The following is a 72,089-nucleotide window of genomic DNA, read 5'->3' as shown; positions in this document are numbered from 1 at the left end:
CAGCCGGCCAAAGTGGAAAAACCATGCGAAAAAACGATACTTTATTTTCAAGTGGCCGCCATCTTGTTTCTAAAACTAATTTCTTTCATGTTTTTTGGGTTGGGTGCCTCTATGGGATGTAACCTTCAAGATCATTTTGGTTTACTGCTTGTAAACGACGAATTGCGACCTGTATCGTACCCACAGATGAGGTCGGTTTTTGCTGGAGCCGCCATTTTGGATGGCAGGTTTGACACATTACACTCGCAAATTTTCATTTTAAAGATGAAACTTTAATAAATATTTTGCAGAATAGCGCACATGTCAAAGTCATTCTACTTCTACAACAAAAAGTTATCAAACATTACGTACTTTTTGCACAATTATATAAGAGCACACCCTTAACAAGTGTGTATCATTTAGTTATACCCTGTGTCGTATCTTGTTCGCTGCAGATGTTGGCCGTTAGACCCGCAGTGTTTTGTAATTAAGTCGTATTCTAGATACGTTCGAGAAGTCTCGCATCTCTTAAAAAGAAGATTAGGGTTCCTTCGCGCACTGCTAGGATTGGGACCCGGTGCAGAATACGGATTTGGCAATTTACGGGAAGTTCACCAAGAAAAATCCCACAGAAAGCCTTGTTTGGTACTCTGGTGGAACGACCCTGGTGATTGTGTCGAGGGCTCTCTGTTCGACTCTTTTGAGGCGGTCAGGCCAGCTCCCCTTCAACCGTTTGGGGGTTACCGTAATGGTTCCTCCAGTAAGCGATGAAATGTTCTCTTGTTTTACTCCGAAATCACGTGGCTATATCCCAAGACTATGTTTCCAGGACGGTGATAACCGACAGGGAGGATAGCATGACAGTCCGAGTGCCATCTGTTTTGTTGGCCTGCGCATGGCTAATAGCTGCGTCTTCTGCTGAGAAAACTGAACAAATTGGAGGAGGCCGAAAGGCGAGACCTGTACCTTTCCCCCGGACAGCCACCCCAACTCGGTCGACTAGTTTGGACGCATCTGTGTAGATCCGGGCGTGATTTGTGAACCGATCTTTCATTAGCTGGTAAAACTTAGCTCGGGCTACCTCTGGGAAGGGCCAGCGCCAAGTGACCTAGATAAGCTGGTGCTCGTGCATGGCCAACTTTCGCCTCAGGAGCTGTCCCAGGTTCTATGAAGACGTGCCAGTTAAGGAAGTTCCGTACTGGTATACTCCCGAAATATGTTTTGGGCGGACTGTAGTAAGGCGATTCCATAGTAGATCTTGCTATGTATAAGAGCCCCTCCGACGCTTAGGGCGATCTTCCTGTTCCAAGTCGGATGCCGGTAGCTGATGGTCCGGATTAACCGTTTCCTGCTTTCGCAATCGCGTTTGAGGGATTGAAAGGGCGATATGAAGGTGAGGTGGCGATCCAGAGTGATACCGAGGACCTTCGGTTCCCGACTGAAGGGAATCAGTGTGCCATTTAGTTTGATTGGTCGACTAGTGGCAATGCGGTGCGAATTATAGCAGTGAGCGATAGAGCATTTGGCAGCTGCGAGGTTAAACCCTACTCTTTCGGCCCACGGACCGATAGCGTTCACCACAGTCTGCAATTTTATTTTTACTCTGTTATTAGTCATGGGTGCATTTCAACTTCGTCTCTTCAGAAGCCGACACTTATTTTTACTCTGGTCGTTGACTTCTGAACTACTACGATAATGATGTCATCGGCGTATACCACCGATTCCTACACAGAATGTGCGGTCGTAGAGATAGTCCTTTATGAAGTTGCCCAAGTTTGCGGCAACTCCCCAGTTGGCCAGCTGACGAGAACTTCCTCTCGATTGATTGTGTTGTATACTTTGGTAATGTCTAAAATAGCGATTTCTACGTGTTGGTCGTTGACTAGAGCTTAACGAAGTATCACTCCAAAAGCACTAAAATGGGATACGGTCCCGCTCCTTTGCGGAAGGCAAATTGGCGCTGGTTCAGGTGGTGGTTCTCCTCCAAGAAGGCCATAAAGCGTTTATTGACGATCCGTTCCATAACCTTCTCGAGGCACGGAAGTTAAGCTCCCTCTCTCTTGGGGATAAGGATTATCAAGGCCAATCCCAGATACGGTTGAGACACTCCAGTAAAACTCTTTTCCCGGCCAGTGAAGCGTGTCCGACCGTATCGAGTTCAGCAGTTTGTTCGTGCGCAGCGGCGAGGGTTGCTGTGTATTCATGACCTGAGAATGCCGTGTTGAAGTTTTGCCCAGTGTTTGGTGCGAATGGTACCTGGGTTCTATCTCGTTTCTGGAGGCGTGCCAGGAAAGTCAGCGGGAGAGCAGCGTCGGCGGACATAAAGCAGAAGTGTCGAGTTCGTTAGCCATTTCCTGCGAGTAAGTCATACTGTTCCCGTTGGTAATGAGTGAGAAACCATCTTGCCTTCTCCTATTTCTACTGAGAGCATTCACTCTCCTCCACAATTCGAATGTTGTCGATTCGGAGGAGATGCCCTCGAGAAAGGCGTTCCAGCTCTTCTCTTTTGCTTCTTTGACGGACTTTCTAGCTGCGTTTCTGGCGAAGCAGAAGTTTATCATTCTCTGTTCTCTCAGTGGGTGATCTAAAGTTGTCCTTGTCACAGATCTTAGGGTCGTGCGCAGATCTCGGATAGTCACTTTGACCTCTGAATATCACCAATGTATGGGCCGAGAAGATGGCTTGCCCCTAGTTTGAGGTTTATTATTTTCGGCTACTAGGGCGAAGATTTCCATTCGCTGCTCGGAAATGTATGGTGAATCGAATCTAGCTCTAGAACGTCGGAAATTGCGTCCTCGTATCCGTTCCAGTTTGGGCGGTCGTATATCTAGCGGCGACGACGGATCCTGTGACAGATCAATCCACCTGCATGTTCCAGTGAAATCGACGGAGGAGACGGATAAATCCAGAGTCAAAATGTATTGGCTTTGAATGTAGGTGGGATTTCCATCGTTCAGTATGGTAGCATTGCAGTCCTCGTAGCCTCGGCTATCTGGTTACCCCGTTGGATCCCCACAAGGTGTGCTGGGCATTAAAATCTCTCATCACGAAAAATGGAGTTTCGAGTTGCTCCAGCATGTTTTTGTTTTGGTTTCGTACCAACATTGCATGCTTCGGCTGGGAGGTACAATGAAACGATCGTGCACTTAACTGGATAGGAAAAGATTCGCGCGACGGCTATCAGCTCCGCATCAAGCTCAGTCGGATTTGTTGGAACACCAGACCGAATACCAATCCCGTTAGTCTTAAATATGTTGTTTCCAATTGTGGCATCCCAGGTGTAGTGGTTTCCCAACCACGGATCAAGATCAATGCTGTTTCGTATGTGCCTTTCTTGCAGAGCCAGACAGATTGATTGGGATTGGACGATCAGCAGCTGTAGGTCCCTTAAATCGTCTCTAAGACCGTTCTTGTTCCACTATAGAGTGAGATTGATTCGGTTCTTCCTTAGTGATGCGGGAGATCCCTGTCAGGTACGAGGGTGGAAGTCCAATCATTTCGATAGCGAAGCTTTCACCGCGGCTCTGGGATTGGAGGCCAACACCGACAGTCTAAGCGGGGATGCGCTGGTAGCCGTTCTATCACGCGCGTGCGACGCCACTATGCCGAGAAAAACCCTGCCAAGAAACGGCAGATGCCCGGTATACTGGTGGAGTGCCGAGATTGCAGCTCTACGATCATCCTGCCTCAGAGCTAGACGTAGGATGTAAAGAGCTCGCACCGAGGATGCAAGAGAGAACCGCCGTGAAGTGTTTCGAGCTGCGAAATTGGCCCTTAACAAGGCCATTAAAAACAGCAAGAGAGCGTGTTTCGAAAACCTGTGTGAGAGTGCCAACCAGAATCCGTGGGGTGACGCCTACAGGATCGTGATGGCCAAGACCAAAGGGGGCTCATCACCCCCAGAACAGTCTCCCGACCAGTTGGCGACGATTAACGAAGTACTCTTCCCGTCTCGAGCCACAAGCCCCCCGGCCACCTGCACTACGAGACAGTGCGGGCACGGCCGAAATGGTGGCTCCGGTGACGAATGAAGAACTACTCGCAGTGGCTAAATCCCTAGCAATGAACAAAGCTCCAGGGCCGGATGGAGTTCCAAACAGCGCTCTCAAGGCAGCGATCATAGCGAACCCGAACATGTTCAGGCTAGCTATGCAGAGATGCCTTGACGAGTGCCGCTTCCCCGATAGATGGAAAGGGCAGAAATTAGTGCTGTTGCCGAAGCCCGGGAAGCCGCCAGGCGACCCATCGGCGTACAGACCAATCTGTCTGATCGACACAGCTGGCAAATTGCTTGAGAGGATTATCCTCAACAGGCTAACCCCCTACGCAGAAGGTACGGACGGCCTGTCAAGCAATCAGTTTGGCTTTCGGAAGGTTAAGTCCACAGTGGACGCTATCAACTCAGTGATAAAGACTGCCGAGGTAGCGATCCAACGAAAAAGGCGAGGCATTCGATACTGTGCGTTAGTGACACTTGACGTGAAGAACGCATTCAACAGCGCAAGCTGGGATGCCATCGAGCTCTCGTTACACCGGCTTAGCCTACCGGTGGGTCTGTACCGGATCCTGGAAAGCTACTTCCAGAACCGCGTACTGCTATACGAGACCGATGCCGGTCAGAAAAGGGTTCCGATTACCGCCGGAGTCCCGCAGGGCTTGATCCTAGGCCCGGTGCTATGGAACCTCATGTATGACGGGGTTCTGAGACTGAAGTTTCTTCCTGGGGCTTTGCTGACGACGTAACCTTGGAGGTACTAATCCCTGAGGTAGAACTAACCGCAGAACACGCGATCAACACGGTGGAGGAATGGATGAGCGCGAGAGGCCTGGAGCTCGCTCATCATAAGACGGAGGTAGTTATCGTCAACAACCGCAAGTCGGCACAACATGCAGTTATCCATGTGGGAGAAGTCGCGATCACCTCACAGCGGAGTCTGAAGTCTCTCGGAGTCATTATAGACGACAAGCTAACCTTCGGCAGCCACGTCGACTATACATGCAAGAGAGCGTCGACTGCTGTTGCGGCTCTATCGAGGATGATGTCCAAGAGCTCAAAGGTGTGCGCCAGTAGACGTAGGTTACTGGCAGGCGTTGCCGTATCTATCCTCAGGTACGGCGGCCCGTCATGGTCAAGACCACTGAGGGTAACCAGTTACCTACAGAAACTGGAGAGCACCTACCGCGTGATGTGCCTCAAACCTGATATCTGCCTACCGCACGGTATCACACGATGCATCCTGCGTGATAGCGAATATGATGCCAGTCGGGCTGGTCATCCGGGAAGACGAGGAGTGCTTCGAGCTACGTGGAAATATAGGAGCCCGCGAGCGCACCAGGATGACCTCGGTCGCCAGATGGTAGCGTGAGTGGGATAACTCCTCGAAAGGTAGGTGGACCCACCGGCTGATACCTAACATATTGAGCTGGGTGGGAAGACCCCATGGGGAAGTTCACTTCCATCTGACACAATTCCTGTCAGGCTGTTTCCGACAGTACCTCCACAGGTTCGGGCACGCGGAGGTCCCAGCCTGCCTGGACTGCCCAGGTGTAGACGAAACTGCCGAACACATACTGTTCGTATGTCCTCGGTTCGACGTCGAAAGAAGAGCAATGCTTGACGTCTGTGGCTGGGACACAACCCCTGATACCCTTATTCAGCGGATGTGTCAATCGGTGGAGAAGTGGAACGCAGTCTCGGCTGCTACCACCCAGTTTGCCTGTAGGCTACAGGTAATCTGGCGAACCGAGCAACAGACGACGGGCACGACTAACTAGTGATTGGTTAGTTGGAGCGGAAAAAGGCCGAGCGCAAAAAAAGTGAGTGAATGGTCTGTTAATGCTGAGGCAGGTTTGGCGCAGCGACTGGCAACCGCGTAAGGGGTAAACCCAGCCTCCCCGAAGCAAGGCAGAAGAGCAAGTGTATAGGCGTATAAGTGGACTGCCTCATGCCAAGATGGGAGGGTCGTAGCGTATTATGTTGGGACTTAGCTATCGATGCCTCGTGGCGTGGCAGAGTAGTGAAAGAGTGAGTATCCAAGTCAGTCTCACACGGTATGTTAAGGGTGAGCACAAAAGTCAGCCTCACATGGTATGTCAGAAGTGGGGCCTAAGAAAAATGTCCCACATGGGATGCCAGGGGGAGTGACAGGGGTATAATAGAGTGGCACGATCGAGAGTGAACCAGGTGATAGGGTGAGCATTGTTTGGGCCTAGGGGTGGCCCTTGGTGTGGGAAATTTGCAGTTTGCTGTTGGTGGCTGGCAATGTTTATAAATGTCCGCAGACAAATAAACTCTTGGATGGACCACTCAAAACAAACCGCAAACAACTTATGTGGACTGTATTTTGGAAAACCACTTGCAACTGGATGTGATTAATCAGAATGGAAAGCACTGTTTTACACTTCACACTTTACTCTTTTATTTTCACTCTTCACTTGTACTTCACACTTGTTGAAATAAAACTGACTGCTGCGATGCGCAGGACGCGCGTATTTATATTACACGCCACACGTTCTAGAAACGCGTGGCTCATCCGCGATGCTTGTCGATGCCATGTCACACATCAATTGTTCTTCGTCTCCTTTCCGCATCGGGCGATTGTATATTTGGCTCATTCACGCTTGTTGAGAATGATGCATTGCCGCGCGTATCGCTGCTGTTGCTATTGTTGTTGCTACTGCTGTGTGTGAGATGATCGTGCGCGAAAGGAATATTTGGCGTTCATTCGAGAATGTTCTTGCTAGTTGGAGATGTTTCTCGATAATAATGAAATGGTGTGGACAATTTTAATTGGCAGTGATTAGCGCTGAACAGAGGCGCGAACATACTCCCCCGGGCTGGGATGGATTCCCAGAATTATTAGGATGTTCATACTTAGAAAACCGGTTGTCCTCAATCGGAAGGATTAATGGCTTCGAGGTGGGGTGTCTCAAATATGAATTTCCTATATCTCCAGCGACTACCCATCCGAAATGAGTCTCTCGAAGATCCGGAAGGTCATCAGCCATTTGGAAGAATCCCGATTTTAGCAAACGGAAGAACTTGGATACACCGATGAGTATGTCAACATGGTTGGGCGTATGGAACTGCGGATCCGCCATTTTAAAACCTGCTGGTATCGGCCAATTGGATATATCGATCTTTGTTGTGGGAATCACTTCCGTTACTTTGGAAACGACCAAGCATTCTATCTCCATGCTAAAATTGCTGATTCTGGATCGAACTTCTGCAAGGATGATGTCTTTAGCATACGTTTTTGATTCTCCAATGCCAGTAATAGGGATGCATACTGGTTTTCTTTCCAGACCTAAACGGTTCGCCATTGATTCAGAAATTAGGTTTACCGTGGAACCGTTGTCCAGCAAGGCGCGGCAAGAAATAACTCCTCCTTTGCGATCTCGCACATTGACGACGGCCGTAAGAAGCATAGGAGTTTTCTGTAACTGGGAGCGGTTGTGCGAAGATGGCTCATTACCAAATCGTTCACTGCTGATCGATTTACGTGCTATCGACGAGTTTGTTGGTTGACTCACAAAACTTCCCTGTGACGCAACATTCTGCAACGGAGTTTCATAGTGCAACATGGTATGGTGTTTCTTTTGGCATTTGAAACATGACTTAGTGGAGTGGCATTGTATCGATCGGTGTCCAACTCGGAGGCAGTTAAAACAAATATTTTTCCTCCTCACCATTGCGAAACGCTGGCTGATCGATAACTTTCTGAATGACGGACACTTGAAGTTAAAATGATTGCACTCACAGAAGTCACACCGAGATCCTTGTTTTGGCTGTGCTGTAGCTGTGTAGGCTCTATGGAATGATGTCTTGGTGGTTTGTGGTACGGGATTGACATGCTGTGGCTTGATGGAAAATTCGTTGCGTTGTGGTTGGTTTTGGCATCGCTCTAGTACGTAGACACGGTGTTTCAGGAAAGCAATGGTTTCGTCGTAGCTGGGCATATCTCCTCGCTTGATTGTGGACTCCCAAAGCATCTTAGTTTCGTCATCTAGCGCTCTAGCCACTATGTAAATCAGCATCTGCTCTGAAACTCCAGTGAAATCCTGGCCAAGAAATTTGAGGTTCTCCACATGGCTGATGAAAGACTCGACGAGCGTTCGCAATTCATCGTAGCTCCCCTTGGACAATTTCTTCGTGTTAATGAGACCTTCAATGTGTAGATGAACTATGCGTCTTTTATCTTCGAAGCGTTCCTCGAGCAGCTGCCATGCCCGCTCATAGTTTCCATCGCTGATAGTTTTTGCGTCTATTATACCTGCTGCATCTCCGATGAGTGATTTTTCAAGATGATACAGTTTGATGCGGTTGGATTCGTTGGATTGATCCACCACATCCCGGAACATCACCTTAAATTTTTCCCAGTGCTCATACCTGCCATCAAATGTAGGGACTGTTGGACTAGCAACGGTGGTTGGGTTGCTGGTGGATGCGGCTGCTGAGTTGTTGGTGGGGCGAAATTCTGGAGCCAGGATTCCAGAAAAATTGAAACTTCTTCATGAAGATCGACGAACTGCATGAAACACTCATCTTGTTCATCACGTTCACTTGTTGGGATTTGGGCTACGATCTCTTGGTGATGCTTAGTGAACTCGACATATGCACCTTCAACACTTTTCTGGTACACTTTTATCTGAGCTGGTGTTAGCTCTGTTTGCTCGGTTTCAGCTTTCTGCAGGATGTTTCTGATTCTGCTGATGATCCGTTGCGCCATTCCACGGTTGTGGATCAACGCATTCACAGGTTGTTCTTCGGCCTTTTCACCTTCCGATGGGGTAGCCTTCTTTGCTGGCGTTCTTTTCGTCATTTTGCACTTTTTTCACTCACTAATCACACCAGAAGTCACGGTGGCAATAGGAACGATGGACCTAATATCCGGCTCGAAGGACCAATGTTTGGGCCTAGGGGTGGCCCTTGGTGTGGGAAATTTGCAGTTTGCTGTTGGTGGCTGGCAATGTTTATAAATGTCCGCAGACAAATAAACTCTTGGATGGACCACTCAAAACAAACCGCAAACAACTTATGTGGACTGTATTTTGGAAAACCACTTGCAACTGGATGTGATTAATCAGAATGGAAAGCACTGTTTTACACTTCACACTTTACTCTTTTATTTTCACTCTTCACTTGTACTTCACACTTGTTGAAATAAAACTGACTGCTGCGATGCGCAGGACGCGCGTATTTATATTACACGCCACACGTTCTAGAAACGCGTGGCTCATCCGCGATGCTTGTCGATGCCATGTCACACATCAATTGTTCTTCGTCTCCTTTCCGCATCGGGCGATTGTATATTTGGCTCATTCACGCTTGTTGAGAATGATGCATTGCCGCGCGTATCGCTGCTGTTGCTATTGTTGTTGCTACTGCTGTGTGTGAGATGATCGTGCGCGAAAGGAATATTTGGCGTTCATTCGAGAATGTTCTTGCTAGTTGGAGATGTTTCTCGATAATAATGAAATGGTGTGGACAATTTTAATTGGCAGTGATTAGCGCTGAACAGAGGCGCGAACAAGCATCCAAGTCAGTCTCACATGGTATGGTAGAGGCGAGCACAAAAGCAAGCCTAGCAAGGAATGAGGGAGAATTGGTGTTACTCGGAATATCCCCGGTCAGGGCCGGTATGGGAAGGGGCTGTTTAATTTCACCTTGGAACTATTAAAGGTGCTGGCTTGTTTGGGATTGATTGTCCTGTTGCTCTGGATCGGGTGATTGTTTTTCTCGATGTTTATGCATTGCGTTGTTATGTCTGAGCTGCTCTCTTTGCTAAACATACTGATGGAGCTTGTGGAGCTAGACCTGGCCAGCACAGACTGGCTTTAATGCCGGACGAGAGACTCATGCTAGATGCTCATATTCATGGATGGGGCTGCGAGTTTTTCTCAGGCCGTCGACGTTAGTCTCCCTCTCCTTCATTCTGTTCAGTAGTCGGATTTCCTCACGGAGGACTTGGCTAGTTTTGTCCCGGTTGTCGGGTTTGAGTTTTCCGCGAACTGCATTGGAAGAATTCATGTCGGAGGTTTTCTTAGCTATCAATGCCCTAGTTTCAGGGAAGGTCAGGTTTCTGTTGGTTTTGATCTTGATGACTTCTTATTTCACGTACTTCGGAAATTTTCGGTAGCGAGTTGGGTGTTCTTGGCAACAATTTACGCATTTGCTGGTGATAACACATGGATTTTCTTTGCTGAAATCGTGAGCTTGACTACAATTGAGGCACACTGCCTGATTCGGACAGGACCGACTGCCATGCCCGAAGTTTCCGCAGTTGTTGCACATCATGGGTACGAGGAACTCCGAGGTATATGCTTTCCGGGAGATTGGAACCAGCGAATGAAGGAACTACGAGTGGTGTATTCATCAGGCTACTGCCAACCGCTTTGGTGATCCAACGGATCCGCACTACGCCTTGGTCTTGCAGTTCCTTTAGTAAGACATTTTAACTAACCCTTTGTACTAAATTAAGGGCAGGATGTATGCCCCATTTCTCAGTTTATATATGGACGTTGTAAACCATTGTAGAGGAAGTGTGAAATACATATCTAGTTTCACGCGCTTCTTTGGTGGCCCTGACCAGTTTGGTCGGGTCGGCTTGGAGGACATCTCGTACCGAACGCATGATCAAGAACAGGTTCGATGGCAAGCGTTGTTCTTCTTGTCCGTCTTCGTTAGCTGCCTTCATCAGCAGGGTTTGTCGATCGATCACATCTTCGGAGTTCAGGATAATCGGAAGGGAATAATGAGGGGATCCCCGTCCCGGTCAAGCGGGATGGCGGTTAAATGTCTAAAACGTGCCGGCTTGTGGAAACCGGCCTTTGATTCTTGGATGACTTTAGCTGTCTCTACATCGTTCACCAGATGGTAGATGACTTAGTTGTACCGCGCACATGTAGAAAACTCACTACCTCACAATTTCACCGCTAGGCGGTACTGTATGCATCGTATTATCAATGTAAGTGAAAATAAGGAAGATAATTAAATTGCCTACAACTTTGTCGAAGACTGCTAGTCAATCCGACTTTGTTAAAAGAAGTTATTAAACTTTTAACGAAGTCATGTCTGAGTCAGTTTTGCATGGGGCCTAGCAGCGCATGGTTGTGTATCAGTACTCAATTCCCGCGAACTAAATATTTTTGTGAAATAACGGTTAGATTTAGCTCAATAGTATGTTCAGAAGAATTATAGTAAATAATACGAGTCATATTTTGGTTAGAACATTTTAGTTCTACATGTCACCGCATAGAGGGCGCCAACACAAACTTTTCATGGGAGAGATAGAAATTAGGTGTCTTCTACAAAGTTGTAGAACGGGCATTTTGCAGTAATTCTTCCGAATATTTTGATATTCTATCTCTCTTCTATAAAAAGTTAGTGTTGGCGCCCTCTATGGTCACAGGTTGAACTGTAATTTTCTAACCAAAATATGACTCGTATTATTTACTATAATTCTTCTGAACATACTATTGAGCTAAACCTAACCGTTATTTCAGAAAAAATTATAGTTCGTAGGAATCGAGTACTGATACAAAACCATGCGCTGCTAGGCCCCATGCAAAACTGACTCAGACATCACTTCGTTAAAAGTTTAGTAACTTCTTTTAACAAAGTCGGATTGACTAGCAGTTTTCGACAATGTTATAGACAATTAAATTATCTTTCTTATTTTCACTTACATTGATAATACGATGTATACAGTGCCACCTAGCGGTGAAAATGCGAGATAGTGGGTTTTCTCCATGTAAATTGTCAAAAAATTCCATACAAACTTCAGGAGCGTTGGTCCGGTAGCTAGACTTGTCTGATTTGCTTCAAATCTGGAGCAAGTACTCCTGGTGGGACTAGAAATCGACTCAGGGGTGGGCCGATTGAGTTTTATTATTTTTCTAGGCAGTCTATTATTTGTCTTTGGTCTAACGGTCAGTCACAACTACTTTTTATCCGAATAGTGCTATGGGAGAAAAGTTTTTAAGACTTGCATTGTGGATTTGTCTCGAAAACCGCTCACTTGTCCTTCTTCGTTAATCGTTGAGGTCGTACGTTACAGGTACAGTGGGCTTAACTCGAGTTGTCTTTGACAATGTCGAATAAGCGTTAAATAATATCCAATCTTGGAAACCTTGGTCTTTGACGAATTGTTGAAATGAAAAATAGTTTATGAACATCGAATTTGGTTGAATGCAATTGAAGCTTATCGTCGGCCTAGCCTTACAAAATCTAGCTGGATATTTGATAAATTTCAAATTTCTTTGCAAAAATGTTTACACATTTGTTGCCGGATCGCCAACAGACTGACAAAATTGGGTTAACCCTCCGGAAGTTGCGCAGAGCACTGAGTGTGCAACGTTCTGAAATTCAAGCGAACTGCTGACAGTCGCCCAAATGTAGATTATAGCGCGACTTCCGGAAAGTTAAAAAGTTGACAAAATTGTGTCTGAAATCTTTTGAATAGATTGTGGACAAATGAAATTTCCAATTTAAAAAAATTCAGAAATTTAAATTTCTGATCATGAAAGGAGGAACCCATGCCCCGTACGTCCCTCAAACCGGAATCCCCTTTTCATTGATGCAACCCGATGTCAACCAGAAAGATCATCTCGCACAAGACCAAACAAAATCCACCGTCATCTGACACATCTGCGATTCCTTGGGCATTAAAAAATCTCTTTTAAAGGGGTAGAGGGGTTGCACTCACTCAGCATCTCCCTGCTGCTGATGTGAATTGCTTGGCAAGGACCTGATTACTTCTTCACATCAGTTACACGATGTCACGAGGAGTCAGACCGAGACCAAACAGAAATGCTGTCCTTTAATGGGAGTGCAAAAGTTAGGCCGCTCATTTAATTTGGCCTCGGGGTGATTGGATTCTGGCTTCGTTCGAAGCTCAAGTCGTAGCAGACGCTGTTTGTACGCCTGGTGTCTCCCGGATGATGACGCGTAGCCTGACGAGATGAAAATTGAATTGATTCTCTTTTTTGTGTGTATGTTTTTTCCGATGGTTAACCAACGACGAAGGGATGCCGGGTTATGGGTGCATTATATTCGAAGGGGTTAATCCGGGCTAGGAGATTTGGTGCGGTTTACGCTGCTAGGAAGCTGCTGTCGGTTTGACACAATGAGCTTTTGTGTGCTAATGGAAGGGGATTTTACCGATTATTTTGTAGCAATTGAGTTATTTTTTGTTGAGCTAATTATTTAGTTATGGGACAGATGAGGGGCACTAGTATCGAGTGTCTGCAGCAAGTTGTCAGACGGATTTTTGCCGAAGGGCTCTTTTTCAAGGTCTGTGGTTTTTGTTGGCTTTTTACTTATCGAAATATTGTTAACTGTTTTGAAAAATGCTTAAAGCAAGGAACTGTTCAAAACAATAACGGTCAACTAATTTTAAAATTCCTCATCCAACCAAACCAAGGCAGCTTCTACAAACAAAAAGTGGAAAGGCATTAGCAACGGTTTTCTGTTTAAAAATATAATTTATGATTGTCGGAACAACATATCGAACCATCTGGACTGACCCTTTCCCAGAAGCCAACACTACCTTCCTGTCGAACCCGAAACTACGACCGCTAGCCCGTTCCCCTCAGCGACAACAACCCGAATCTCACCAGTTCGGAATTAATTATCCACACGATTCACCATCAGATTTGAGAAACCCCGTCCCCACACATCGCAAAACTTGCCCAACCAACCAAAACTTTAAACTCATCCATTCACATAAATTAGAGCCGCAGCCGAATACATTCCTTCGATATCCTCAAACCCTCCAGCCCGGCTATCTAAGAAACTAGGAAAAAAACTCACACCGGCCACTGTCCACTATTGTTGCCCCTTCCGCTGCCCCTCCTCGCCTTACCCGGCCACCTTGATGAGTCTATACGATTCACAGCTCTCGCACCGAAGGACATACCGGTTGTGGCTTGGACTCATCGAACAGGACAAAGTTTTCCCCTTCCTTTGAATATACATACCTACACCTAAATCCTGCCATTCTCTATGCATGTGCGATTGTTGTCCGAAAAGGACCTTTCCTCGACCGGACCGCAGTCCACAGTCTTCGAGAAAGGAAGTGATAATGTTTGGCTTTCGCAGCTTCGGCTGGAGGAAAAATATTTTCTTCCAGATTAAAGTTTAAAATTGCCGGTCATTTATTATCGCATCCCTTTCTACATATACATACTGCCACGTAGGTACGAAGCACGAATCCGATCGTCCAGCCGAGGTGTCCGGATCTGGTTGTAGGAATTTGTTCAACTTGTAGGAAAGATAATAAATGAGCACGGGATGGGTGACGGCGATGGTCGATTATTATTGTCTCGAAGTTATGCATATGTTTCGAATGGTAATAATCGACAGCTTAATATATGGATGACCCAACTCGGGTTGAAACTAATACGGAAAGGGTAAGAAAAGTCACTGATGGATGCCACTGTCGATATGAGAAGTTTACAAATAAGGGAAAATGAGTTTTTCTTTAGAATCGATTTTCAATGTTTCTAGCATTATAAAAATATGAATAAGTTGGTGAATGCACTATGAGCTGGTAATTAAAATGAGTCTTCAGAGAGTTTTATAACTCTAGTAGAGAAAAAAAACAGTTTTGCCTTTCACACATAATTCCATATCAACATTTGAATAGGGCTAATAAGATTTGTAAACAAACTTTTGTTTTGCTGATTTCTCCTAATTTGTTATCATTTCAACACAGAAAATATTTGAAATTGATTCTACCAAGGATACAGATGTTGATTCATGTGTATTTTTCATGAAATTCAACTCGGTAGCGGAATAATGAGCGAAATATGTTTGTTTACAAAAGTCTCATTAGCCCTTTTGAAGAATTACTATTGAATTACTCGAAAAATCAAGTTTCTAAGCAAGTACCGGGGGACCATAGGCGTGCGCAGCCTTTTCCATTAGGTGGGGGGTGGGGGGCTAATAGCTTAAAAAATATTCTGTTATGTTAAACCTTCATTATCAGGTACATTTCTGGTAAAGGTTCGATTGTAAAACAGTTATTTTATTTTGTTATTGAATTATATATTGGACGCTACTTTTTGAAACACATGTCAGAATGGAATATTCGATGTACGGCTCACTCTACTTCGTACCACAACGATGTTCTTGAATGCGGATTTTTTGAGAAATTCCGTTGCTATTTTAAAAAATGTTAGAGAAAAAAAATAATGTTAATTAAATATGAATGATTAGTGTAATAAAAAACCGATTTAATCCACCTAGCAGTGAGATGAGACATTTCTTACACATATCACTATTGGAGTAGTTTGCAGAACTCATGAGAAGTAGGCACCCAACTAGAGGTGGGATGAAAACAGTTTCTAGTCTTGCACGAATAAAATCTCGAATAAACTGAATAAATTATAGAAAATCAACAAAACGAAAGAAATAGAAAGTAAAGCAGAAAATGAAATAATAGGTTTTAAAATTCATAAAATGAGTAGAAAAATTATTAAATAAAAATTAAAATTATATTTAGAAATACTTATAAGATTAATAGAATAAATTGACTCATACTAACAAATTGCATAAAATAAAAAATAATTACTGAACATGAAATGCATAAAATTAAAGATATAAATAAAATGAATCAAATGAATGAATGAATCAAATGAATCAAATGAACCAAATGAATCAAATGAATCAAATGAATCAAATGAATCAAATAAATCAAATGAATCAAATGAATCAAATGAATCAAATGAATCAAATGAATCAAATGAATCAAATGAATCAAATGAATCAAATGAATCAAATGAATCAAATGAATCAAATGAATCAAATGAATCAAATGAATCAAATGAATCAAATGAATCAAATGAATCAAATGAATCAAATGAATCAAATGAATCAAATGAATCAAATGAATCAAATGAATCAAATGAATCAAATTGATTTAATTCATCCAGTGAATATAATGAATCAAATGAATGAAATGGATCAAATGAATAAAATGAATGGATGAACAAAATGAATAAAGTAAAAAATAAATGAAATGTATAAATAAAACAAAGGAATCAAATAAACAAAATGAGCTGAAGTGATAAAATGAATAAAAAGAAGAAAATGAGCAGAATAAAATGCATTGATTAATATGAAAAAATAAACGATGGTAAAAGGTAATAAAATAATATTCTTTAAATTTAATTGTATCAAATGAACTATTTGGATGAAATGATTAAAACTGAAAAAGTAGTCAGATTATAAAAATGAAGAAACTGAACAAAATGAATAAACTGGAAAAAATGAATAGAATGCATGCAATAAAAACAATGAATAAAATAGCGACAATTTACGTTGTCCAGTAGAATTCTCACAATCTTCGCGCACTTCTCGAGTACAATGCCCCTCATTACGGATGTGTAACATATCATTGTATTCGAATCGCTTTTCTTCGGCCCACTAGACGTCAAAACTCAAACAATTCACTGCATGGTAGTGTTGATTTCGCTACTGGGGCTGTTATCTCTTCTTTCTGAAAATTAATGAACAATTTTTAAAGAGCTACCCTACCCGAAATCTTTAAAAAAACATAACAAATTAAGCATTATAGATAGCCACGTTTATTCAGCAAACTTGCTTCAATCTATTTTTGTTATTATATTGTAGGGCATTGCGCAAGTAAACTTCACACATCTAAACAGTCGATACTTTGAACACCCTAACAACAAGGACCACCCTAATTCCATTCATTTGAAAAAAAATCGCCAAAAAACTAACAAATTTGCCAGACATCATAAAGCTAAAACAAACTATTTGGAAGCTATCAGTATTGTACTCCTAAACACGGACTTTCGATATGTACTGAAAATTTAGTTTTGTAGTGACCTCGTAATAATCGAAAAAGAAAGAGGCTCGCAATGTTACTAAGGTTCTATTGAAAATTTTCTCCATAACTAGTCTTATTATGCAGTGTAGCGCATTCCTCTGTACTTGACGCTTAAAGTGCACAGGCTCTGGATCTTACTATAAAAATTGGTTCCATTAGACACTAGTTACACTGTTATCAGTTATATTATGCATAAATACTTATTGTAATTATTAATTACGACACGTATAGTGTAAAATATAGTTAACCCTTAAATGTATAACGCTGTTTTAAACTGTTTGCTGTTTGAATCTACGAGACAATTTTAACAAAATTAAAAAAAAATGATTTGCGCCTTTGAGGGTTAATATGACTCCCATACTTGGAAATAAAGTCAAATGTGATGTCAATTGATACGAAAAAAATATCTACTGCACATTTTTCAAAGACTTATTATGTACAACAAGAATGTTGCCAAAAACGGAACCCATTTGTTGCCAAAATCGGAATCTTCGTATATATATATATATATATATATATATATATATATATATATATATATATATATATATATATATATATATATATATATATATATATATATATATATATATATATATATATATATATATATATATATATATATATATATATATATATATATATATATATATATATATATATATATATATATATATATATATATATATATATATATATATATATATATATATATATATATATATATATACATATATATATACATATATATATATATATATATATATACATATATATATATATAAAGTTAAAAAATATTTTTGAGTAAAGAAAATGAATAAACCGGATTGTACGAATTTGAAAACCATTGCATCAGAAAGTTTTGAAATGTTTTTGAAAATCCCATCGTCTGAGAAAAGGCTAATCAATATACAATGGACTTTCTAGGGCTTCCGTCTTTTTTGGTTTTATTCTTTTCGTTTTCATGCTTCTTTACTTGACGGCGTCGTTTTAAGATTATCTGGTGTATCTACTTTATTGTTGGACCTTAATTAGTTATCAGGAACCTGGAACGTTCAATTTGCTTTGGAATTCGAAGTTTACTTTTTGGTCACATATTCCCGATAAAAGATTTATGTGCTGAACAGAATTTACTGGTCCAGTATTTTAACGCGCAATTGAATAAAGTAAAGTGAGACAAGGTCACATGTGCTTTCAAGCCCCTTGAACAGAGAACGACAGAGGAAGAATGCGATTCGAGAATGAGACAGGTAGATATTTCAAAGTTTTTATTAGCATTGAAGTTAATAGTGTGAAATGTCTAGGCTATGTCGATAGCATAAAAGCCATGCATTCAGTTGATTGCAATGCAGTCTCTTTCCATTCACCCTTATAGCTTGCATATTGTTTCGTTCGGAATTCTCGTGCAGAAAATATGAATAAATAAGTTCTATACAAACCAATACTGTGAAAAAGAAATGGTTCAAACTACTCAGTATATACAGATATGGACGATGATAAGTTAGAAAACACATTGTAGTTGCATTCCCCATCGAGAGTGGGTACTAGACTGCCCAGAAAAATTATGAATTTTTGAAAACTCAATCGGCCCACCCCTGAGTCGATTCCTAGTCCCACCAGGAGTGTCTGCTCCAAATTTGAGCCAAATCGAACAAGTCTAGCTACCGGACCAACGTGCTTGAAGTTTGTATGGGATTTTTCGACAATTTACATGGAGAAAACCCTCATGCTCACATTTTCGCCACTAGGTGGCACTGTATACATCAGATTATCACCAAAAGTGAAACTTAAGAAGATAATTTTATTGTCTACAACTTTGTTGAAGACTGCAAAGCGATCCGACTCGAATAGGAAAAGTTATTAAACTTTTAACGAAGTGATGTCTGAGTCTGTTTTGCATGGGGCCTAGCAGTGCATGATAGTGTATCAGTACTAGGTTTTAACAAACTAAACATTTTTGTGGATTAATGATTAGATTTAGCTGAATAGTATGTTCGGAAGAATTGCAGTACATAATACGAGTTATGTTTTGGAAAGAAAATTTTAGTTCAATCTGTGACCGCATAGATGGCGCCAACACTAACTTTTCAACGGAGAGAGATAGAATATCGAGATGTTTGGAAGAATTACTGCAATATTCTTGTTCTACAACTTTGTAGAAGACACCTAGTTTCTATCTCTCTTCGTTGAAAAGTTAGTGTTGGCGCCATCTATGCGGTCAGATGTGGAACTACAATTTTCTAACCAAAACATAACTCGTATTATGTACTACAATTCTTCCCCACATACTATTCAGCTAAATCTAACCATTATTCCATAAAAATGTTTAGTTTGTTAGAACCTAGTACTGATACACTATCATGCACTGCTAGGCCCCATGCAAAACTGACTCAGACATCACTTCGTTAAAAGTTTAATAACTTTTCCTATTGGAGTCGGATCGCTTTGCAGTCTTCAACAAAGTTGTAGACAATAAAATTATCTTCTTAAGTTTCACTTTTGGTGATAATCTGATGTATACAGTGCCACCTAGCGGCGAAAATGTGAGCAAGTGGGTTTTCTCCATGTAAATTGTCGAAAAATCCCATAGAAACTTCAAGCACGTTGGTCCGGTAGCTAGACTTGTTCGATTTGGCTCAAATTTGGAGCAGACACTCCTGGTGGGACTAGGAATCGACTCAGGGGTGGGCCGATGGGGGTCATTTTTTTCTGTCACTCTAGTGGGTACTTTGGAAGACTTCTTTTTCTGGATATAATTTGAGGATATTTTTGGTCTTTGATCCGTTATTTATCCGTTTCATTAAAGTTCGTACCAATACAACTAATGTGCATTTTCAATAATATCATTACAAAAAAGTTGTTCTTAGTTTTCACATGACATATTTGGGCATATACTTACCTTATCGTTAAGTCTAAAGCCTTTTTGTCTCTTGCTGTATGCAGAAGCCGTCCCCACTGCACTCGGTCCATTGCTGCTTGTCGCCAGCCTCGCAGTCTTCGAAGGGTCCGCAGGTCGTCCTCTATCTGGTCAATCCACCGTGCTCTCTGTGCGCCCCGTCTTCTTGTTCCTGTAGGGTCGCCCTCAACAACCATCTTCACCGGGTCATCGTCTGACATTCTCACGACGTGTACAGCCCACCGCAAACGTCCTATTTTTGCGGTATGCGCGATGGATGGTTCTTCCAGCAGCTGATACAACTCATGGTTCATTCGCCTGCGCCACGTTCCTCTTCCATCAGCACGCCACCATAGATGGTACGCAACACCTTTCGTTCGAAAACTCCAAGGGCGCGTTGGTCCTCCACGAGCATAGTCCAGTTTTCGTGGCCGTAGAGGACCACCGATCTAATCAGCGTCTTGTAGATAATCAACTTCGTGCGGCGGCGAATTTTGTTCGACCGGAGCGTCCTCCGGAGTCCAAAGTAGGCACGATTTCCCGCCAAGATCCGTCTCTGAATTTCTCTGCTGTTGTCATTGTCTTCGGTTACCAGTGAGCCCAAATACATGAATTCATCGGCCATCTCGATTTCGTCACCGTCAATCCGAACTCGGGATGGGAGGTTCACATTGTCGTCTCTAGAACCTCTTCCTCTCATGTATTTTGTCTTCGAAACGTTGATGGGAAGTCCAGTCCTGCTGGCTTCAGCTTTCAGTCTTTGAGCATATGTTTCATTCAAAATTCAATAGAGATACGAATAGTGTAAATATCGCACGTGGAATGTCTCTTTTGAAAATTTTCATCGTCAAACTTTCATATTACCCAGTTAAGCCAAATATTTTTCTGATATAGCCATGAATTTCCTTAATTATAGTGTAGATACAGGCTTTGAATACAATTGAATTAAAGTTGAGTTGATGTAGCAGCAGACAAAAAATAGTTTTGTTTTCTCAAACCTTCGCAATTACAATTAATAAATATTTCAGATTGGCAGAAGATCTTATCACACAACTTAGAAATGGATACAGAAATAGCTAGATAGATGCGATAGAAGAGAGATAGAGAGAGAAAGAGAAAAAGAGAGAGAGAGAGAGAGAGAGAGAGAGAGAGAGAGAGAGAGAGATGGGGGGGGGCGTGTGAGGAATGGCAAATGATGGTTAATGCAGTGACATTTTTTTATAGGTATATTATTATGATATATTGATTCTTACATTCTTAGCATAAATAATGTAAGTAGTAATTTTTGCGCCATAACCGGTATAACCTAAATCTTGCAAAAGAGATAAATTTTCGCTAGATTTTTGGGCTTCAAACATACAGTTGCTTTCTGTGACGCCACAAGTATAATTATATTAGAAATCTTTTATCTCACTACTAGGTGAATTACTTGTTGATCTGTGTATTGATATATCATCCAACATTTACCTCATGATTGAACGCAATACCTAATCCAAGGAATAAATACTAGAACTCAATGTTTCTTTATCAACACATTATTTTGTATTTGAAGTGAATTTATATATTGATTTTTGAGAAATAGTTCATTTATTATAGAGGTAATTCACAAAATGTTCTCAACATCGAATTCCTTTAATCACGTAGATGTGTTTTCATACCCCGATATTCAAAATCGGTTTAGTTTTGCCCCTAAAACACTAGTAAAGCAATACTCTGTATGAAACAATCTCATTTTTAATTAGTGGAAATTGGTATGCGAGGACTAAAAATACAAAATGGTTAATATTTCCGCCGCTCGTGCACAGATTTAGACAATCTATAGCTTGTTAGAAAGGTATTTTTGCAAGTTTTCTATTTATGTGCAGGTTGTGTATTGTTCGAAAGTTATTTGCAAAAAACCTGCTGTGTTTTGACAAAATCGCTCATATCTCAGAAAGTAAACAACATGTCGAAAATCAAAAATAATAGTGTCAAATGGCAACGTTAGGCCTTTCATTTGAAACTAATTTCAATAAGATCGGTTCAGCCATTGCTGAGATAATTACATGACATTTTGTACATACACACATACACACACATACAGACATTGTCTCAATTTGTCGAGCTGAGTCGATTGGTATATGAGACTCGGCCCTCCAGGCCTCGGAAAAAGTTTTCAAAATTTGAGCGAATGTAAGAAATGTAAAACCTACCTAAAAATGACAAAGAAAAGCTAAAATTGACCCCAATTGATTGAAGTTGCTGGAGTTTGCTATGAAAAGTACGATTTTGATTTATATATTGACTTTGGGTAATTAGTTTTTGAGCAATCTAAAAAAAATAGGGATAATGACTTTCAAGCTAATAAAATGTGTAAAAAAATCACTGATTTCAAATAATTGCATACAAAAATTATCAAACGAAAACGCTTTTCTTTTTAAGTAAAACGTTAGAGTATGTTTCGAAGATAAAAAGATATGGACAAATAAACAAAAACTATATTTTTTTTCTATTTTGGCCAGGATTTGAAGTTAGTTACGCCTCTGTGCGATGTTTGATATACGAATCATGTAAAAAACGGTAATGTCGATTGGCTGGCTCTTTCTAGCGATTTAAAAAAAAATCATGGTGCTACGTTGATTTTATCGTCTAGCTCGACAAACCGCAAGCAATTGCTGAGCTGAGAAGCACATACACACATAGCTCCAATTTATCGAACTGAGTCGATTGATAAATAAAACACGGTCTGTCATGAACAATTTAAAAAGGTTTAAATTTAAAAGTACAATAGAAATAATAGAAAGACTATCCCATTAATACAAAAAACACTAAGCCAGAATACTTACAATGGAGTTTTTGTTGCTCACATGACAAAAATATATAATAATTGAAACTGTGCCTAATTATTCTCACTTCCACTTCAACTGTTTGTTAATGCAATAAAAAATGCACTATAGTTCTTGATTATTATCACTAGCAGCCAGTCAGATATGTAGATGAAAAATTTATTTCACCCATACCCAATGGGACCATTCATAAATTACGTAACGCTTTTAGGGGGGGGGAGGGGGTACGACAAGATGTGACAAGTTGTGACATAGGGGTGAGGGGGTGTTAACTAGATCGTTACGTAACATGTTTTCATCGAAGAAAAAAAATTTTTTCTTGGAATTTATTACGTAACAGGGGAGGGGGGGATGGAAAAATTTGTGACAATTTGTTACATAGGGGGAGGGGGGAGTTAATTTTGGGCAATTTTTGCGTTACGTAATTTATGAATGGTCCCAATGATGATGTATTCAAGTTGGATTGGTACATAATTCGGAGGAGTTGAAGTTTGAAAAGTCGGGTTGTAGGTATATTTCAAATCGTTTAAAACTTTTCGAGAACTTGCTTTCAAAATAAATGCTTTAATTTTTGCAAACCATAACTTATCGAAAGCAAATCAGAAATCAGAATACTTGAATACGTTTCTTGGAATCATCAAAGTTCGTAGGTGCCCTCAACCAAACAGCTTGCATTGCCGATAGTTACTACCACCACTACAGTTGCACAATTACGATGTAGTGTACATTAGAAACTTTCGAATGCAGTATATATTTTAAGAAATCATTCACCTGACGAAAACAAGTTTTAAAACCCTTCTGCGAAACATCATCCACCCCTTCCCAGCTCCTGAATGGTTCGGTGGTAGAAGATATTTCTACAACAGCTAAAAAGTACCAAATGTTACAGATGTCAAAGAGGCCTGTCACTTTGACAGACTCCAATTTTCGCCCTCGTCAAGCCGTTCTCGTGCCTATTGTTATTCCGCACAACACCCGACTAACCCATTCAGCCGGGAAGAGCGCGTGCGAGCCTTCAAAGCCGAACCGGAAAAGAAGAAATGATTTTTTATTGATTTTCCACTGTCTGCGGAGACTCATCATCTCCGTGTGCCGCAGATTGTTCTCATTTTGAGAAAGTAGAAAAAAACCTGAACCCGGGACGGGACTTGGCACGCGCTCATCTCGTTTCGGTGAAGTTTGGCCCGGACTCGGTAGCATAAAAAAGGGGTTGATGATTACTATTTATTTGTCGGGAAAACATGTGCACGCTTTCATCGCGGTTCGGGTTTTCATGCGGTTTTCTCACTTGCACACACATTCACACGCAGCATCCCGACGCGTTGTTGTGCCCTGTGCCGCACGGGAAACTAGGGAGATGGACACTTGTCACGTTGTTTAGTTTGTTATCTGCTTCTTTTCTTCAGTGTCTTTTATTGTACAAATTCAATCATAAAAAAGTGTATCATTCTTTGGAAGGGGTGTGTGCGAGATCACGTTACAACTGGTTCTCGTCGAGCCACGTTTTAAACTCGGAGACACGTGTGAAAACGTCCGGTGAGCCGATGCCACAGAAGCGCGTCCCGTAGGACACCACGCCGGAAACTTGGTTTTTGCATACCAGCGGTCCGCCGGAGTCGCCCTGCGGAGAAAGAGAGATAGGTGAAGTTTGGATTTTCATGTGTATATTGGACCGACAACAATTTTGATATTTATGATAATGGTAATTGGCTCCACAAACTATATGTCAAATATGGATTCTAATCAAAAATCTCACATTGACTCAGTACCATAAAAGATAAGGCTGCGTAGCTCATTTTATTGTTTGTTGAAGGTTGCATGTTGATTGTATGTTGTAAGTTGTCTAGTTTCGAACGTCATTTTTTTTTTGAAAATATGCTATTCTAAGGTTCCAAGTCAATTGGCCGAATGCCGTTTAGTTGAATGGTATTTGGTCGAACACTGTTGGACCGAATGCCATTTGGCCGAATGCCGTTTGACTGAAAGCCATTTACTCGAATGCCAGTTGGTTTAATACTAGTTGGGTAAAGGCATTTTAATCGAAAGTTACAATTATTTTTGTTTTTTTTTTGAAGACTTATTTTGTATCGTTTCACTTATGTGTTGTAACTGTTTCGATATCGTATGGAAATTCAATAATTTTGATTCGAATAACTAATATTAAAGGGTATCTCACATCAAATTGTATCACGGAAAAAACGCTGTGGAAAATTACCTAGAGGACCGATCCTTTTCAAACTTTGAGACAATAAAATATAACCTATTAGTATGCTTTTGGTATATTTATTTCATTTCACTTCAATGCCATAACTGTACGCACGCACCATACGCTGAACTTCAGTCATTAGGCTCTGTACAACATTCTTCTGTACGGAAACCCACTTTTTTCTCATGTCAGATTTGACCTCCTTGAAATACTTCCGTAGTGCCTGCTTCGCAATTTCCTCAGTATTTTTCGATGGGTCTTAGTTTCGGTGCGTTGGGGAGGGGGGGGGTGATTCATGTCCTTGGGTACGAAAGTGGCCCCGCTGACTTCGTACCACTCCAAGACAACATTTGAATAGTGGCACGAAGCTAGATCCGGCCAGAAGATCGTAGGGCCCTCGTGTTGCTTCGACAGAGGAAGCAGACGCTTCTGTAGATACTCCTTGAGGTAGATCTCCTACTTTTCAGTCCCGGTAATCACGAACGTCGCACTCCGTTTGCTACATGAGCAGATCGCTTATCAGATCATGTATTTATTGGCAAACTTTGAATGTTTCTGCCTCCTTATTTCCTTCAGAATATCAAACTTGTGCTGGGCGGTGACGAACAATAGCCCCGGAATTTGCCGGAAGTTCGACTTGACGTTAGTCTCATGATCCATGATGAGACAATGCGGCTTTGTCAGCATCTGAGTGTACAGTTTTCGGGCTCGTGACTTTTCCACAGTATTTTTCCGTTTGTCACGATTTTGAGCCTACTCCACTTTGTATGTATGCAGTCGCTCTCGATCCTTGGCTCTCTGAACGAAAGACTTGGGCAGATAGTAATTTTTTGCAATAAATAGTTCTAAATGCTACGAAAAACAGATTATGTTTTAAAGAAGGAAAGATGAAATAGAAATTTACAATTTACAAAATGAACTATTGAAGTAGATATATAATATAATAAAAGTCCTTTTGTGTATACCGACGTTGACGGAGCAGTATTAAGGTGTTTGTAATATATTTAGGTTTTAAACTTGACCTTCTATTTAAAAAAAAATCGCATCTAATTTTTAGCATATATGAGAAATTCAGGACCAGTCCAATGCTTCTACTGATGCTTCTTTGACGAGCTTCAGTGTATTATTATGACTAGCTAATGCAAGGCGAATGAAACCAAAAAATACATCAACCGACTGGTGGTGCCATTCTTGCAGCAAATGCCAAACTGAAATCATCTTGTTCCCCGGGTTCAGATGGCGTTTCCTCGATTTTTGTCAAAAAGTACATCAGCGGGCTTCTTGAACCACTTCGGCGAGTCTTCGAGCTATCACTCACTACTGGAGCATTCTCTTTCTGCTGAAAAGCAGCGCACATGTTTTCAGTTCATAAAAAGGAAACAAATCGAACATTGACAATTATCGCAGAATCTCGTGTTTAAGTGCCGTATCAAAACTATTCGAGCTGGTTGTCTTAGACCCTATTTTCTTTCACTGCAAACACTACATTGCAGATGACCAACACAGTTTTATGCCTAAACGATCGGACGTCTGGATCTTCAAACCTGCGTTAGAGCTCTACGTAATAACTGTCTTGTACGAGTTCCGTTTAGGAGAACCAACTATGGTTGCCAGAGCGCTGTTACCGGACTCCAGCGAATTTTTAACAGTCTTACGACGTCCTTTGACTTCAACCGGACGAGGAATGCGATCAAAGCGAAAGTATCAGCAATTTAAAAATAAAATTAGTTTAAGCAACAACCATTGGGGCCAAGGGGCCTTTCCGAAACTGAGCTCTTTGAAAGATATAGAAAACATTGCTCATTTTCCCTGACAGATATTAAAGAAATGTAAAAAATAGCTGTATAGCTCATGTTAAAAAGAAGCAAATGTCCACAAAATGTTTAAGCTAATAGCAAGAAATATTATCAATACAAGAATAAATAAATAGTATTCAATTTAAAACAACAAATTAGAATGGGCATTTTCATAAGAATTAGTTTCGGCTAAATAAATCTTAGACTAAAACCTGTTGGCCCAATCGCCTTCGGCATTCGGCTAAACGACATTCGACTAAACGACACTCGGGCGAACGGCCTCCGGCCAAACCGCATTCAGCCAAATGGAATTTGGCCAAATGGCATTCGTGTGTAATATTTTCATAGTGAAAAAAACCTATCGAAAACATGTTTTGGAGATACGGAGATCAATTTCCATACAATTCTAATATCAGTTATTCGAATTCAAATGATCGTAATTCATACCATCCGATAACGACAAACAATTTTAAACCTACCGATGTAACACATCCAATGGAAAGATTCAATATCTGTATTGAAATGGAAATAAATTGCATAAAAATATGGTATTCGATAATATTGACTAAGGACAATTTATATTCGGTCGAATGACATTTTGCTAATTGGTATTCGCCCAAACGGCTCTGTCGGCCAAATGGTATTCAGCCAAATTACCCTTTCGGTTTAGTAGCTTTCTGCTTAACGATCTTTCTGGCCAAATATTATTTGGCTTAACGACACTCGGCAAAATAACTCATGCGGCAAAATGATATTCGCTCAAACGGTACTCTACCAAATGATTTTCGGCCAATTAACGAGAACCCCCTGCTAAATCCCCAAGAATCTAGAGAGAGCTGTACGCTTGCATTTATTTTGGTATTGTCGCTCCTTTCGATCCGGAAATGTCAACAAATTTGACTTATATCCATTTACAGCCACAGTTTTCTCAGACGTGGTGCTACTTATCTCATTTTTATCACTATCTGTAGTATGCACCGCGTTTATGAAAGGGAGTACTGAGATAGGGCTAGAAGCCCCAGGATAATCGGAGCCTTGCACTTAGGGTGCATAATGAATCACACTAGCTGTCATATAGGGGAACCGAGAGCAAGTCTGACACCTTAAGCGCAATTATTTTTTCCAAAATACCACAAAGCTCCAACAATTGGATATTATGTCCATAATCCTTGTTTAGATGGTTCTTAACAAGATATAATTTTTTCAGCGTTTCAAAAAAATGGATTCATTAAAAATTATTGGTTGCCAAAAAATGGAGGAAAATAACATATTAAAAACGCTGCGGGTAAGACCGATACCCCGAAGTGGCAAGAGCGACACCCTTGGTAGCCTTCTTATGGAAAAATATACTTTTGCATATAAAATAATTAAAATAATCCATAAAGAATTGTAAAACGATCCATAAAAAAGTTGTCCATGTTCCATAAAACAAAACTGCAAATCCATACAACAGTGTGAATGATCCATAAAAAAGGGCGATTTGATCCATAGATTATGCAAAATTATAATTAATTATAAAATGGTCGCAAAAGAGCACTAAAATAGTAATAAAAGAGCAATTAAAATCAACCAATGCCCCATAAAAATATTGGAAATGTTCCATAAAATGTTACATTTTGCGCCATAAACTAACTGACATTGATCCATAAAATATTAACAATGTACAGTTAAGAAAAAGTTCCGTAAATTTGATGAAAATGTTTGCTAAATAATTTTTCTTGGTCCATAGAAGATGTAAAAATGAACATTAGAAATGCTATGTATTGATTCATATATCGAACGTTAAATTATGGTTCATGGATATTTACAAAACGATCCATAAGAAAAGAAAATGTAAAACGATCCATTAATATGTGCTTATGCACCAGAAAAATTAAATTTAAAAAATAAGTTGTGCTTAATAATACTCATAACAGTGACAGTGTTTTAACAAGTGAGCTTATACTGGGAGCTAGCGTGATTCGGCTTGGCCGCATATCCGAGGCTAAGGATCCGAAGCGGCGCAAAGCCGCTGAGGATATGTTGAACGAGGCATTGATTAACCCGTAACTCGAATTGCAAGCGAACCTGTGGTCCTCTCGTTTGCCCGGTTTACTTAAACATAGGGACTATAGCTAGTTAAAAGCCGACTGAGCGGCAGCTAAGTCGGACAGTGCACTAGAAAGCGATGTGGCGTAGCCATATTAGTCAGTGTTCGTGTATAAAGTGTCCGTTTTCGCTTCAGATAGTTGGTATTTGCGACTCATGCCAGCCTGTATCAGTGGTCTGAGTAAAAATTTCTGAAGTGGCCCCCCCATTTTTCGCAAAGTGGCAAATTTAGCAAAAAATATTTTTATTTTATTGTTTAGGCATCCGCAAACATGTTTGTAAAATATTTTACCGATATTCAAAATCTTTATAATATTTTCAGTTATTGAAAGTTTTACACACCTTTTTTTTGTAATATTTGTTATAGCTAGAGTTTTATCTCGAATTGTATGAAACTTCTAGGGTGGTTAAAAAAATGTTTGGCCTACAAAATGCCGAAAAAATGTTTAGCAAATGTTAACTATTTCTACTATTTTTTAAACAATTTTTAAAATAAATGCCGTTTTAATCGGTTTCTTCACGCGATATTTATCCCGTTTTAATTGTAAAATGTTGCATATATTATCAGACTCGAATTCCAGAAAAAAAAATTTTGAGCAGCTATAAGGTTTTTAAAATATTTGATTTTTTCTGTTAACCGGCATGCCAGGCGCAACGCGCGCGCGATGCAGTCAGTGTTCGTCACGACACGCTTAGACATACATCGCACGAGCGAGTCGGCCGGTGCTCGCGCCGGCTCCAACTACATGCATGCATGCATACCTTATATTATATTACCTTATATTTATGATTTTCGGTGCAATAGCATGATCAATAATATTGAATGCTTATATTAATAATAACAATATGTATAACATAGTTTATTCATTATTTCTTTTTTTCTTTTTTCAACACAGTGTTTATTACAGATTTTGTATCCATCGAAAACAATTTACACTCCAATTGTCTTCTATCAATTGGTTTAAAATGGTGAAACGCACGTGTATTTTTGATTGTCATTGCATTTTCAAACCGAGTTTTCTGCTGAATATCGTGAATTTCATGTTCGTTTACCGTGCAAAGTTGAAAGTCTATGTTTTTGAAAAAATTCTTCGCCCAATCAAACAAATTTCTAGCTGTTGTAATTCTATGAGTATTGACTCGCTGCAAACTAGCTTTATACGCATGTCTTTTTACGGTGCCACCAATTCCATCACAAGCTCCTTTTCCGTGCGAAGTGGCAAAGAAATTCCACTCTGCCTTTATATTAAAATCTTCATCGTGGAGTGCTAAATTGAGAAAATTGAATTTGTTTTTATATTGCGACGCAGCTCCATCAGAAAAATAATAAATATTGCTTATTTTGTTTTTTGGAAATTTTGTTATCAAATACTCAATAAGTTTTGAATTAAATAAGTGCACTGAACTTGTGTCATGAGTAGTTTTTTCTGAAATTATGACGAAATTCCGATTTTTTATCTGAGCGTGTTCCCGATAATAAATAACGTATGGATGAAGGGTCGCCTGGTCATTAGACCAGTGGTGAGATTGAATCGCGTTTTGCACAAAAAAAGAATAATTTTCGGCAAAATCTAGAGCAACGACTATTTCATCTTCTTCAATTTCTTCTTTCTTCTTTTTAAAATATGAGGCTTGAGAATTGGCTAGAAAATCGTGTTTTAGCAGTACTGGTAATTCCAACCGAAGTTCATTAAAAAAATCCTTAACTGTAGTGTTAAGTTCAATTATTTCACACCTGTAAAAATTGAACCAGAATTATACAACCTGCATAGTAGAATAATTATTGTATAAATTTCCAGGGATCATAATACCTATCTGTGCTTTTCCACTGACTATACTTTATCGTTGAAATTCTGCTTTTTTTCAACAATCGGGCCAATTCGTTTACAACAGCTTCAGTACCGTGACATTTATCACATTTAGACAAAAAACAGTTTGGAGTTGAAACGCTGCATGTTGACGATTGTATAAAATCTTTATAGGTTTTGCTGAAAGTAACTCCCTTTTTTTGCAATTCTTGCTTGATACCAAAAATTTTTAATTTCATGTCTTCGTGGATTTTGCAAACACACACGTTGTGTGTTCCTTTCTGTCCTGCTGAAATACACTCTCGTGGTCGCAGTTCTTGAAATTTCGAGAGAGAAATCGAAGCGTCAGGAAATTCTTTGATGAATTTGTCATGCAATTCATTAACATTAGATAATAAAAGTTTTTTTTGTACATGTGTTCGTTTGCCGTTCTCAACAATCGAAACGTAATCCTTTATTCCCGGTAAAGCACGACTGTTTTCTTCAGACAAATAAAATGCGCGAACTTTTTGAAGTATCCAATCAGGTACTTTTCTGCCTCTTTTTTTCTCGGGTCGTGATCCATGACCATCACTTTTCCTCAATTTATTGGCACGACGAGCCATACGACGCGAAACTTGCAATTCTTTTTGCATTTTTTTAATTGTCCAGTTGGGTGGAACTGTAGTCAGAATTTGTATTTTATCCAATCTATTTTTTGCATGTGACAAAGCATGTTTTATTCCAGAGATAAGTTCAGACTCTTTTTCGGACATCGCATTAAAAATTACTTTCTCCTGCTCGGGGTTTTTTATAATTTCAGAAATATTAAGTCGACCATCTGAGCACAATTTCAAAAAACGCGTTTTTTTCATTTTTGGTTCCCCAATTTCTTCTAAAAAGGTGTTAATTTTCTCCATTTTCATATTATCGTCAACAGTCTTACATACATAAGTGGGATCAAGTTGGTTGTCTTCGTCAACAGCATCATTAAGATTTTCATTTGCCACTTCATTAATGATCTGTTCTTGATGTGGCTCAGGAGAACAATCATTTCCTTTGTATCTATACATATCCCTTCGACAATTGTTGCACACTTTCAATCCAACAAGTTTTTTAAATTTTGTGTTCCATGTTCGCGTAACAATGGAAAGACTTTTTCGCACACATTGATGATTTTTCTTACGCAAAGGATTGCAACACTTTTCAGGGCGACCCATGTTTATCACCCACTCAACTGAAACTAAATTCAACAATCGAAAACAAGTTCTAAGTTTGAACGCACCACCTATTCTCTGAAAACTGATTGATTGAGCACGCCACTGACAACTTATCAACCAAAATTCATAGCCTACTTTTATACTTGTCTAAACGTGTCGCGGAGTGCACGGCAAGTTGGCTAGTGCGATGCAGGTTTACACGTGTCGTGACGAGTACCGGCTGTTTAGTGGGCAAGTTATACATATTGATATTATTAATATAAGCAGTCAATATTATTGATCGTGCTATTGCACCGAAAATCATCCTATAAGGTATGCATGTAGTTAGAGTTGGCGCGAGCACCGGCCGACTCGCTCGTGCGATGTATGTCTAAGCGTGTCGTGACGAACACCGGCTGCCTCGCGCGCTTCGCGCCTGGCATGCCGGTCAACAGAAAAAATCAAATATTTTAAAAACCTTATAGTTGCTCAAAATTTTTTTTTCTGGAATTCGAATCTGATAATATATGCAACATTTTACAATTAAAACGGGATGAATATCGCGTGAAGAAACCGATTAAAACGGCATTTATTTTAAAAATTGTTTAAAAAATAGTAGAAATAGTTAACATTTGCTAAACATTTTTTCGGCATTTTGTAGGCCAAACATTTTTTTAACCACCCTAGAAGTTTCATACAATTCGAGATAAAACTCTAGCTATAACAAATATTACAAAAAAAAGGTGTGTAAAACTTTCAATAACTGAAAATATTATAAAGATTTTGAATATCGGTAAAATATTTTACAAACATGTTTGCGGATGCCTAAACTATAAAATAAAAATATTTTTTGCTAAATTTGCCACTTTGCGAAAAATGGGGGGGCCACTTCAGAAATTTTTACTCTCTAATAACTCTCAGCGCGCTAATGTCATAGATAACCTGCCGTTTAAAGAGTTGCCATAATGATTTCAGGTTAGCTGACCTCAGCTTACCTGACTAGTGGGATACGGAAGCTTAAGTTTAACTATAATGTATGCATTGTTTGTTGAAGTTTGATATTACAACCAAATGTAAACTTTATTATTAGTTCAAATATCAAAAATTTCGCATGAATTCATTAAATTTAATTTTTCTGGTGCATAAGCACATATTAATGGATCGTTTTACTTTCTTTTCTTAGGGATCGTTTGTAAATATCCATGAACCATAATTTAACGTTCGATATATGAATCAATACATAGCATTTCTAATGTTCATTTTTACTTCTTCTATGGACCAAAAAAAATTATTTGGCAAACATTTTCATCAAATTTTTGGAACTTTTTCTAACATTTTATTGCTCCATTTTGTAATACCGTGGAACATTTTTTTCGATGTTATGGAACATATGAACGTGTTTTAATGTACATTGTTAATATTTTATGGATCAATGTCAGTTAATTTATGGCGCAAAATATATAATTTTATGGAACATTTCCAATATTTTTATGGGGCATTGGTTGATTTTAATCGCTCTTTTATTACTATTTTAGTGCTCTTTTGCGAGAATTTTATGGTTCAATTTTACATAATCTTTGGATCAAATTACCCTTTTTATGGATCATTCACACTGTTTTATGGATTTTCAGTTTTGTGTTATGGAACATGAACAACTTTTTTATGGATCGTTTTTCAATTTTTTATGGATCATTTTTGTTGTTTTAGCGGCGCAAACTGAGAGCTGCCGCCTTCCTATTGTCCAATTTTTTTTCATTAAAAATGTCTTGTGTATGTGTAACAAAATGTAATTATGTGTATAGGAGTATGTGTGATGCAAATGCATGCTTTCTGGTAATTCATCACGTAGCAAAAGGAAGAACATACGAATGTGTGGTGTGAATAAATAATGTTCAAGACTTGGTTTGTATTATGGTAAAGATTTTCAAGCTTTATTATCGCTTGTGAAGGAGTAAGATCCGTTCTGCAAGAAGAATTTATCCCCTGTTACTAAGCTTCATTCACTTGAAAGTAACATACGCCTTTGTAGTAAGCTATCCGATTCGTGTTATGATTTTTCGGAACTCTGTTGATCAACAATCCGGCAGTCGATGGATATTGTTCTTCAATATCATTTTACAATCTCATATTAGATTATCCTTTTAATGTAGAATACATTTGAGCTTTCAATATAGGGGTCCCGTTTCAAAATATCGGCTGCGGCGCCGCGTCAGATTTTGAACGTTAATAACTTTTATCATACTTAACAGAATGATTTGATTTTTAGGCCAATTTGTTGAAAATATGTTCCTCTATGCTGTATTAAAATTTGAAGTATGTATAACATGCACTAATAACAAAAAATGGTGTTTTGAAAAATCTTTCAGAACGAGCGAGAAAGCGATAGTAGTGCATATTAGCGCGATTATAAAAATATCTGTCGGTCGGTTTTTCTCATCATTCGTATTCGTTCAAGTTCAAGCACTAGCAAGCAGCCAGTCCACCGAAGGAAAGCAGTTGGCGATGACGACGGTCGAAAAAAGTGCCCCAGCTACTGGTGACTCATCGCAACCCGATCAGGAACTGTCGCCCTGCAAGAATTTCGCCCCAACTAAAGGGCAACAGAGAAACTAATCTGTGTTCTAATAAGAGTTAAACTGGCTCACCGTGTCCGCGGGGAGTGCGTCTGAATTATGCTCCCGCAATAAAACAATAAACGGTTCTTTACAGGACCAATTAATTGTGTTCTAATAAGTGTTAAACTGAAATTTACATTTTATGGTGTATAACAAATAATTTTCTGAAAGCTATATAAGATATACGATGTGTGGAAAGAAAGAAAGAGAATTTAAATTATCCTCTCTCGCTCGTTTTCGTGCACTGCATTTCCATTCCTTTCTGCTGCTAATACCATCATAACGAAAACGAATGTGCGTATTCTCTCGCCATCCCATGGCCAGTGTTGCCACAATTGCATGTCGCTATTACAATTTGAATTATTTTATTGAACTATTTGGCAGCTTCAGTTGATTAACTGCATAAATCGATTTGTTTGTGCAGCTCCTTGCTAGTAGCAAACTAAATATCCTTTATCAGCGCTAACAAATAAGACAAAAGAATTTAAATTTGTGAAAATCTTTTCCTTCCTTCTTTTCAAATCTGCAACATTCTTTGAAAATATTGTTGGAATGTTGTTATTGAAAAACTGAACATACAAGTTTGCTAGCACTGGCCACTAGATTGAAGGCGATGGAAAGACAGAATATTCGTTTTGGTTATGCTAATATTGGTAGCCGAACGGAAAGGAAAGGCACAGGAATGGCACGAAAACGAGCGAGAGAGTGATAGTAGTGCTTTCTCGTGTTTTCATATATGAATATTGGTCGGTCGGTTTTTCTCATCATTCGTATTCGTTCAAGCACTAGTAAGCAGCCAATCATCAGGAACTGTCGCCATGCCAGTATTTCGCCCCAAATAAAGGGCAACGGAGAAACTAATCCGCTGGCTAACATTCCAGCGTCTGGTTCGTAAGGTTGTGTATTACTTCAAAGTCGAGCTACGCTTACAAAACTCAGCCGTAATGAAGCCAGTGATGCCTACTTGGTCGGTTTGTTTGAGGATACAAAATAGTGCGCCAAGTACGTAACTTTCTCGCAAAAGAAATCAAACTGGCTCACAGTGTCCGCTGGGAGTGGGCGTAAATTATAATAAAAGCAACGGTTCTTTTCAGGACCAATCAATTGTGTTCTAGTGAGAGTTAAACTGAAACTTTCGTTTTAAGGTGTGTAACAAATTTTCAACAATCAACATAATACGTTGTGTGGAAAGAAGTAGCTTGCACACGGAACAAAAAATTAAATTATCCTCTCGCTCGTTTCGTGCACTGCTTTTCCATTCCTTTCTACTGTTATTATCAGTATTACCAAAACGAATGTGTTGTTGTATGTGTTTAAGAAAAATGTTGAAGTCGCATGCTTCTATTCGAGCTTTTTGGCAGCCTCTGTGAACTAACTGCATTAAATGATTTTTTTGTGCAGCTCCGTGCTAGTAGCAAACAAAATGGCCCTACCAGTGTCTGATTCGTGAGATTGTGCAGGATTTCAAAGTCGAGCTAAGCTTATAAAGTTCAGCCGTAATGGTACCCGAAGAAGCCAGTCTTGTCGTTTTGTTCGAGGCTACAAAACAGTTCGCCAGGCACGTAACTATCATGCCAAAAATATCCAACGATCCAGCGCATCAACACCAACGCCGATACCAAAGGTTCTTTTCAGAACCACCATTATTACCATAGAGAATTATTTGAAAATTTCCCATTCAAACGTGATTCTGTTGAATATTATTAGATTTAAATTAACGTCTCGAATTGAAATCACGACGCTCCGGTTATGTGACAGACATTACCCACCCATCTTTTTTTTATTGTGACCACGACTAACGGTTTAATATAGACACCCCATTTCAATATTTCTGAAGGAACAGAAGGTCGAGTTTGGAAAGTTTGTAACTTTCATTGTGCTTAACCAAATTACACAATGTTCGCACTAATGATTCAGAAATATGACCAGGAATCTTCTATTAGATTTGTAAGTATGTATAAATTACATGAATAAAGAAAAATTGATTTTCAGGAATCAATTATTATCTGTTCTTCCATTGGCCAGTACTACGCGACTTCCTCATGCTAACAATTAATTTCATCGTTAGCCATCTCCCTCACCGAGGCCAACAACGCCAACAAAACCGGTCCTTTTTAGGACCACCATCATTTTTGTAAAGAATAATTTGAAATATTCCTCGCCCAAATCACCTTTTGTCCGAAAATTCCAATGAGTATCAACATATTTAAAGAACGTGTTCCTTATGTATTCTACATCTCTCCGGTTATGTCGCAGACATTACCCACCCATCTTTTTTCCTTTCGTTTTCCAATAAAACTATGAATCGCGCTTAATTCGATTTTTAATTTTTTGGTCGGCTTGAGACAATACTGACAAGGAATAAATGCAAATACCAGAGTTTCCGTGTGTTTCAAATATTAACATGATGTTATAATAGTGTAATTGAATACCATAAACAACTCTCAGTCGTTCGCATTGAATCAAAAATGATCTCAACCACCTAAACAGCCTGTCGGTATTACCCCTCCTAAAACTGTCGGTCTTACCCCAACAGTGCACATTTTTGTTAAATGCCCAATAAACAGTGTTGGAATACTCAAACTTATCCTCAACGCAGATAAATAATGATATGGAGAGTAGATTAGAATGTGCGGCAAAAATACTGGTGATTTTCAAAGCTTTTGTGCTGTTAAAACCTTAAAATGTTTCAACTAAAAATAACATCCAAGTGCTCTTCAACTTTGCTTTGGCATGTTTTGTTTATTTTGTGATGTTGGATGAATCTATATGGCATCTATGTGTCTCGAAATGCTCAAAATAATCGTACTACTGATATCCTGTTATTATTGTATGATTTTTATTAATTTGATATCTGGGAAAAGTCGTAGGGTTTCGGGCTTACCCACGGTGTCGGACTTACCCCCGGTTCCTCTAATTACAAATAATGAGCGGCCCCATAATTTTTTGACGCAAAATATGTTTACGGGCATTCTTGGATTTTCAGAGAATCACTCATGGCAGATTTTTTTCGTCGATATTGCCAACGGGGTTCTTAGGCAACAAGAATGATGCTAAAATGCTCTATTCGTCGCGTTGTGGCACTAAAACATGGCACATTCTATGCATAGGCCACGCGGTGCACCTACGGCAGTCAAGCTACTACGTGCCAGTTTTGTTAACAAAATGCATTCTATGGAAAGTTGTGTAAGGAAACTCTAAAAAATATCAAATACAACCAAAACAAACATCCAAACTCTAACACGCAAAGTTAAATCATAGACAATTGGTTGGTGTTAAGTCAAAGCGGACTAAGTAGCAAATCCCAAAAAGTGAGAAAATGATAGTTTTCTTCAGCCATATTTTACTTTAGCCAGATAGAAAAATGTAGCCATAGGCAAGAATTACGACATAAATTAATTTCGAGTATCTTAAAGAATGCAGCGATTCTAACTTTAAAATCTTTTCCCTCGAAATCTAAGAAAAGTCACTTAGAACGGCCCTATCAACAACGACGAATCATCAACAAATGTTGAATCAGTCCACTTTCTATTTTTGACCTTGTCAGACCTACAATCGAGCCGAGTGAACGACAGCAAACTAAATCTTTTGTGCATTGTCTCGAGAACAAAGCAAACATTGTATTTATTATTAGTGCCGTTAAACAGTATGTTCAGAGGAATTATAGTAAATAATAGGTTTGTTCCAGTACCAGGCAAACTGCAAGTACTCCGGAGAAAATCGTTCCTGTACTCTCTTCTTCTGTTTTTTCATCTTCTGGTAGCAAACCGGAGTAAAAAAGAGCAACATTTTTTTGTCCTGTTTACTCCGGAGTGACTTCCGTGTACTAGAACAAACCTAATATGAGTCAACTTTTGGTCAGATAATTTTAGTTCCATATTTAATAGAACAGAGGGTGGCATCACTAACTTTTTAAAGAAGAGAGATAGAATACGGTCGCGTTCAGAATGATTGCTGAGAGATGTCTGTTCTACAACTTTGTAGAAGACTTCTTGTTTCTATTTCACACCTTTGAACAGTTCGTGTTGGCCTGCTATACGGTGACAAATGGAACTAAAATTTTCTAGCAAAGAGATCATTCAGGTTCTATTCCAAATACACTTTTAAGTTAAACACTATTAAGCTAAACCGTTATTACGCAAAATAATAAAGTTAGTAAGAATCGACTACTGATTCACAACCTACAGGTTTTGGCTCCGTGCAAAACTGGCTTATACATCATTTCGTAAAAAAATTAATAATTTCTTCTACTAAAGCTGGATTTATTCACAATCTGACAGTTGTAGGCAATAAAATTATCTTACTTATTTTCAAGTGTAGTAATAAACCGACGCATGTATTGCCACCTAGCGGTGAACATACGAGCAAGTAGGTTTATATGATCTAATATACAAAACAATCGACCTTGATCTTCTAGCGAGCAGCACCAACTAAAGCATTCGACAGTCAAGAAGCAGATTGAATGATCTACAGGTGTTATGAGATGAAAAATTTCAAAACACCCCCTTCTCTACAATTGTTCTTAGGCCAGGAAATCATTCAGTTTGTTGAGCGTGGTAATATTGTGGTATTATTTTCACATCAAACTTAGACTGGAGTCCCTTTATTAATGTCCAAGTCGGAAAAAAGTATGGTTCATTGAAACAGCTGAATATACTAACAAGATATCTGGATATTCCAACAAAAATGAAAATGTTCAAAAGTTTGCTATTTCCACACTTTATTTATTGAGATTTTCTGTTCACGAATGCATCTGTTAGCTCATTTAACAAATTAAGAGTAGCTGATAATGCCTGTTCTAGATACACTGCTGGTCAATAAAATAGGTGTGAGATAAAAGTACATGAAATTTTGAGTTTTCTCTAAAAATATGTTTATATTCAAATATTTTATAGTTAGGCACAGTGGTAAATATGAAAAAGAACACTTTTATTTGTAAATTAAATGTTATGCTTTTTCGTAACTCTTTCTTCTCCATGAAATCCAAAAAAGTACCTGGTCAATGAAATAGGTGTATTGTAATCCATTGCATTAAAATTTTTCAAATCCAATGATTTTAAGACTTCAACATTTTTAACAACTAGTAACCTGTGTAAACTCCCTTATTCAACCAAATTTTATCCATTTGTCTTGGCATTGAGTCATTCAAACGCTGATAAATTTCCGTTGGTATAGGGTAGCATTCCTTTTAAGCTGCTTCTCACAAACGATCCTTATTTGTGAAATTTCGATCGAATAACTATATATTCTAAGTATATTCCGTAAATTTTCTACGGGATTGATAACAGGAGATTGGCATGGTCCGAAATTATAGTCACTTTATTATCCCGAATTCATTCCTTTACATACTTTGATGTGTGTTTTTGGTCAATATCTTGCTGAAACTGTCATGTAAAGGCACATTATCTTTGGCATAGGACTGCATGACATCCTTTAGGATGTCCATCGTTTAGCCTTGCATTCGAATCTTGCCATTATAGTGGCGCACAGTGGCGGGTCTTCAAGCAAAAGTCGGACAAAACCTCAAATGTTACCTAATTTGGCTGAAAATCACAATTTAAACTAATTTTGAGGTGCTGATCTCATTTTTTATGTCAAAAGTCGAAAAATATTAAATGTATTTTTCCATACAGTGTCATTGAACCTTTCTTATAACTATGATCCCGTTTTCATGATAGATTATCCGTTACTGCTCACCAATATCAGCAATACCATAAAAATGAAGAACACTACTTTAAATCCATTGTATAACGTGTTGGTTTACTGTAGATTGTCTAACTATTTTACACAAAACACCATGCGCCTCCATATCAGCAACAAAGCTTCAAAATCTCCTTAAACCTTTTTGCGCACCTAGGCGCAGAACGAGACCATGATATTCGAAAAGTAGAAGTTATTTCCCATAGAATGTATACTATGTGACCGTTCCGAAATGATTCCGAAATTTGTACAGAATACATTAGTGAAAAAAGTATTTTTGATCTGCCAACCTCAAGCATATTTCTACAAAAAAGTCATAGTTCCAAACAAATTTACCAAATGTATTTTATTTACTAACCAAGTTCTTTCGTTCCTCTACACAATAAAACTAGTTTTGCTAAAATCGGACCAAAATCAAAAGAGCAACATGCATTTGAAGTGAACAGAGCAATGGTGGTTTCGGAAATGAAAAGCCTTAAAAAGTCCTGACTTTGCTACGTTTAAACTCATGTTAAAAATCGTGTTCTTATGCAATGATCATAAAATTCTGAATATATGTCATTCAATACATGAGAAATTTGGGAAAAATATAAAATATCAATATTTCAAAAATAAATTTTTGAGGTTTTGGCCAGCCTTCAGCCACTGTGTGGCGCTGCAAAGAATAGGACTTGCGCCACGAAAAGCCCCAAAAAGGTTTATTAGAATTAAAAAACCAGAATATTTATTAGAGAAACTGACACCATTAAGAAATACAAGAACCAGAAATTTTCAGATACCTAATCATCGATCAGCAGACTATGGTCAATCACTGTTTGTGAGAGACATCGCATATTGAAATAACTTACTACCCTATATAAAATCAAGTTTGTCCGGTTTGAATTTCAAATGATTGCTTTTGACGGAGCTCAACAACGCAGATTAGGTGCACAATAATTGAGAATTAGGGTAGGGATTAAACTTTAGCAGTGTTGAAGAATATTAACTGATATGCTTGAATTCTTTTACCAAATTGTAACAATAAACAAGGCAAAATGTCTTACGTTACATGAATAAAATCAGTGGCGTAGTAAGAAAAATTTTCGGGGGGGGGGGGGGGGGCGATATGAATTTTTTTTGTATATATATGAAAAAATGTTCAAAAACATTCTGAGCAGGAAAAAAATGTTCAAAACCAACAACTCAGGGAACGGATTTGGGTAGTCAAGGTAGTAAAGCTGTTGGTATAGAATTAATGCTCTTCCCCTACGAGGACAATCTGGGCGGCAAACTTCAGACTGTCTAATTTACTGAGCCCTTCAGTTCCCTTGTGCCATTCAGTACCACTTCCTCGTTGAGCTTCCGACTGGTTCGCGAACTAGTCGGTCTAGTCCCCGACGATAGATCTAGCCTACTCGGGCGTGGGCGTAGCGTAGTTGGTAAATCGATTGCCTTATACGCAGCGCACCTGGGTTCGAGTCCCAACCCCGTACATAGGGTTAGAAATTTTTCATAAAAGATTTTCCTAACCCGAAGAGGCGAATGACATTAAAGTTAAAGCCTCTATAATCGAAAGAAAAAAAAATAAATCTAGCCTACTCCGACGAAAAGTTCCCCGGCGAGAGAAGTTCGAAAGCAAGCCAACGAGCCAGGTGCTGCGAGCAGTTCGGCGATTCCGGTAGAGTAGGGCATCCGATTTGCTGGAGCCCCGGCGCGGCTGGTGGTGTATCGTCGCGATCTACGCGGTCTCGTTCCCGGCGGTGAATCTGACTACGCTGACGGAGAGGTCCCAGACGAAAGAAGTTCTCCCGATACCGATTCTTATTTGGTTTCAGTACTACAACTTCTTGAGCCCTTTGGCTCCGTGGCCGGTGCCATTTAGCACCCCAACTCCTTTAAGCCCTTTAGTTCTCTTCTTGGGCCATTTAGCACTACTTCCTTGATGATTCATTCAGATCCTCAACTTGTTCGCGAACAACTCGGTCTATTCCCCGACGATGGACCTGACCTACTCCGACAGAGAATTCCTCGGCGCGAGAAGTTCTCCCGAGATCGAGCTAATCAGCTAGGTGCCAAGGTCAGTTCGGCGATTCTGGTGAAGCAGGATGTCCGGTGCACTCGTGCGCCGATGACCCGTGACTAGTGGTGCCTCGTCGCTGTCTACTCAGTCTAGTCCCCAGCGGTGAATCTAGCTTACGCTACCGGAGAGTTCCCTGGCGAAAAAAGGTCTCCCAATATCGATTCTTCTTTGGTTTTCGCTATTTTCTATCCGAACAACCGGTGGGGTGCCGTGGTCGGTCTGACGAATCCGCATGGAGCGTGACGTCCGGTTCGCTGGCGTTTCGACGACTCATGCTCGCTACTCTGTTGCAGTCTACTCGACTAGTCCTCGGAGGTTCGATGTCCATTCCGTTGTAAGACGGTCATGATCTACATCAGCGGTTCTCAACCTTTTTCGTACCAATGACTCCTTAGATATCACACTGGGTTGCTGCGGACCCCCATAGTTAAACATCAATTTTGTATGCTATCAATATGTTAATTTCAATTTGTTAGGAAACATGACTTGAAATTTCAATATGCACTCAGAAAATATATTTTTCTTCGCGGACTCCCAGCAATGACTTCGTGGCCCCCTAGGGGTCCGCGGACCCCTGGTTGAGAATCACTGATCTACATCATATCTCTGTTTACTGCGTTCCACGTCTTTACGTTGCTTGTCATTCTGTAGGCTACATTATCCGGGTTGATGATGGTGAGGACCGTTTTAAGTAGCTCCCTGCACATCACTCCAAACCTCGGACATTCAAAGACTCTCCTCGGACATTCAAAGACTTCAAACCTCGGACATTCAAAGACGCTCCGGTGTCTCCTCGACGATCTCACACTCCAAGCACAGTGTTGACGTTGCGTACCCACACCGATGAAGATACTCCTTAAGCAGCCGTGGCTCGGTAGGAGCTGTGTTAGGTGGAAGGTCATCTCTCCGTGCTATCTATTGACCCACGCCGATAGGTTTGGATGAGCCGGTAGGTCCACTTTCCTTTCTCCGTATTGTCCCATTCCTGCTGCCACGTCACTATCGAATCGATTCTCATCATCTTCCTCATGTTTCTGGCGTTTCATTGTTTGTAGCACTTGATATCCTCCGTCAGGGTAATGCAGATGGGGATCATCTCGGCGACAAAGTATACTGCCTCCGGTACGCAATCGCAACTCGTACGACCAGCAATCGAAGCATCCTGTTCCACTTTTCGCGGTTTCATTGTCTCCGTCACCGACACCTCCATTTCTTCAAGTGTCTCACCGTTAGTGACACATCGTCCACGAAACCAACGATTTTCACTTTCCTGGGAAGCCGCAGTGTTAAGACCCCATCGTACATCTCATTCCAAAAAGTTGGGCAGAGAATGGAGCCCTGAGGAACGCCCGCTGTGACTCGCATTGCCTTCTGCCCTTTTGTTCGTCTGGTACAGCAGTGCTCTACTCTGGTAGTAGCTCTTCAGGATCTGGCTCATTCTTTTATGTCACGCTGCCACATTGGTCTATTCGAGGCTGGATGGCCCGGTGACTTCCCTGACTTTAGCAGCAACATCAGTTTCTGCACCTTCCTCATTTCGGGGATTACCATCATCTAAAGACTTCAGCAGTAGCATCCTGAATATGTCCGGATATGCCAGGATCGCAGCTTTCAGCGCCACGGTTGGTATTTCATCCGGACCGGGGGTTTTCTCTGATTTTAGTCACATCGACGCTTCTTTGAGCTCGTCGTTAGTCACTTACCACTCGGCTGTGTTACCTCCTTCTTCTTCGCCGTACGGTGTCGGTAACCAGGTAGTTGAATCGTGATTCGGGAAGAGACCCTCAACGATTATCTTTAGCTTACCCGGGTATATTTCAGCTGGTGTCGACGGACCCTCGTCTTCGTCATGACGACGCAGTACGCGTCCCCCAGGGATTGGCGTTTATTTCTCAGCACAGCTACTTATGGCAATTGGCTTGCTAAGTTTGATCTCCCCTTTTTAAAGAGTCCCTACCTTCTCGAAACGTCGCTTGCGCTCCTCTCTCACTCTCCGTTCTTACGATCTGAGCCTGCCTTCTGGATCTAAGACAAGAAGCGTGTACGCCGTCTACTGCATGGCCCTAGTTTTCGTGACATTGTATCGTCACAAGCCGTCACAATCCTTCTTGTTAGATCAGCCGCATCAACATACTTGATTACGTTGTTCGCCGAAGTAACTAGGTTTTCGTTAAAGTCTTTCGTCTTCCACTTCAGCTTGCGGCCCGTCCTTCTTCATGCTGCAGCAGGGTTCCATTGGCTGATGCGGTAGCGAATCGCCTGGTGGTCTCTATGGGGATACTTCTCTCACACTCTCCAGTCCATGTTCGCCGTCAGTCAAGGACTACAGAATGTGGCGAAATTTCTCTCGGTACCGATATCCATTTCGTGAACCAATAAGCTCCCAGCTCCTCGCTTCGCCGCGATCTCCTTGTTATAGTCCTCGGCGGTTGAGCTAGCCTCCACAACGTGCCGTCAGGTAGGTGTCGAGTCTGCAGCCAATTTTCACTACAAGGAAATATTTTCACAAGATAACTTTAGCAATTGAAACTTTGAGAATTTTATTTAAAATTTTAGGCATATTTTTGTTTAACATATTGAAAAAATATTTCGGGGGGGGGGGTTTCGTCCACAAACCCCCCCCCCCCCCCGCTACTACGCCACTGAATAAAATAAATCAAATCAAATCTTATCAAATCATCATAGACGATTGTCCTAACGCTAATGATACACATCAGTAACACGTCAGAGAATCTTGATTGATATCCTTCGACACAAGTTTGACCGTACCAACCAGTAACGCGGGTGACGTCGTGTAAACTGTCGACAACGAATTGCCAACTGACATAGCGTAATTCAATACATGCAACAAATTATATAAAACTGATTTTCCAGGAATGGTTTTCGATAAAAGAAATGGAAATTTTGGTTAAGTACGATGGGTAAGGTTGTTCGAAACTGTCATCATTAGGTTTTTTGTTTCTCCATGAGTGAGCCGCCAATTTGTCCTACTGGCCAGTTAAGATATCGACTATTTATAAGTTTCTCAGAATATTACAATTTTGATCCGATTTTGTCATCTTTTTGAGCCGATTTTATCAGCCTCATGAATTGATAGTTGGTAGTTTGATGGCCTCTAGCAGACGAACAGTTGAATTCGAGTAAATCCTATCTTGTGTATATTTTTTTCTATCATAGAGATCCGAAATATACAAAAATAAAACGTCATTTTTTAAAATTTTGCTCTGTCAGACCCCCTTAAGGGAAATTCAAACTAAATAATCAGAAAGAGTTATGAGGCTATATCTAGGGACTAAAGAGGAGCTCCGGTTTATTAAAAAGAAAAAAAAAGATATGTCCCGATTTTGTCAATGTACCAGTTTTATCAGCTTAAAATTCACCAAGAGGCTGATAAAAACGGGTCGTCCCTTTATAGATGCGAATTCCACTCGCCAGTGATTCGTTTTGCCATAGGCAGATACAACTTGGCTTATAGTATTACTTTAGGTTCGAGTGATTCTATCATTCTTCAAGGAGCACTGGATCCAGCTCGATGCCTAAAATTAAAAATCTTCGTGATCTTTTGTTGGTTCTCCGTATTAACAAGTCGGGTTTGGTTCGGGTACCTTAAATTTTGAATGTTCGGGTTCGGGTCGGATTCTGATTTTCAAATTTTCGGGTTCGGGGTTTTTCATTTTAAAATGTTCGGACTCGGGTCGGATTCGGGTTTTTCAAATTTTACAATTTTGGGCTCGGGTCGGGTTCAGGTTTTTCAATTTTCAGCTCTCTACTGCACACGCTAAAACCCGTCTTCCCCCACCATTATTCCCTCAACACTACAATCATCACCGTCGACTAAATTCTCACACGAAAAACTTCAATCAACATACCAAACAGGCTCCCTGTCCGATTCTGGTGAACGTGCAGATCTCAGTTGGATTCACAGCAGAACCTCGGTTCTTGCACTCTTTGTTCGTAATTGTGGTGAGCTCAACTACCCGTAAGTCCATCGGTGTCCTTCCGATGGGTTTGGGCATCGTGTAACCCCAGCCGGTCAGCAAACAGCGAACTCCACCAGCAACTTTCTCAGCGGAATAGACAATCGGCTGAACGATTTCATTGAAAACGATTTGATCCACAACCCGAATGATACCGATATCGTTCCGATTCAGCTCCACATAACTCGGATGAATTTTGTATGATTCTACCAAGGTTCGAGTTCCTTTACTGCTATTGTTGCGTAGATCATTTGTCCCGTATACGATCGACATCCGGGGAGCCTCGATGCCATCTAAACAGTGTGCTGCCGAAACGACGTAGTACGGAGCGATAATCGAACCTCCACAGTTGTGAGTCCAAGTTTTCGGGCCAAATCCGTGGAACGAATTTATCAGTACCTGCAGGGAAATCTGGTATGGAATCGGCACTGTTGCTATGTCACCTCCAACTATTTTAGTCTGCTTCTTATCAGCTGGAAATTATGATTGTCGAATTACTCTGTCATCACATTTGTGTTGCGAACCAACTCACCAGTGGCGGTCACTAGGCCGTAAAGCGCCAGGAGGCCAACCAGCGAAAAACTTTGCACCACTTTCATAACTACCACGGATTTTATAATTACTATCCCGTTAGATAATGAAATAAAAACTACTCTGACTGGCGTCGATAATCCACCGCCACTGAGCCGGCCGTTATCTAAACCACAATGACCGACTGGAAAGCACCTTGAATGTATTTATATTGTTTTACAATCGACCATATGACTCGGTTATGATTTATGACGGTTGACCAGAGCCGTAGCAGTCTTGGGGCTTTGCCCCATCAGGCGTTTTCCTCCGAAAATCACAGATTTTTCTCATGTATATGAAATAGATACTAGTAAGAAAGGAAATTAATTAAAGAAAAGGAAGTGCGATCCTAGTATAGCTTAAAATGGGCATTTTCCAGAACAGGTACAGGCAAATAACAATCTTTTCCAAAAGACCATATTGCAGCGTAAATTGCTGGTGCAAAATCTAGCGGCAACGCTGTTATAACCCTCTGGGTAGGCTGGATTGGCTAGTAACAGCAGCCTACCATAATGTGGTCGATGGTCTTGTGCCACGAATGGCACATCCGGCCTATATATTCGACGTCTTGGTGGCAAACATACCTTATGCAATTCCTCGTCGGCATTATCCCGTCCTGAGTGGCTATCATGTCGGACTCGATCACTAAAGAGATTTTACAACGCCGCCAGCTTCGATGCAGCCTTGTCGACGTACGGCTGCTGGGGGTGGAGACCGTACACAGCTCTCTGCTTCCATGCAATCTTACTTTTCGCAGTCAGCAGATAGCAGTTAAGGTTGAACAGAGAAAGCGCAAAAATCCGAAACGAAGAAAGCAGTTTTTTTTCCACACCGTGTGTTAGATCTTCATAAAAATCAATCAGCAGTACTGCAACAACATTCTACATAAGCTGATTGATTTTTATGAAGATCTAACACACGGTGTGGAAAAAAACTGCTTTTTTCGTTTTGGATTTTTGCGCTTTCTCTGTCCAACCTTAAGGTTGTAGTTCGCTTGTGCTAAGTGAAGTGCGCTAGGTAAAGTACGCTATAGTTGCGGTCTGCAGCACAAACTGCTTGATATGCTCCTTGTCGGGTGGCATTTTCCACAAAGTATTCTTGCCTGGATGTCGAATATTTTTTGTCCCGTGACAGTCTGAATCTCTCCAGTGCCGACTGAGAATGGCGCATTTCCGCTTGTTGAAACGCCTTCCTCAATTTTCTCTCAAAATCTTCCTGATCAGTCCGGCTCCATTTGATGACGCCGAAACTGTAGGTCAACACGGGTACAACAAACGTGTTGATTGCTCTGACTCGATTCTCCGCGTTCAGGAAAGACTGCAAGATACTGTTCGCTTGACTCAAGAACTTATCTCGGAGCTTAAGCTTAATATCGGTGTGGCGAATTCTGGGGAGCTGCCGGAATCCGAGATACTTGTACGATTCGCCACGAACCATGTCCCGTTCTGGTAGTACGGATATCAAACAGCAGAATAATATTCTAAAGGGCGAACACGAAATTATTGCGACACCGAAAATGTCATGCCAATTTTCTTATAATGTTTAAAATCAAACCAAAATTTTAGGGTAGTTTTATACATATATTTACTTCAAAAATCAAAAGAAAAGTTAATCGATGGAGCCTTGAGTGTAAATTGAGCGCATTTTTGCTTGATGCCCTCCATCAAAGTCTTTACAGTGTCATCCGGTACCAGTTTCTCAGTTTTTTTTCCATTTTCTTAACATGTCCTTCTCGTCTTTGACTGTCTTCTTGCTCTTCCGAAGTTCCCGCTTCATCATTGCCCAGTACTGCTCCACCGGGCGCAGCTCCGGGCAGTTTGGCGGATTCATGTCCTTTGGAACAAAATGGACAGAATTGGCGTCATACCACTCCGGGACACTTTTAGAATAGTGGTATGATGCCAAATCTGGCCAAAATAGCGGAGCTTCGTCGTGCTGCTGCAAGAACGGCAAAAGGCGCTTCTCGGAGCACTCAGAATTGTAGATCTTGCCATTTACTGTGCCCTTTGTCACGAAAGGCTCACTCCTCAGTCCGCAAGAGCAGATGGCATGCCAAATGAGATATTTAGAGGCGAACTTCGACATTTTCTTCTGCTTAAATTTGTCGTCCACATATAACTTGCTATTGCCGGTGAAAAACTCCAACCCCGGAATTTGCTTAAAATCGGCTTTTATATACGTTTCGTCGTCCATCACACAGCAGCCATATTTTGTTAGCATCTTCTCGTAGAGCTTCCGTGCCCGAGTTTTAGCCGTCGATTGTTGCCGCTCATCGCGGTTTGGGAAGTTCTGTACCTTGTATGTATGTAGTCCAGCTCTCTTCTTTGCATTCTGGACGTAGCTCTGCGACATGCCGATCTTTTTAGCCAAATCACGGTTTGAGACGTTGGGATTTGCTTTAATCATCCGCTTCACCTTTCCCTCCGTCTTTTTGTTCTCCGGTCCCGGTTTTCTTCCAGCTCCTTTGCCGTGGTCCAACGTCAACCGCTCCTGGAACCGCTTCATTACTCTGGAGATGGTTGAATGGGGAATGTTCAACATTTTTCCCAAATGCCGGTGCGACAGGTCAGGAAATTCCAGGTGTTTGGAAAGAATTTGTTCTCTCGACTCGCGTTGGTTCACCTCCATTTTCGTTGAATCGAAAAACACGACTTCGAGTTTGACAGCATGTAAACAATACACATCAATGAGAAAGTGTGCAAAATTTGGTTGATTTTTACCCAATGGTATAAAAGTTATGCCCTGTTGAATGTGTCGCAATAATTTCGTGTTTGCCCTTTAGCATTGAGCGGACCAACGCCAAATAAAGCGATTTCAAACAGTATACGTTCCAGAAGTTTTTAGCTATTCGGGAGATGCGCCTTAGCTGTCTTGATGCCTTATCTAGGATGAATGAATGAAGACTCCGAGATCCTTGATGTGAGAGTGTCTTGGAATGCTTGAGTCGAAGAAATAGTAGTTAAACTGAGTCGGAAGCAAAAACCATTCTGTTTAGATCACACCACGTACTAAAGCTCTCCCGTTCCTTTTGAAGAAGTTCGGCATCGGTTTTATCCCGTATTTGTTGGAAAAAATTCATGTCGTCGGCGAAAGAAAGGCGGGGTCCTTGTAATGTAATACTGACGTCATTAAAGCAGAGGAGGAATATTACTGGACCGAGATGGCTCCCTTGTGGGATGCCGGATGTAGCAAAGAATGGTGCAGATAGACAGTCCTTAATGCTAATTTGGAGTTGCCTCCCATCGAGGTAATTGTTGTGGTGGAAGGATCTCGTTGGAAAATGCTTGAAAATTTGTCGGAAAACATATAGTTATTATATTTTATTTCGATTATAGAGGTTTTAACCTTAAGGTCATTCGCCTCTTCGAATTAGAAAAATCTCTTATGAAAAATTTCTAACTCTTTGTGTGGGGTCGGGACTCGAACCCAGGTGCGCTGCGTACAAGGCAATCGATTTACCAACTACGCTACGCCCACCCCCAAACATATAGTTATCGTGGCATGAACAAGGGTCAGCTTCTTGTACCAACTTGTGCCGCCTAGTTTCTAAAGTACCGCGAAAGCTCGCATATCTCGTCTTCGGCTGCCCATTTCTCCTCACGCCTTAGTCACGGTTGCCCTTCGCGATGTTGTACGGGGGCCTCCGAAATACTGGCCCAAAAGGTAGTGACATCGCTGAAATCGGGCTTCTCATGACTGATTTGGTCATAGCAGTGTAACGCTTTAGTTATTTTGATAAGACTCTCTATTGCTGTACTAGTGTGTCGTGTTTTTCCGTCAGCACGCGAAGCTCAGTAGGTGCAATGATCGCAGTTACATGACGACATAAATTCGCCGATCTTTTGCCGTCTCTGTAGTCGGTCAGCCTTCCAATAGCGGCACGATTGCTCGAGATCCGACTCTCCAATCTCCACTACCATGAAAGCACTCGGTAGGTACCTTTCCCGATGATGTTCAGGCTTGTCGGTATCCTAAACATCTTAGGGATACCACTGCTGCACACAATACTATTGGCTGCAGTTGTTTCAGATTCTACACAAATTCCAGGTCCATTGAAAGAACGTCACCATTCATGACGTGAAGTCAACTTAAAAGAATACTACAGTTTCGGGATCATGGGGCACGACATTGGCTCCGTGTCGTGATCCCGTTACCGCTTCGTTCATATTAAAGACCAAATCGCGTAGTAGCTGCCGATCAAGAAGTGGCTCTTCTGGCAAAGGTTCTCTTTTTTCCTGTCTATTAACGACTAAGAGTGAGTCAAATATTTCTAAAAACTCTTTACTTTTTACCTCATCGGATCGCAAGAATCGAAAGTTTTAGACAAATTTGAGTCTTTGGATACCTGTTACTCTTTCGCTGAAATGTTAGTATCGAAAAATATCGGAGTAGAAATGTCAACCTCAATATAAAAGCCTGCTGAAAATTGAGTTAAAATCTCGATATTTTAGCTCCGGTTACCGATCCAACATCGGCTAATACTAGGCCTCCCCAGTAAATGACTGGGCCGGTTTGGCTAGATGCCGACAATCTGTGGGCTGTTGGAACTTTCTACTAGGCGCTTTGATGGGCTTCCATATAAAATTCAAAGGAAAATCATTTGTCTTACTTCTTATCGTAAAAATGGGCATGAGGGTGATATCTGGTTTTATGTGGATTTTCCGTGTGAATTATTTTCAGTGTGGCACAGAGCAGATTTTCAACACATCCGGCAGCTCTACATTACTGGCTAATAAGATTTCTGACAGCTCATCGACAACCACAGATGCAGGATCAAGTCAAGGAGGTTTGGTTTGTCTTCATCAGGAGATGCCTGGCCTCGACCGGTAAAAATGGCACCCGGAATCAGTTATTTACAGTATATGTAAAATAATTGAAGGGGTGTCTTCTTCACTCTTTTCCTTTTTGACTTATTAAAAACTTTTGTATAATATAAAAAAATCATTTTATTTTTTCTTGGATGTTTTGTGAACTGTTCTGATTTCGATTAGTAAAAAAGTTATAAAAATAATAACAAAATATTAAACACATCCTCAACTATTCTCATGTTCAATTTTTGGTGTGGTCTCCTTTTGCCAGGATCACGGCTTCGCGTCGATCCGGCATGGATTCAACAAGTTTTTGGAAGACAGTCGGTTCGATTTTTTCCCATACATCTAAGACGACACATGCTATGGGCGGACCTTCGTGTCCCTTCGGTGAGGCAAATAAGAAGAAGCCGTGAGAGTCACACAGCTAAATCTTAACCATTGTGCAGCAGCCCAACAGCTGCTGTGGCAGTCGGTCTCGGAGTCGAGGACAGATGTCGCCCTCTTATCAGACCCGTACAGCATCCCTGCCGGCAACGGCAATTGGGTGTCGGACGGGTCTGGAATGGTGGCAATCTGTACAACGGGAAGGTTCCCGGTTCAAGAGGTAATACACCCCTCCGCCGAGGGTGTGGCGATTGCCAAGATCAATGGTGTGTTCTATTGCAGCTGCTACGCCCCACCAAGGTGGCCAATAGAACAGTTCTACCAGATGATCGACAGGCTCTCGTCGGACCTCGTGGGCCGGCAACCGGTAGTAATAGCGGGAGACTTTAACGCTTGGGCAGTGGAGTGGGGCAGCCGCTGTACAAATAGCAGGGGTCAAGCGCTAATGGAAGCGTTTGCGAAACTCGATACTGTGCTAGCTAATGATGGCTCCGCTAGTACATTCCGTAGAAACGGAGTGGAGGCGTGGATTGATTTGACCTTTGCCAGCCCGAGTCTGGCTCCAGGCATGGAATGGAGGGTAGACGAAGGCTACACCCATAGCGATCATTTAGCAATCCGCTTTAAGATCAACTATGGTGTGCAGCATCCGAGGGCGAGAGATCCCTGTCAGGTACGCGGGTGGAAGTCCAATCACTTCGACAGCGAAGCTTTCACCGCGGCCCTGGGACTGGAGGCCAACACCGACAGTCTAAGCGGGGATGCGCTGGTAGCTGTTCTATCACGCGCGTGCGACGCCACTATGCCGAGAAAAACACTGCCAAGAAACGGTAGATGCCCGGTATACTGGTGGAGTGCCGAGATTGCAGCTCTACGGTCAGCCTGCCTTAGAGCTAGACGTAGGATGCAAAGAGCTCGCACCGAGGATGCAAGAGAGAACCGCCGTGAAGTGTTTCGAGCTGCGAAATTAGCCCTTAACAAGGCTATTAAAAGCAGCAAGAGAGCGTGTTTCGACAACCTGTGTGAGAGTGCCAACGCGAATCCGTGGGGTGACGCCTACCGGATTGTGATGGCCAAGACCAAAGGGGGCTCCTCACCCCCAGAACGGTCTCCGGACCGGTTGGCGACGATTATCGAAGTACTCTTCCCGTCTCGAGCCACAAGCCCCTGGCCACCTGCAATACGAGACAGTGCGGGCACGGTCGAAATGGTGGCTCCAGTGACGAATGAAGAACTACTCGCAGTGGCTAAATCCCTAGCAATGAACAAAGCTCCAGGGCCGGATGGAGTTCCAAACAACGCTCTCAAGGCAGCGATCATAGCGAACCCGAACATGTTCAGGCTAGCTATGCAGAGATGCCTTGACGAGTGCCGTTTCCCCGATAGATGGAAAAGGCAGAAACTGGTGCTGTTGCCGAAGCCCGGGAAGCCGCCAGGCGACCCATCGGCGTACAGACCAATCTGTCTGATAGACACGACTGGCAAACTGCTTGAGAGGATCATCCTCAACAGGCTCACCCCGTACGCGGAAGGTACGGACGGTCTGTCAAGCAACCAGTTTGGCTTTCGGAAGGGTAAGTCCACAGTGGACGCTCTCAACTCAGTGATAAATACTGCCGAGATAGCGATCCAACGAAAAAGGCGAGGTATTCGATACTGTGCGTTAGTGACACTTGACGTGAAGAACGCATTTAACAGCGCAAGCTGGGATGCCATCGCGCTCTCGCTACACCGGCTTAGCCTACCGGTGGGTCTGTACCGGATCCTGGAAAGTTACTTCCAAAACCGCGTACTGATATACGAGACCGATGCCGGTCAGAAAAGGGTTCCGATTACCGCCGGAGTCCCGCAGGGCTCGATCCTAGGCCCGGTGCTATGGAACCTCATGTATGACGGGGTTCTGAGACTGAAGTTCCCTCCTGGGGTCAAGATCGTCGGCTTTGCCGCCGACGTAACCTTGGAGGTCTACGGGGAGTCAATTCCTGAGGTAGAACTAACCGCAGAACACGCGATTAGCACGGTGGAGGAATGGATGAGCGCGAGAGGCCTGGAGCTCGCTCATCATAAGACGGAGGTAGTTATCGTCAACAACCGCAAGTCGGCACAACATGCAGTTATCCATGTGGGAGAAGTCGCGATCACTTCACAGCGAAGTCTGAAGTCTCTCGGAGTCATTATAGACGACAAGCTGACCTTCGGCAGCCATGTCGACTATACGTGCAAGAGAGCGTCGACTGCTGTTGCGGCACTATCGAGAATGATGTCCAACAGCTCAAAGGTGTGCGCCAGTAGACGTAGGTTACTGGCAGGCGTTGCCGTATCTATCCTCAGGTACGGCGGCCCGTCATGGTCAAGAGCACTGAGGGTAACCAGTTACCTACAGAAACTGGAGAGCACCTACCGCGTGATGTGCCTCAGAGTGATATCTGCCTACCGCACGGTATCACACGATGCATCCTGCGTGATAGCGAGCATGATGCCAGTCGGGCTGGTCATTCGGGAAGATGAGGAGTGCTTTGAGCTACGTGGAAATAGGGGAGCCCGCGAGCGCACCAGGGTGACCTCGGTCGCCAGATGGCAGCGTGAGTGGGACAACTCCTCGAAAGGTAGGTGGACCCACCGGCTGATACCTAGCATATCGAGCTGGGTGGGAAGACCCCATGGGGAAGTTCACTTCCACCTGACACAATTCCTGTCAGGCCATGGCTGTTTCCGTCAGTACCTCCACAGGTTCGGGTACGCGGAGGTCCCAGTCTGCCCGGACTGCCCAGGTGTAGATGAAACTGCCGAACACATACTGTTCGTATGTCATCGGTTCGACGTCGAAAGAAGAGCAATGCTTGACGTCTGTGGCTGGGACACAACCCCGGATACCCTTATTCAGCGGATGTGTCAAACGGTGGAGAAGTGGAACGCAGTCTCGGCTGCTACCATCCAGATTGCCAGTAGGCTACAGGTAATCTGGCGAACCGAGCAACAGACGGCGGGCACGGCTAACTAGTGATTGGTTAGCTGGAGCAAAAAAAAAGGCCAAGCGCAAAAAAGGGAGTGAATGGTCTGTTCATGCCGAGGCAGGTTTGGCGCAGCGAATGGCAACCGCGTAAGGGGTAAACCCAGCCACCCCGAAGCAAGACAGAAGAGTGAGTGTATAGGCGTATAAGTGGACTGCCTCATGCCAAGACGGGAGGGTCGTAGCGTAGTATGTTGGAACTAAGCTATCGATGCCTCATGGCGTGGCAGAGGAGTGAAAGGGTGAGCATCCAAGTCAGTCTCACATTGCATGTTAAGGGTGAGCATAAAAGTCAGCCTCACAGGTTGGTAGAGGCTAGCACAAAAGTCAGCCTCGCATGGTATGTCAGAAGTGGGGCCTAAGAAAAATGTCCCACATGGGATGCCAGAGGGAGTGACAAAGGTACAATAGAGTGGCACGATTGAGAGTGAATCAGGTGATAGGGTGAGCACCCAAGTCAGCCTCACATGGATGGGTAGGGCGAGCACAAAAGTAAGCCTAGCAAGGAATGAGTAAGGTGAGCATACAAGTCAGCCTCGCATGGAACGTAAAAGGTGAGCACAAAAGTCAACCTCATGTGGGAGTGTTTGAGAGTGAATCAAAGTGTGATTGAGAGAGCACCAAAGTAAGCCTCATACAGGATGTATGATCGCGTGAGTGAGAGTGAATGAGTACATTTAGTACAGCCATCCCCCCAGAAGTAATACCGAGAGGTAGTTCCTGGGAGGAATGATGGCGGAGCCCAATGGAGTTTAGTCGGTATTAATGGCTGGTCACCATTCGAGTCCGACACGCCCCCAGTGCACCCCGTGTGGTAGATTGGACCCTACCGTTAGCACGTGTACTGGGCTAGGACATAAAGGTCTTCTCCATTGTAAAAAAAAAAAAAAAAAAAAAACATCTAAGACGACCCGTTTTAACTCCTTCAAATTCGTTGGGTTTTGTGCTCGTACTTTTTTCTTCAGAATGGTCCACAGATGCTCGTTAGGATTAAGATCCGGAGATTCAGCAACCCAATCCAAGACCTTAACTTTCTTATTTTTTGAGCTATTGTGACACTACTTTCGCTATATGCTTAGGATTTTCGTCTTAGTACAAGATATTGCTCCGCGAATGTTTCGTCTTTCGGGCACTGGCGTGGAGCTTTCTATCCTGAATATCCAAGCAGTGGCGTAGCCAGAAATTTGGTTTGGAAGGGGTTTTGACGAAAATCATAAATTTTTCAAAAATGGCCGCGATCGACTGAGTACTACCGTGTTCTGCAGTAATAGCGAAATGGGATGTTGTTAGCGGGCATGGGCACTATAACCCTACCGTCGCGACGGTCGGCAGAACTAAATGCCTGTCGCAGGTGTCAGTTATGTTGGGTGGCGAACTACGAGACAAGTTAGGTTAAGTTCAACGAGTGGCCCAAAACACCACTTTACTAACAATCAAGGAGAAAAGAATGAGCAGAAAACTCGCAACTTCGAAACCGTAGCATAGGAGGAGCTTTGCTAGACGTGGTAGAAGGTGTGGAAATGCGGGGATCGAGCGACGGCACAAGAGCTGGGCAAAATGCGCCAACGCGTGATCAAGTGGCAGGCGATCAGCGAAAGGATGTGTGTAGTGTTGATCAAAGGCCATTTCTTCGACTAGAGCATTATCATTGTGCACTGACCTCACGAAGCCGAGAAAGATGCATTTTATGCTCAGCTAGAGCATGTCTATGATAGCTGCCTACCCGAGCAAATGCTCATGGGCTCAAACACCACATAGCCCCTTGAAAAGACCTTAAACATAGTCCGTGCCAAAATTCCCAACCATCAAGACACCACAAAATGGTTTCAATAGCCCATAAATACACCAACATATGGTATTTTATATGGGATCTAACGGACCATGGTAATGGTGTTTTCATGGGTTGAACCCATTTCAAACACCCATGTCAAGCTCCATGAGCCTGGGGGTATTATGGGCTTTCCGTTTGCTCGGGTAAGGCGGAATGTTAAGCTCGTCATCGGTGACATACACATCCTGATAGGCCAGGGGCATTCTGTAAACCGGTTATCGCACAGGATAGTATGTACACCTTATAAATAATGTGCAGAAATTCTCACGATTGATAAGTATATTATGACGAACACCTAAATAGCGAAGTAGTAGAAGACAAGAGTATTGCAAAAATTAGCTTGGAGACGCGCGCAGTCGACGACAGATTCCGGATCTACCTAAGATTCATGAAAAAATAGGACGGTTGAACCGCTCGCAATGATCAACTGTCATGTGAGCTACTCAAACACAGAGTAAGGAATTGGCTAGAGCACTCCACTGGGTGCTTTTGAAAATCTGGAAGGAGGAGATTTTACCGAAGTATAGGATGTAGGGAGTAGTACTGCCGTTATAAGCATATTTGTTCCATGTTCCATGGGATTCCCTATATACATGGGACAATTATGCTTAGAGCGGCAGAGTACGTCCCATCTAAAAAAAATGGTGTTGGGCGGGATTTTTACAACTAATTACGGATTAATCACATTACTGAACTGCCCTTGTATGCAAAGATGACGTAAATGCCATCGAGTATATTTTTCAAATCTTGCATGGCGCGGGTAAAAGCATGCTTTCGCCACTTTGTTTTTCGCATTTCAACAGGTTATTTTTTATTTTTATTCGAAGTCGTTTGCACTGAAAGATTTCAATTTTTTTTTATTACCGATCTTAGCTAGTGGCACTTTATATAAGTTATAACCCAAAAAAAAAACATAACAGTTTTAGCCTTCGCCTTGAAAGGTTGTGTTTGCTGATTGGTTGTAGCAACCAGGGCTGTGCAAGCCGTGAATAGGCTGGAAGTTTGTGTACCGTGTCAGTGTTTGATGCCGTGTTGGTGCGGAGACAGGCAGGATTGTTGGCTGCGAGAGCGGTCGTTTGGTGGTGGTACCACGCGATAAGCGAGTGTTGGTGCGAAGGCAACGAAGTCTCAGGTAAGCGGCGCCCCACCTTGGTGGTAGTAGTGGTTGCGCTGCATACAACCGGCGCTTGCGACGGAGTGAGACAGAGCTGCATCTGGTTGGTGAAGCGGCTCGCTTCATCATCATTCATTCATCCGTATTAGTGCAGATACGGGATTTTGAGTATTTGTGTACCTAGCCACGCTGCGTAGTAGGGGAATACCTCTGGACCCACAGGTAAGCGGCGGCCCCACCTTGGTGGTGGTAGTGGTTACGCTACATACAGTCGACGCTAAGTGAGACAGAGCTGCATCGTGTTGGTGAAGCGTCTCGCTTCATCATCACTTATTCATCTGTGCTAGTGCAGAAACGGGCTTTTGTGTATTTGTGTGCCTAGCCACGCTGCATAGTAAGGACCCACAGGTAAACAGCGGCTCCATCTTGGTAGTGGTTGTTGCGCTGTGTTCAACCCGAGCGTGACAGAGAGAGACAGCGTGAATCTGCAACTCTTCGAAGGACAGGTAGATTTTAATATAATTTTGCTAGTGTTAGTATTTAATTTACTTACTGTGTATGGTAGGCGAGATGGAGGATAGTGAGATGGAATCCTCCATTTCACAAGAGCAAAATTCTTCTGATCCCCCTCCCTCAACTCCCCTTAGAATAAAATTATACCCCCAAGGGTCTTCTGGACCTTGGCAGGTTTTCTTCAGGCGGAAAGGAAAGCCATTAAACCTTGTGCAAATTGCACGGGATCTGACTTCACGATTTTCTGCTGTAACAGAGATCGTGAAAGTAAATAAAGATAAACTTCGAGTTAGCATTGATAACATTAGACAAGCTAACGAGATAGTAGCCTGCGAACTCTTCACGCGTGAATATAAAGTTTATATACTTTCGCGCGATATAGAATGCGATGGAGTCATCTCCGAACCCAGCCTAACTGCCGAGGATATACTTAAGCATGGTGTTGGTTGTTTCAAGAACACCCTGCTTAATAAAGTAAAAATACTCGATGTTAAGCAATTGTACTCAGTATCAATTGAAGAAGAGAAAAATGTTTACCGACCATCCTATTCATTTCGTGTAACTTTCGCTGGGTCTGCTTTGCCTAGCCATGTTCTCATTAATAAAATTCGTCTACCCGTTCGCCTTTTCATCCCTCGTGTGATGAATTGCCTCAATTGTAAACAGCTTGGCCACACAGCCACTTACTGTTCCAATAAGGTACGGTGTGGCAAATGTGGGGGGCCTCATCAAGAGGATACATGCAATAAAAACTTAGAAAAATGTTTACATTGCGGAGAAACTTCACACGAGCTCCTTGCATGTCCCATATATAAATTGCGGGAGGAGAAAATTAAACGATCCTTGAAGGAGAGATCTAAGCGCTCTTATGCAGAAATACTGAAAAATGCTACTCCTGAACCCACGGTCCCAGAAAACAGATACGCTATTCTATCGCCGAAAGAGTCTGACTCTGACGAAGCATCCGAAGGTACATCATTTGTTTTACCTAGAGGATCCAGGAAAAGAAAACAATCCTCTTTTCCTAAACTGCCAAGCAAGGGCCTTAAAATTTCTCCTCCAACAAATAAATTGCGGCCAAAGCTAAAGAATTCCGATGCAATACCGAAGCCAGTCCCTCCCGGTTTTGGTAATGTACAATCCAAACAGAACACCATTACTGGAAATAATAAAACTTCAACTTCCTCCGAGCCTCAACCGGGGATAGGTTTATTGAAATTTTCTGAAATTGTTGATTGGATTTTCAAAGCATTCAATATTTCTGAACCACTAAAAAGTATACTTTCAGCGTTCCTCCCAACAATTAGAACATTTTTAGAGCAGCTGATTGCTCAATGGCCCATCCTTGCAGCGATTGTATCTTTCAATGGGTAATTCACCTCCTCCAATGAAAGATTCCATCACTGTTTTACAGTGGAATTGCAGAAGTATCATACCTAAAATTGACTCCTTAAAAATTTTGCTGCATAATTTGAAATGCGATGCTTTTGCTTTATGTGAAACATGGCTTACCTCAAACATTAATTTCAACTTGAATGATTTCAACATTATTCGCCAAGACCGAGACACCCCGTATGGAGGAGTGCTTCTAGGAATTAAAAGTGCTATTCTTTCTATAGAATTAACATCCCCTTGTTTGCGGGCATTGAGGCTGTAGCTGTCCAAACGAATATTAAAGGCAAAGACATGTCTATCGCTTCTATATATATACCTCCCAAAGCTCAAATTGGACAACGTCAGATTTTTGAGGTAGTTGAATCCATGGCTGCTCCGCGGCTGATACTGGGAGACTTCAACTCGCACGGAGTATTGTAGGGTTCCCTCTTCAATGATAATCGATCCTCTTTGATATACAATGTTTGTGACGAGCTCAATATGACAGTTTTAAATACAGGCGAAGCAACACGCATTCCCAGACCACCCGCACGACCAAGTTCATTAGATCTATCTCTATGCTCGACATCACTTCGGTTAGATTGCACGTGGAAGGTTGTACCTGATCCTCACGGTAGCGATCATTTGCCAGTCGTTATTTCAATTAACAGTAAATTAGGCCTCACGAATTCAATCAATGTCCCTTATGACTTGACACGAAATATTGATTGGAAAAAATACCAATCTTTAATTTCCACTTCTCTGGTTTCGACGGAAGAGCTACCACCTACCGAAGAATATGAATTTCTAGCGGCTTTGATTATTGAAGCAGCAGAACAAACCCAAACGAAATGCAATCCTGGCATGATAATGAACAGCCGGCTTCCTAATCCCTGGTGGGACAAAGAGTGCTCGGATGCATATGAAGCTAAACAAGTTGCTTACAAAGAAATTTTGAAACGGAAAGGGTGTACACGTGCAAACTTTGAAAATTATTCGATTTTGCAAAACAAATTTGACAGTCTCCGTCGTGCCAAAAAGTCTAGTTATTGGAGACGCTTCGTTGATGGCTTGTCAAGAGAAACATCAATGAGTACTCTTTGGAATACAGGCAGAAGAATGAGGAATCGAAACGTAACTAATGAAAGCGAAGATTTTTCGAATCGCTGTATATTTAATTTTGCCAAGAAAGTTTGTCCAGATTCTGCTCCTGCGCAGAAAATCATTCGCGATGCTCCCACAAGTAACGATTCCATAGATTCGCCTTTGACAATGATGGAATTTTCAATTGCACTCCTCTCATGCAACAATAATGCTCCGGGTCCAGACAGAATTAAATTCAACTTGGTGAAGAATCTGCCTGACCTAGCAAAAAGACGCTTGTTGAATTTATTCAATAAGCTTCTTGAGCAGAACATAGTCCCGCACGACTGGAGACAAGTGAGAGTTATCGCCATTCCAAAACCGGGAAAACCAGCCTCCGACCATAACTCGTATCGACCGATTGCAATGCTATCCTGCATCAGGAAATTGTTGGAAAAAATTATCCTACGACGTCTCGACAATTGGGTTGAGGCGAACGGCTTGCTATCAGATACCCAGTTTGGTTTTCGGAGAGGAAAGGGAACGAATGATTGTCTGGCGCTACTTTCGTCAGAAATCCAACTAGCTTACGCAAAAAAAGAACAAATGGCGTCTGTGTTCTTAGACATAAAAGGAGCATTCGACTCTGTTTCCATTGATGTTCTCTCAAAGAAACTACATCAATGTGGTCTTTCACCAATATTAAATAATTATTTATACAACTTATTGTCAGAAAAGCACATGCATTTTTCATATGGCGATTTGGCAACATTCAGAATAAGTTACATGGGTCTCCCACAAGGTTCTTGTTTAAGCCCCCTTCTCTACAATTTTTACGTGAATGACATTGATAATTGTATTGTCAGCCCATGCACTCTAAGGCAACTTGCAGATGATGGCGTGGTTTCTGTTTCAGGACCAAAAGCCATACATTTACAACAACCACTGCAAGATAGTTTGGATAATTTATCAAGTTGGGCTTTGAAGTTAGGCATCGATTTCTCTACGGAGAAAACAGAGTTGGTTGTTTTTTCAAGGAAGCGTGATCCAGCTCAGCTTCAGCTTCAGTTGGTTGGTAGAACGATAGCCCAAGTCATGACCTTTAAATATCTCGGAATTTGGTTCGATTCTAAAGGTACATGGGGAGGCCACATTAGGTATCTGATAAAGAAGTGCCAACAAAGGATACATTTTCTCCGAACAATAACCGGATCTTGGTGGGGTGCTCATCCAAGTGACGTGATAAGATTGTATCAAACAACGATACTTTCAGTAATGGAATATGGGTGCTTCTGTTTCCGTTCAGCTGCAAACACTCACATTATTAAATTGGAACGAATACAGTATCGTTGTTTACGAATCGCCTTAGGTTCCATGCAATCGACACATACGATGAGTCTTGAAGTTCTAGCGGGAGTTCTTCCCTTAAAAGATCGATTCTGGGATCTCTCCTCTCGTTTACTTATACGATGTGAGGTTATGAATCCACTTGTAATTGAAAATTTCGAAAGACTTGTCGAGCTTCAATCCCAAACCAGATTCATGACAGTGTACTTCAATCACATGTCACAAGAAATAACGCCTTCTAGTTATGTTCTGACATGTGTTAATATAGTAGATACTCCCGATTCCACTTTATTTTTCGACACGTCCATGCAAGAGGAAATTTGTGGAATCCCGGATCACCAGCGCTCTCTGGAGATCCCTAAAATATTCATAAGTAAATACCAACACATTGACTGCAACACATTGACTGCCATAAAATGTTCTACACTGATGGGTCACGAATCAATGAGGCCACTGGCTTCGGTATTTTCAACAATAGCACCTCGATCTCTTTCAAGCTTGCAGAACCTGCCTCCGTTTATACAGCCGAACTAGCAGCAGTTCACTATAGTCTGGAAATCATTGATACTTTACTTCCGAGCCATTATTTCATCCTCACAGATAGCCTCAGCACAATTAAGGCACTACGCTCATTAAAGCTTGATATTCACGCTCCGTTCTTTTTGAAGAAGATACGAGAATACTTAACTAAATTAACAAATAAATCTTATCAAATTACCTTAGTGTGGATTCCCGCTCATTGCTCCATACCGGGTAATGAGAGAGCGGATAATTTAGCCAAAATAGGGGCGCTGGACGGTGACATCTATGAAAGACCTATTGCCTTCAATGAATTTTATAGCGCTTCTCGTCAGAGGACGCTTACTAGTTGGCAAACATCATGGGACAATGGAGATCTGGGACGGTGGTTGCACTCAATTATCCCTAAAGTATCAACGAAGGCATGGTTCAAAGGGTTGGATGTAAGTCGAAACTTCATTCGTGTGATGTCTAGACTCATGTCCAACCATTATACGTTGAATGCGCATCTCCGCCGTATTGGGATCGCAGAAGATAATCAATGTGCTTGCGGAGAGGGTTACGAAGACATTGAACATGTTGTTTGGTCTTGCACTGAATATCGTGAAGCCAGATCCCAATTAATAGACTCCTTACGAGCCAGAAGAAAACCACCCTATGTACCTGTTTGTGATATCCTCGCTTTACGAGATCTTACATACATGAGCCATATTTATCATTTCCTGAAAACAATAAATATTCAAATATAATTATCCCCACAATGTTTCTAGTTTTTTCCCTTGCTACCCACAAATAATTTAGATTTCTTCGCAGTTAGTTAAGTTAGATAAAACGATGTAAATAAAGAAAAAAAAACAAAGATTACAGAAAAACTATCAATAGGTTTACAATGAAATTCAAGAAAATAGAGTATAATTAAAACCATTCAAAATGATAATTATCCTCAGTGTTAGCATTAGAAAGTGATTTTTTTATAACGTGATAGTCTTAAGAACCTTTGTAACATGTTATGTAAAAAAACCCCGGCGTAAAAAAGCTTTTGCAAATGCCGTGTCAAATAAACGTTTTATGAAAAAAAATAACCCAAAAAAAATTAAATGTGCATAAAAACCGCATCTGACCTGTTAGAGACAAGCGTAAAACGCCATTTTTCATCAGTTTCTATGTAGGCGTTTTCGTTGAACTATTTTGCTTGATATTTACATGATTTATCAACTATAGGATCCTCACCAAAATATTAGTTACAAGATCCCATTCTCACAATTTACAAAAAGTCCCCATAACGTTTAAAACATTAGGTTCTCAATGTAATGAACAGATAATAAACTTCCAAAATTATTATTTGAATATTTAAATAAACTAGTAAGCATCAAACTTTTTTTTCTTCAATTCTAATATTTTGGTTTGGAGGGGGTTTTAACCCCCCCCCCACCCGCTTGGCTACGCCACTGTATCCAAGTAAACCTATTTGGTCATAATTTTTTCGATGAATTTCAACGTTCCACAGCCATTCCAAGACATTGATCCTCATACCCCAAAAAACAATTTTGGTTATACTGAAGGATGCATTCAATAAAATGTTATGGTTTTATTCTTTCACATTGCACAACTTCAATCGAACGAAATGCAAGATAGTTAGGCATATAATATTTCCCAAAATATTCCCAAATGAACACCGTACACAATGTTCGCTCTGGTTCTGTGATCATATTAAACCCACACTTCGTGTACAAATTTAGACACGCTATTTCGTACCAAAACATGTTCGTCTGCACAACCAAACTCCATGTACATACACGGTGTGCGTACACATAGTTCGTAGCATCAGTTTTCTCTTTCTCACTCGCATTATCACTAGCGTTGATTCTTTTTGAATTGTGTGTATCGTTCTCGTGTACGCACCCGGTGTACGTATACGGATGTCAGAACTAGAGTTTGTACATTGTTCGCTTGGGTTCGATGTTCGAGGTGAACCTGTACATCGATACGAAGCATGTTTGAGGTTGAACGCGTGCACAAAATTTTGCACACAGGTACAAATTTGTGGATGTTTATGGGAAGTCTGCCCGGTGGTTCCTAGAGTCCAAAAGGGGCTAACCCACAATTCACACATCTTTTCCTTATCTTTCGATTTAGAGTTATGGTATCGTTGGCAACGTTGTTGTGACATCTAGCGCTTCATTTGATCATTTCATATTAGTTCGGAATTCAGTCGCTAGGGCGGCTCAGTTATCAACTTTTGAATGGAACGAGATAAAGAGATGGCGTTTACAGCAAAAATGTATATCAGGTAGTTATAAGTGTATCTTCTGAAGTCACCAACTTTGTAGGTTCTACAGGTTTTGAAATATCGCGCATTTTTGAAAACAAAATCTGTAAGTAAAAGTTTTTACTAGCACCTTCTCTATTTCAAAACGTTCAGGAGCTACAAAGTTTGCATCTTCAGAAAATATGTATAAAATAATAGCACCTACAACTTTCTCGAAGACACCTATCTAGCTTCATTAAAAAGTTGATAAAAGCGCCGCCCTAGCGACTGAATTCCGAACTAGTGTGATTCAACCAAATAAAGCGCTAAGTGACATACCGCAACTCTTCCGAAGACACCTTAACTCTATAACGAAAGATAATAATTGATTGCACGTTTTTGCCTTTCTCATAGAAAGGTATTGCAATTGCTCTGAAACCTTTTTAACGGAGGCCCGGAGGGCCGAGTGACATATACCATTCGAGTCAGTTCGTCGAGTTCGGCAAATGTCTGTGTGTGTATGTATGTATGTATGTATGTATGTATGTATGTGCATCTGAGTGTGTGTGTGTACGCGAACACAATCTCACTCACTTTTCTCAGAGATGGCTGAACCGATTTTCACAAACTTAGTTCCAAATGAAAGGTGTAACGTTTCCATAGACTGCTATTGAGTTTCTAATGGATCCGACTTCCAGTTCCGGATTACAGGGTGACGAGTACGATCACACATAAAATGTCGATTTTAGCAAATTCTGAAATGAATTTATTAACGGTGAAAGTTTTTCCAAAATGTTGGCACATCTACTTAGATTTGTAATACTAGACCGATTCAACCAAACTTAGTCTCAAATGAAAGGTATTGCGTCTCCGTAAATGGTTATTTAATTTGATCCCGATCCGGCTTCCGATTCCGGAATTACGGGTTGTGGCGTGCGATCACATAACAAATTGTGATTTAAACCGATACTCCGATGAAAGCAAAAGAGGTCAAAATGTCGCTAAAATTCCTCTCAAACAACTTTAATTTGCAGTTCTAGGCCACCGACTGCCAACCAAACTTTCGTTAACTACATTGATCACCATAGACGATTCCCGAAGTGTACGGGAAAAGCGGCCATCTTTCAAAATGAACAAACTCACATCAGTTTCTCGGAAATGGTTGGGCCGATTTTCACAAAGCTAGTCCCAAATGATAGCTATAATATCCCCACAGATGTCTATAAAATTTCGTACAGATCGCTTATATGGTTCTGGAAATATAGACTAAACCGTCCGGTCGCATTTAAAATTCCCATATAAGCCGGAACTCAAAATTTTTCTCAATGGGTTCTTAAGAATGGTATCTTAAATTTTTATAGACATCGGAGCAGTAGATGCAAAGTTATAGCGTTTTTAAAACATAAAACATAAAACATAAAACATAAAACATAAAACATAAAACATAAAACATAAAACATAAAACATAAAACATAAAACATAAAACATAAAACATAAAACATAAAACATAAAACATAAAACATAAAACATAAAACATAAAACATAAAACATAAAACATAAAACATAAAACATAAAACATAAAACATAAAACATAAAACATAAAACATAAAACATAAAACATAAAACATAAAACATAAAACATAAAACATAAAACATAAAACATAAAACATAAAACATAAAACATAAAACATAAAACATAAAACATAAAACATAAAACATAAAACATAAAACATAAAACATAAAACATAAAACATAAAACATAAAACATAAAACATAAAACATAAAACATAAAACATAAAACATAAAACATAAAACATAAAACATAAAACATAAAACATAAAACATAAAACATAAAACATAAAACATAAAACATAAAACATAAAACATAAAACATAAAACATAAAACATAAAACATAAAACATAAAACATAAAACATAAAACATAAAACATAAAACATAAAACATAAAACATAAAACATAAAACATAAAACATAAAACATAAAACATAAAACATAAAACATAAAACATAAAACATAAAACATAAAACATAAAACATAAAACATAAAACATAAAACATAAAACATAAAACATAAAACATAAAACATAAAACATAAAACATAAAACATAAAACATAAAACATAAAACATAAAACATAAAACATAAAACATAAAACATAAAACATAAAACATAAAACATAAAACATAAAACATAAAACATAAAACATAAAACATAAAACATAAAACATAAAACATAAAACATAAAACATAAAACATAAAACATAAAACATAAAACATAAAACATAAAACATAAAACATAAAACATAAAACATGAAACATGAAACATAAAACATAAAACATAAAACATAAAACATAAAACATAAAACATAAAACATAAAACATAAAACATAAAACATAAAACATAAAACATAAAACATAAAACATAAAACATAAAACATAAAACATAAAACATAAAACATAAAACATAAAACATAAAACATAAAACATAAAACATAAAACATAAAACATAAAACATAAAACATAAAACATAAAACATAAAACATAAAACATAAAACATAAAACATAAAACATAAAACATAAAACATAAAACATAAAACATAAAACATAAAACATAAAACATAAAACATAAAACATAAAACATAAAACATAAAACATAAAACATAAAACATAAAACATAAAACATAAAACATAAAACATAAAACATAAAACATAAAACATAAAACATAAAACATAAAACATAAAACATAAAACATAAAACATAAAACATAAAACATAAAACATAAAACATAAAACATAAAACATAAAACATAAAACATAAAACATAAAACATAAAACATAAAACATAAAACATAAAACATAAAACATAAAACATAAAACATAAAACATAAAACATAAAACATAAAACATAAAACATAAAACATAAAACATAAAACATAAAACATAAAACATAAAACATAAAACATAAAACATAAAACATAAAACATAAAACATAAAACATAAAACATAAAACATAAAACATAAAACATAAAACATAAAACATAAAACATAAAACATAAAACATAAAACATAAAACATAAAACATAAAACATAAAACATAAAACATAAAACATAAAACATAAAACATAAAACATAAAACATAAAACATAAAACATAAAACATAAAACATAAAACATAAAACATAAAACATAAAACATAAAACATAAAACATAAAACAATGGTCAATGTACAGTAAACAAACAAAAATTTCTAGACTGAGATATTTAAAGCACAGTTCTATGACCTATGAAGAACAGTTCATGTTACAAAGAAGGAAAGATATAATTAGAAACAAGATACAAATGTACTGTTTGGTTAAATATATAATGTTTATCTTATAATAATTCGTGAATTGAAACGTTTGCGCGAAGTGTATGTACTGCATTTCATTCGTTCAGATTGACAGATTGTAGCCTGTTTCAGTTTCGTTCCGAGCGGGAGTGAAGATCGTCTACGATCTGTCGTCGCATGCTGACAAACGACGCGCACGTAGAACTGCTACTGTATCCGTCATACAGAGTGAATCTTTCGGTACAGTTATTGGTTATTTTGGGCAGATCAAAATTATTTTCTTTTGTAGGTTCGTAACCCTCGATTAATATTTTTTCTCTTTTTATACTGGTTTCCTTCCGTAAAAAAATCGAAAAAGGAAATTTCAATTGAGAAAATGCCTCAATTGAAATTTATTTTTTCGTTATTTACCGTGACGGTTTCAAGAATATCAGTAAGTCCAGATCAATAACAGAAATGAAACCAAGGGAGGTCGCACGAACCAAGTATAAAGTAGAAGCAACACTCCCATTATAAATAAGAAGCAAGCACTCCCGATGGCCGGCTGTCCGGAGTTCAAGTTGCGCGATTAAATTTTCGAAAATCGATCAAGAACGACTTTCGTGCATATAGTTAACATCATCTTGTGGTCCTACTACCCAATTCTCAAACGACTATAGATATCAGACTAGCTTGCAGTTTTGATAATACTCCCAAGGCCGGCTGTTTGAAATTAAACTCGCTGTAGTTTTGGGGAAAAAGTGAATCTCTCAAAATAGCTGGCTATCCAGATTTTAAACACTTAAAAAACATAAACATATATCGTTTTGTATTGATTATTCGTATACTCGGGGACCCCGCCATCCCACCGCATAAAACATATTTATTTCGTGGTCGCACTGCCTGCTTGTGGCAAACCCTAGACCTGCACCTGTCCTTCTATCCAACGCCGTAATACCTATGGACGCGACGTCGAGCAAGTTGTCTACCTTACATTAACATTTCCTAGCCTGTCGTAAGTATCAGTGAAGATGGTCGTAGCCGGCAATGACGATGCTCATGATATTGGTTTACTGAGCTCAAAAGAGATAAAGTTAAAAGATAAAGTATGGTGCCACTTCAGGTTCGAGTGATTCTATCAATCTTACAGGAGCACTGGATCCAGCTCTATGCCTAAAATTAAAAATCTTCGGGATCTTTGGTTGATTCTCCGTATTAACAAGTCAGGTTCGGCTCGGGTTCCTCTAATTTTAAATTTTCGGGTTCGGGTCGCGCTCGGGTTTTCAAATTTTCGGGTTCGGATCAGGTTCGGGTTTAACAAAATGGTCATTCTAAAATTCCCGGACTTGAGCCGGGTTCGGGTTTTTCAGATTTTATAATTTTGGGCTCGGGTTTTACAATTATCAGCTCTCGGGTTCGGGTCAGGTTCGGGTTCAAAAAAGTTGAAGCCCGACCATTTCCACTGCACACATTAAAGCACGTCTTCCCTGCCATTATTCCCTCAAAACTACAATCATCACCGTTAACTAAATCCTCACAGGAAAACTTCAATCAACTTACCCCACAGGCTCCCTGTCCGATTCTGGTGAACGTGCAGATCTCAGTTGGATTCACAGCAAAACCTCGGTTATTGCACTCTTCGTTCGTAATTGTGGTGACCTGAGCTTCCTGTAAGTCCTTCGGTGTCCTTCCGAAGCGTATGGGCATCGTATAACCCCAGCCGGTCAACAAACAGCTAACTCCACCTGCGACTTCCTCAGCGGAATAGCTAATCGGCTGCACTACTTCATTGAAAACGAATTGATCCACAACCCGAATAATACCGATATCGCTCCGATTCAGCTCTACATAATCCGGATGAATTTTGTACGATTCTACCAAGGTTCGAGTTCCTTTGCTGCTATTGTTGCGTAGATCATTTGTCCCGTATACGATCGACATCCGGGGAGCCTCGATGCCATCTAAACAGTGTGCTGCCGAAACGACGTAGTACGGAGCGATGATCGAACCTCCACAGTTGTGAGTCCAAGTTTCCGGGCCAAGTCCGTAGAACGAATTTATCAACACTTGCAGCGAAATCTGATACGGAACCGGCTCTTTTGCTATGTCACCCCCGACTATTTTAGTCTGCTCCTCATCAGCTGAAAATTATGTTTGTCGAATGACTCTGTCATCACATTTGCGTTGCGAACCAACTCACCAGTGGCGGTCACTAGGCCGTAAAGCGCTAGGAGGTAAATTAGCGAAAAACTTTGCACCACTTTCATAGTTGCCACGGATTTTATAATTACTATCCCCGTGAGATAATGAAATAAAAACTACTCTGACTGGCGTCGACAATCCAACGCCACTGAGCCTGCAGTGATCGAAACCACAATGACCGGCTGGAAAGCACCTTGAATGTATTTATATTGTTTTAGAATCGACCATCCGACTCGGTTATCACTTTGACCTATCAGTGCAGAGAGCGGGCGGCAGCGATGACGGTGGGTTCGATTTATGATGGTTGACCAGAGCCGTAGCAACCTAGGAGGCAAGAGGAGGAGGCTTTGCCCCCCAGACGTTTTCCGCCGCGCACTACGCGTTTGTCTTATATATGAAATAGATACTAGTAAGAAAGGAAAAAAAATAATGGAAAGGAAAACAATAAAGCGATCTATTTGTAGTTTTATACTGTGTTAATTAATATCGGCCCGAAATGTTACAACACAACGCGATCAGGCGCATGTATGTGTTGGCGGTTTACTACACAGTAACCGGCCAGTAGGCCGGTTACTGGTTAGAAAACCGTGAATATTTTCCAGATTGTGGTCCAATGGAACGGCGACGTCGAGCCTTGTCGTAAACCAGTAAAACTGGGCAGTTGTGGTGTAAGAATGCGTCCGATAGAACAGTGCGATCCCAGTAATTCTTAACCCTTTCATACCCAACTTTTTTCTAATGCACGTAGGGTTTCAAAACTATTTTTTCTTGAAAACTCGAAAAAACTTTTTTCATAAAGGCAGGTGCTTCTCTTGCAGTGCTAGAAGCTGCTCAATTTTTACCTTCCAATGCTCACTATAATTCTCCTAGAATATTCACAATAGTTCAATTGCTTGGAAAACGTAGCCAAAAATAGTCTAAATTGATAAGTTTTATCGGTTTTCACTAATATTGCATCATAACGAAGTTATATGAAAAATTCATTTTCCGTCGTGAACTTAAACTGTCCCTGGCAGCACTGCTCCATCGGAATTCAATCAGATTAATTGCAATAACTTCAGTTCTAGAGCTGATCCTTGAAACTATTAATACTCAAATGAAAGCCAATAGTCACATTTATTAGCCTTACTTGTTTTTGTGAGGAAATCTTACCTCAATCAAAAGTTATAACTGTTTAAAAACGTTGTTGTCCACGAACAACATGGGCATGAATGGGTTAAAATGGGCATTTTCCAGAACAGGTACAGGCATCTGTCATTCTCTGTAACTGTAGTCGGCACAATATTTTCCAAAAGACCATGTCGCCGCGTCAATTGCTGGTTCAAAATCTTGCGGCAACGCTCTAGGTAGGCTGCATTGGCATGTACGCAGCAGTCTGCCATAATGTGGTCGATGGTTTGTGCGGCGAATGGTGTATCCGGCATATATATTCGACGTCTTGTCCTGTCCTGAGTGGACTCGATCACTAAAGAGATTTTACATCACCGCCAGCTTCGATACAGCCTACACACAGTACCGTACATAGCTTTCTGCTTCTACGTTTGGCCCATAGTCGTGACCCGCAGCACAAACTGCTTGATATACTCGACAAAGTATTCTCGCAGTGGTAGCATCACGCATAGTGCCTGGATATCGAATATTCCTTGTCCCGTGACAATGCGAATCTCTCCAGTGCACAGTATTTTTAAACATCGTTTTCGTGCTCAAAATTAATAGCGTCTGAACCGTTAACTTCAGGAGTGTAGTTTGTTCGAAAAAGCTCTTGCCTTTATGATTGC

At 40.7% G+C, this 72,089-nt stretch overlaps 1 protein-coding gene across 2 annotated transcripts; it reads right to left on the bottom strand.

Moving 5' to 3' along the window:
• Positions 1-23,949: 23,949 nt before the first annotated feature.
• Positions 23,950-70,484, bottom strand: LOC131684047 (chymotrypsin-1-like). Of its 2 annotated transcripts, none has more exons than XM_058966565.1 (3): positions 70,310-70,484; positions 69,670-70,250; positions 23,950-24,177 (listed from the first exon to the last, which is right to left on the bottom strand). In XM_058966565.1, the coding sequence occupies exons 1-3, from the start codon at positions 70,374-70,376 to the stop codon at positions 24,034-24,036; spliced, it is 792 nt and encodes a 263-aa protein (XP_058822548.1). In that variant the 5' UTR covers positions 70,377-70,484; the 3' UTR covers positions 23,950-24,033. The 2 variants fall into 2 exon arrangements, with proteins under 2 accessions (XP_058822548.1, XP_058822549.1); XM_058966566.1 differs by lacking the exons at positions 69,670-70,250; positions 70,310-70,484 and adding exons at positions 45,876-46,456; positions 46,516-46,712.
• Between the last annotated feature and the right edge of the window lie 1,605 nt (positions 70,485-72,089).

Source organism: Topomyia yanbarensis, chromosome 2, assembly GCF_030247195.1.
Source record: "Topomyia yanbarensis strain Yona2022 chromosome 2, ASM3024719v1, whole genome shotgun sequence".
Lineage (NCBI taxonomy): Eukaryota > Metazoa > Arthropoda > Insecta > Diptera > Culicidae > Topomyia > Topomyia yanbarensis.
The sequence above is the reverse complement of the archived record's forward strand: the minus strand, read 5'-3'. Positions and strand labels throughout refer to the sequence as shown.

Bases quoted from the DNA above. Each gene is read 5' to 3' on its own strand.
- LOC131684047 (XM_058966565.1), bottom strand. From the start codon at position 70,376: ATGAAAGTGGTGCAAAGTTTTTCGCTAATTTACCTCCTAGCGCTTTAC. The intron at 70,251-70,309 runs GTGAGTTGGTTC...CATAATTTTCAG, and splicing joins CGGCCTAGTGACCGCCACTG to CTGATGAGGAGCAGACTAAA. The intron at 24,178-69,669 runs GTAAGTTGATTG...CTTTCTCCGCAG, and splicing joins TCGGACAGGGAGCCTGTGGG to GGCGACTCCGGCGGACCGCT.